The sequence below is a fragment of the Chelon labrosus genome, assembly GCF_963514085.1.
Source record: "Chelon labrosus genome assembly, chromosome: 15".
In the NCBI taxonomy this organism is placed as follows: Eukaryota; Metazoa; Chordata; class Actinopteri; order Mugiliformes; family Mugilidae; genus Chelon; species Chelon labrosus.
The window spans coordinates 26,470,707-26,531,654 of NC_140348.1; the positions used below are offsets into that span (position 1 = coordinate 26,470,707).

The 60,948-nt window shown below is 41.8% G+C and overlaps 3 protein-coding genes and 1 pseudogene across 4 annotated transcripts; 3 read left to right on the forward strand and 1 right to left on the reverse strand.

Annotated features, from left to right (window-relative positions):
- Positions 1 to 15,388: 15,388 nt before the first annotated feature.
- Positions 15,389 to 16,990, forward strand: LOC311500044 (G-protein coupled receptor 4-like; annotated as a pseudogene). Its single transcript has 3 exons — positions 15,389 to 15,601; positions 15,837 to 16,015; positions 16,132 to 16,990. The product of its transcript is annotated as a G-protein coupled receptor 4-like (transcript).
- A 6,572-nt stretch (positions 16,991 to 23,562) lies between these two features.
- On the forward strand, positions 23,563 to 24,470 carry LOC311500626 (uncharacterized protein). The gene has a single exon (XM_084562139.1). The coding sequence runs from the start codon at positions 23,851 to 23,853 to the stop codon at positions 24,400 to 24,402; it is 552 nt and encodes a 183-aa protein (XP_084418265.1). The 5' UTR covers positions 23,563 to 23,850; the 3' UTR covers positions 24,403 to 24,470.
- A 4,893-nt stretch (positions 24,471 to 29,363) lies between these two features.
- Positions 29,364 to 30,683, forward strand: LOC311500082 (G-protein coupled receptor 4-like; the record flags this gene model as incomplete). Its single annotated transcript, XM_084561258.1, has 3 exons — positions 29,364 to 29,579; positions 29,815 to 29,993; positions 30,110 to 30,683. The coding sequence occupies 3 exons, from the start codon at positions 29,364 to 29,366 to the stop codon at positions 30,648 to 30,650; spliced, it is 936 nt and encodes a 311-aa protein (XP_084417384.1). The 3' UTR covers positions 30,651 to 30,683.
- Positions 30,684 to 35,684: 5,001 nt separating this feature from the next.
- Positions 35,685 to 42,815, reverse strand: LOC311500723 (protein NLRC3-like). Its single transcript, XM_084562296.1, has 4 exons — positions 40,230 to 42,815; positions 38,287 to 40,060; positions 37,842 to 38,018; positions 35,685 to 36,916 (listed from the first exon to the last, which is right to left on the reverse strand). The coding sequence occupies exons 1-4, from the start codon at positions 40,564 to 40,566 to the stop codon at positions 36,685 to 36,687; spliced, it is 2,520 nt and encodes an 839-aa protein (XP_084418422.1). The 5' UTR covers positions 40,567 to 42,815; the 3' UTR covers positions 35,685 to 36,684.
- Between the last annotated feature and the right edge of the window lie 18,133 nt (positions 42,816 to 60,948).

Below are 60,948 nucleotides of genomic sequence, written 5' to 3' on the forward strand. Positions count from 1 at the left end.
ACATCAATAAAATTCTCTGTAAAAAGATGTGACGCACGAAAACTTATCACACTGCATCTCTCTAATCTATAAAGAAGGTGAAACAAACACTCAAACTGGACATTGACTCTCCATGATTTAAGGAACGGAGTTCATTATATGTCTGTTTTAAATGATTCTTGGATGATCTGCTGACCTCTTTCCTGATATTCATGTTATTTTATGATTATAACTGACCTCATATCTCACTTCCTCATATGAGCAGATTTAAATATGTGAAACCTGCTAAGTGTCACATTCTGCTGTAGATGTTTAGATGCAGAGGACAGAACCAACACTAGTGTGAGAGACTCATTCAGGTGAGATCTGACAACTTTTAAAGGTAAATACTGGAATGTATAGGTGTGAAGAATACTGCAGTTAAAATGGTTCTGTTTTATTTCATTTGCATTTTTTCTGTTCGTAAAAGAACTAAAAGAGGATTGTAAAAATAGAATTCCACATTGAATATATTAATATTTCAAAGTTTAGGTTATTTCATGATTACTCTTAAACTTTTAAAGGACTCATTGCAGGGCAATATATCCTGTAATTGTTGTACTGTTGCATACAATATTTTGTGTGTTCTTTATTGCAAACGAGAAACTGATGATCATCCATTAAATGGTAAATGTACTTTATATGCACACTGTACTCAGTCTGACTAATTCAGGGTTACTTTCTATAGGGTTAAGTGTAAAACTTATTTCTATTAACAGCTTATTTAAAAAAAAAAACAAAAAAAAAACAGGGCAGCACGGTGGTGCAGTAGTTAGCTCCCTTGTTAGGGTCATTTAGTAATTCTAAGGGGGCCATAGATCTGTTGTTAATGTCATGGTTTTGAGTTTTTAATGTTTTCTTTAATTTCTGTGATTCCACTCACCTGTCTTGCCTTGTGTCCTTTGTCTGCGTGCTCCTCCCTCATTGGTCTCACCTGTCTCGAGTGATGGCTTTGTTGAAGCTTCGACTCTTCAATAACACAGTGCTCGATTAGGACATCTAGTGGACAAACAATATATTGCAATTGAGATGTGTCATTTCTTGGTTCATGTTCGTATGGGATTTGATTTGCCATGCACATTCATGTTCGACTACACTTCATGGTTGTATGGTTTCAAGCTGACACAATTAAATGTTATTTTTAATTTCTAATTGAAATAAATGTATTTAATAGCCAATAGCTTAAAAGATGTTGAATGCTTAAAAGTGGGCATTCAATATGCTTTCAAATGAGTATGATGAGCAAAGCAGCCATTCCCAAACTGTCCATTTGGGAGAGTTTGTCTCTTTGTGTTAGCTCTGTGATAGACTTGCTCCTTGTTCAGGGTTCAGGACATATCCTGCCAGTATAGATAACGGATGGATGTCATGTCTACCAGGAGGCAGCGCAAAGACAACTGTGGTGGCATTTTCTGAAAAACAGTACATTCAAATGTCTTCTACAAAGTGCTCAATGTTTGAATTTAATTCCAAACTAACAGCTCAGTGCATCAACAGAAACACCATTTGAATGGAAATGTAATTCCATAAATCAACGACACAGTTTCTAAGGCAACACAACAAGCCTTCAATGGTTGACAAAAATGTATGTTTGTGAAGGCCCCCCCCCCCCCATTGCACTTCAACATTTATAGGTATACTGTATCAATGTGAATGTACACCAGTTATCTGTGCATACTTGTAGTTTTTCACATTTTTTTTTTGTACTTTTCAAATATACACTATATATTTACTCTAATCTCTCAAACACCAGGATTGACACAGAAGAATGGAAGATTTGTACTTAAACAGCAGAACTTGGGACAAACGTTATGATCACAATAACAACGGCCTCAAAAATGAGAATTCCAGCTGTGACCCTGATTGTGATGAGGATTACAAAACCACCTATAGCTGCTATGGAAGCCAGGATAAATTGATCAGATACATTTTTACACTGATCATCATTTTTATCTGCCTTCCTTTGATCCTAGTGGCCATCTACTTACTCTCTTCTCTGGTGAGTCCATTATAACAGATGTATGTATTTATAATGATGTGTTGTGTACAGTCTGTCAGTAAATGATTGTCTTTGACTGGTCTCAGGTGTAAAAGTCTTGGTACATCTGGTTCTTAGATGGATAAATGTCTCTGACTGCAGTTTCTGGGCAGAGCCAGATGTCATATTTGGAGGAGGTGAAGTTCAGAACATGTTAACAACTGCTTTAGTTACTTTTACCAATGTTTTCCTGCAGGTCCGAAATAATCATGGTGCTGCAGTCTACGTCATCAACCTCCTCATTTCTGACATCCTTAAGCTCCTTTGCATGATTGTTTCAGTGGCTGACACAAAGTGTTCGATCAGTGAATTCACATTTTATATTTATCATTACTTTGTGTTCTCCAGTGTTGGCTTCATGGTGTGCATCTCCCTAGAAAGGTAACTATCTGTCTGATCCAGTTTGTGTGTATCTACGTCTGTGTCTAACCATTTTATTAGTATATAATTCTGATGCTCCTCAAAGACTGTCTGTGTGTCTGTCTTTCATTTCAGGTATTTGCTCATCGCCTGGCCGATGTGGTACAGATTCAGACGAACCATCAAGACCTCTGTGGTGGTCTCTGTCCTAGTCTGGATCCTTCCTCTTGTTTTATTTTTACCATTCTATTTCTGGGTTGATTTTCAGATCATTGAAACCATCTTTATCGTCTTCATTCTCCTCCCCCTCCCCCTGTTCATCTTCTTCCTGGGTGGGACTGTTAAAGCCCTGTCTGCATCCCTTAGTGTCTCCTCTGATGAAAAGCGAAGAATTGTGTCAGTTTTGGTCGTGGTGCTGCTTATTTACACACTAATGTTCCTGCCCACTGTCATTTGGTTACTGGCAAAACAAATAAGAAGCTCTAGCTTCACCACCCTGTGTTTCATTCTTCCTAAGTTGAGCCCTATTGCAGACTTTTTTGTTTTTGTTTTTATTACAAAAGGTTCCACAGAAAAGCTCAAAGCCTCTCTGTATTATTGCAGAACGGTTTGTGTCTGAACTTCTTCAGTTGAGTCCTCTTGCAGACTTGATTTTGTACATTTTCATTAGGAAAGGAACCACATACAAGCTTCTGGCCTCACTGTGTTGTTGTAGAATACAGCTTTAGGAATCACCAGATAAACAGCAGTAATAACGACAGCATGTACACAGTCAGCTTCGTGCAGGCAGGAAGTAGAAGTTTTAGTTTAGTTGTTGTAGTAGGAGGCAGTGGCCAGCAGGTGGTGCTGCTGTCTCTTCTGAGTTCAGGTTCTTCCAAGTTCAGGTTCTTTTTAAATCTCCGACTCGATCTGTGACCTGATATTGTCTTAGTATCACTTAGTGCCATTGTAAAATTTATTTTTAATTTCCTATTAACATTTATCCCAGTAGAAGAGAAGACTGAGGAAGTATTTTTTTCTTTGCTTCAGTCTGCACGTTGATGCCTTTCGTATCCTCCTAAGAAATGATCTGGAATATCCCCTCCACTGCAATGCTTTAAAAACAACTACTTTTGCCTCTTCTCTATCCTCTTGTCATGTAATGTAATAGCTGAGACTGAATAATACCCCTGAATGTATGAGGTGGATGAAAACATGCTCTGTGTAAGAGGACACTGGAATCTGTAGATTTAACTCTCAGATCCAGCTGTCCAGCCTGTTGGTAATCTGGTCCTTGAAATGTGGATGTCTCCAAGTAATTCATCTCCTCCTTATGAAAAATTGTCTGTAACTTTTTATATAACAATAATGTGCATTGAGAACCTTTACAAATAATCAAAAAACATTTACCATTAAACTCAAAATCATTTACCTGCCTACCCTGTAGTGCCTTTTCTTCCTGATTTTCTACCTCTTGTTTTAAAGTTCTTTTGTTTCCTGCTCCTGCTTCCCTTTGTCTCCTACATTTGGGTCCTACCTCACCACTATAACATAAATAAGAATGCATGAAAATTACTAGTACAATGTGTTGTAGTATAAGATAAGAATAGTCTTTAGTGTCATTGCAGAACACAAGCTGTTTAAATGTCTTACAGTCGTCTGTGACATCACTTGATGGCACGTTACATTTCTTTTTAACCTTTGAATGTAGCTATAAAGTCCTTAACTTTATTGCTGAATTCAAGCAGTGTCAAGCAAATGATGCACCTGTCATCTTCTTCCGACCATCATCTGAACAATGCACTGCAGCAGGGTACATGTTATTTACTATGTGCATCAGTACTTTGTAGTAAATTAAATAACAGTCTCGCCAGCCAGTAGTACGTATATGTATGCAAATGCTTGTGTCATGAACTCCTCAGTAAGGAGGAGTCCTACACATGACGCTACGTCTAATTTCCATCACTGACCATGTGCATGTAATTGTAATGGATGCTGTAGGGGAGAGGATTTATTTATTTTTTTTTGTATATATAAACTTTGGTTTGGTCTTTAACCTTTTATGCTCTACATAGGAGCCAACAACAAGTGACAATAAAATACACTCCTGATCAAAATTTTAAGACCAGCTGAAAAATTGCAAGAATTTACATTTTGCACTATTAGATCTTAAGAAGGTTCTAAGTAGTGCTTCAAAATGCAAAAAGAAGAAATGGGAGTGGGACAAGAAAAATATTTGAGTAAGCAATTTACTGGGGGCAGCACGGTGGCATAGTGGGTAGCACTGGTCCCTCACAGCAAGAAGGTCCTTGGTTCGAATCCCCGGGGTGGAGAGGTTTCGATTCTCAGGGCCTTTCTGTGTGGAGTTTGCATGTTCTCCCCATGTTTGCATGGGTTTTCTCCGGGTGGTCCGGTTTTCTCCCATCATCTAAATATGCTAGGTGCTAGGCGCCGGGTCAGGTTGGCCCACAGTGGCGGCGCGCACGGTCGCAGCGGCTCAGGACTAACCCTCCATCCGACCATGAAATTTCGTTGTATAATGACAAATAAAGCACTTTACTTTACTTTATTGCAAACAACCATTAAACTGAAATAGGCTGTTCATCAGCTGATCAAAAGTTTAAGACCACAGCCTTTAAAAGCCCAAATCTTCGCAAAAATGTGGATTCAGTGTCATTTTCTGTCAGGTACCCACGCTGTCATGACCTCCTGATGGCAAAGGCAAAAAAGCTTTCTCTCTTTGAACGCGGTCGGATTGTTGAGCTGCATCAGCAAGGCCTCTCGCAGCGTGCCATTGCTTCTGAGATTGGACGCAGTAAGACAGTCATTTTAAACTTCTTAAAAGATCCTGAGGGTTATGGGGAAACAAAAGTCAAGTGGTAGACCCAAAAAAATTTCACCGGCCCTGAGCCGGAGGATCCAATTGGCTGTCCGTCAAGACACGGGACGATCCTCGGCCCAAATTAAGCTTGTCACTGGTGCCAACTGCAGTCCCATAACCATTAGACGGCATCTGCGAGAGAAGGGTTTTAAGAACAAAAAACGGCTTTTTCCTTCAATGGAACAATGGAGCTTCAGGTTGTGCAGAGGCGTCAAACAGCAGCTGGCTATGTGGAGATGTTGCAGGGGGCATCCCTCATGACTGAAGGCCATCGTCTGTGTGGTAATGACTGGGACAACGCTGCAGTTCACAATGCCCACCTGACAAAGGACTTCCAGAGAAATAACATCACTCTTTTGAACCATCCTGCGTGTTCCCCTGATCTAAATCCAATTGAGAACATTTGGGGTTGGATGGCAAGGGAAGTTTACAAAAATGGACACCAGTTCCAGACAGTGGATGCCCTCCGTGAAGCCATCTTCACCACTTGGAGCAACATTCCCACGAGCCTCCTGGAAACACAAGCATCAAGCATGCCGAAACGAATTTTTGAGGTGATTAACACGAATGGCGCAGCTACTCATTACTGAGTCCTTTTTTGAAAATTTTATTTCTGTTTTAGGGGGTTGGGGTTTTTTTTGAGATGTGGTCTTAAACTTTTGATCAGCTGATGAACAGCCTATTTCAGTTTAATGGTTGTTTGCAATAAATTGCTTTCTCAAATTTTTTTCTTGTCTCACTCCCATTTCTTCTTTTTGCATTTTGAAGCACTACTTAGAACCTTCTTAAGATCCAACAGTGCAAAATGTAAATTCTTGCAATTTTTCAACTGGTCTTAAAATTTTGATCAGGAGTGTATACAGTGTAAGTCAGGACTGCACAGTCTGGAGCCTCCAGAGCACTTACCTTGCTTATTGCTTTTGGGTACGCATGTATATGTATATGTATATGTATATGTATGCTGGGTTGGCCCAGATGTCTGTCTAGTTGTTGGTCCTGCATTTGTGGTATTCAAAGATGAAGCCTAGAAGGAGGCTCAGTTGTTTAATTTGTGCACTAGCCCTGTCGCTATGGAGACATGCAAAGCAAATTAAGTATCTTACAACATTGCCCTCTGTTCAGTACAGACTGAAGTATACAAACAGTGCAAACACCAAAACAGGATGGATCCTGTGATTTCACACAGAAAAAACATATATAGCTCAACCTTTCTACCATGTCATTATATTCATTTTTATTTCATTCATTCATTTTCTATACCCGGTTATTCCTGTTAAGGGTCGCGGGGGTCTGCTGGAGCCTATCCCAGCTGTCATCGGGCGAGAGGCAGGGTTACACCCTGGACAGGTCGCCAGTCCATCACAGGGCTAACACAGAGAGACACACTCACACGCACAGCTACGGCCAGTTTAGAATCACCAATTAACCTAATGAGCATGTCTTTGGATGGTGGGAGAACCCACGCAGACACAGGGAGAACATGCAAACTCCACACAGAAAGGCCCAGCCGGCCCATGGATTCGAACCGGTGACCTTCTTGCTGTGAGGCATCAGTGCTAACCACCTCGCCACTGTGCTCACTTTTATTCTATTAGGTCATATGCAATGACAATTATCGATTTCTTTTAAACCAGCTGATCACCAACTGTTGTACAGCTAACACTGAGACAGCAGTAGAAGAGTGTATCTGAATGTGTGATTATTATAGTTTTTGTTGCTTAGAAAGTGAATGAGAACAGAATCAGAATCAGTTTTAATGGCCAAGTATGTGCATATACAGGGAATTTGACTCCAGTAGCTTTACTCTCTTGTACATAAACGCACAAACTTAAATAAGTGAAAGAAAATTAAAAATGAAAATAAAATAAAATAAAATAAATCTCAATCTATACATATAAAATATAGAATAAGAGTGGACATATACATCAAACCAGGGTTTTGTATAGTGATGCTAAATAAAACTGCTGTTGATCATTGATTCAATTAAAGGTCTATTTGATGTGATTCTTTTTCTCCTTCATTGATCCCTCAGTGGGCGGCACAGTGGCGAGGTGGTTAGCACTGATGCCTCACAGCAAGAAGGTCACCGGTTCAAATCCATGGGCCGGCTGGCCTTTCTGTGTGGAGTTTGCATGTTCTCCCTGTGTCTGCGTGGGTTCTCTCCGGGTACTCCGGCTTCCTCCCACCATCCAAAGACATGCTCATTAGGTTAATTGGTGATTCTAAATTGGCCGTAGGTGTGCGTGTGAGTGTGAATGGTTGTCTGTCTCTGTGTGTTAGCCCTGCGATGGACTGGCGACCTGTCCAGGGTGTACCCCTGCCTCTCGCCCGATGACAGCTGGGATAGGCTCCAGCAGACCCCCGCGACCCTTAACAGGACTAAACGGGTATAGTCCTGTGGATGATCCCTCAGTGGGGAATTCTTTCTCTCCATTTAACCCATCCATTGGTTCACACAGCAGTGTGGACTCTGATCACTTTAGTGTGTCCATGCAGGAAGAAGCAGGAAAAGAGAAATGTGATGCTGTTTTTGAGGTTGTCATTCAGCAGCTTTCCTTGTCTGAAAATAGTTTCATTTGCTCATCATCCATGTTTAAACATTCAGTCTGTTTCTATCTCTGTGAATAAAGATGACAACAGAAAACAAACTCAGCACTTTCTACATTCTTTATTCATGAATGTTTGTTAGTTGGATGTTTTAGTAGAACATCTCACAGTCTGATTGATATTCATTCATTCATTCATCTTCTATACCCGTGTAGTCCTGTTAAGGGTCGCGGGGGTCTGCTGGAGCCTATCCCAGCTGTCATCGGGCGAGAGGCAGGGGTACACCCTGGACAGGTCGCCAGTCCATCGCAGGGCCACACACACAGAGACAGACAACCATTCACACTAACATGCACACCTACGGCCAATTTAGAATCACCAATGAACCTAATGAGCATGTCTTTGGATGGTGGGAGGAAGCCGGAGTACCCGGAGAGAACCCACGCAGACACAGGGAGAACATGCAAACTCCACACAGAAAGGCCAGCCGGCCCATGGATTCGAACCGGTGACCTTCTTGCTGTGAGGCATCAGTGCTGACCACCTCGCCACTGTGCCGCCCCCTGATTGATATTGATGATGATGATAATGTGATATTGATAGTGACATTGTTCAGCTTGATCACTGAAACACAGTCTTAATGTGATAATCACTGACAGCTGATCATGGACTGACATATTATATTTATTAACCACATATCTGATATGTTTCCAGACCTCAACACCTTCAGCAGGTTTCATGAATCATGACTGTAACTCTGACTGAAAACACAACATGTTGTTGTTTGATGCACCAGATAGGTAAATGAGCTGCTGTGTGTGTTTTAACAAAGTTCTCAGAAGTTCTCAGGATACACCTCTGTGACTGAGGTGCCCTGAGCAAGCATCTAACCCCCAAATTGCTCCCCGGCTTCAGTCCTTAGAGGCTGCAGCCCACTGCTCCAACTGTACACACTACTGTGTGAACAAATGGATGGGTCAAACAGCAGGAACTGAAATTTCCATCATCACGTCTGACCTCATATCTCATTTCCTCATACGAGCAGATTTAAATGATCAGAAACCTGCTATGTGTCACATTCTGCTGTAGACTGTTTAGATGCAGAGGACAGAACCAACACTAGTGGGAAGAACTTATTCAGGTGAGATCTGACTACTTTCTTACAACTGCCACTTTAACACTGTTCATCAAGCAGACGGGTCCCTCCATATGAGCTGGGTCCTGCTCAAAGTTTCTTCCTGTTATATTTGGGTTTTTCTAGACACTGTCGCCTTCGTGCTTGCTCTGGGGCTTTAAGGCTAGGTTTTATAAAGTGTCTTGAGACAATTTGTTTTCTTGTTGACGCTACATGAATAAAATATCATTGAATCATGCTGCTACTCTGATATTCTCCTACTTTAATGTTACAATTGTTATCATGAAGCTACTTTTTAATGTTACATGTTTTACACTATGCTGCTGCTACTATTTTAAATCTTCACTTATTTATTAGGGCTTATTTGTCCTAATCTGATGTTATTTTATCTAGCTGACTTGTCTGGGTCTTTGTGCTGATGTTTATAGAGTAGCAAAATACAATTTCATGAATAATGACAAAAAAGTCAATTTATTCATTCATTCATCACTGAATGTTCACATACGTACTGAACATCTTTATCCTGCAGTTGTTTCTTCCTTCCTCCTTGTTCACTCCAACATTTATACTGTACTAAAGGTATACTGTGTTCAGCGTTGGATATTGATAGAAAGTCTGTTTTAAATGTTTGTTGGAGGATGTTTTGTTTAAATAATATCTGTTGATATCTTTCGTGATGATTCCTGTGATCATTTTAATTATATCTGACCACGTATCTCACTTCCTCATACAGAGCAGATTTGAATATGTGAAGTTTCATACATGTCACATTCTGCTGTAGACTGTTTAGATGCAGAGGACAGAACCAACACTAACTTTTAAAGGTACATATATAAAAAAAAATCTCATATGTAAAGATTATTAAGAAAGAACAAGAAGTATTCAGATATTTCACTTATGTAGAGGTAAAAAATATGTGATGCATGAACAGTGGAAGGTTGTTAAGGGGAGCTGTGGAGTAGTGATTAGAGGGGTCCCAGGTTCGCCTTCCGCCGTGTCTATGACTGAGGTGCCCTGAGCAAGCATCTAACCCCCAAATTGCTCCCTGGCTGCAGTCCTTAGAGGCTGCAGCCCACTGCTCCAACTGTACACACTACTGTGTGAACAAATGGATGGGTCAAACAGCAGGAACTGAAATTTCTGACCTCATATCTCATTTCCTCATACAAGCAGATTTAAATGATCAGAAACCTGCTGCGTGTCACATTCTGCTGTAGACTGTTTAGATGCAGAGGACGGAAACAACACAAGTGGGAGGAACTCATTCAGGTGAGATCTGACAACTTTTAAAGGTATATATATATATCAGTAACGTGCAGTGAGGTCCATGGCTGGGTAGGCAGGATCAGCCAGAGCTTAAATCGCATACAAAAATATATATTATGTAGAACTCAATATTAAAACCACTGCAAAGTCAGTCAAATGCCGCTGTCAGAAATGTAGCTAATTACTGACATCAGCGGATTATAGCGCGCAAACAATTACTGCCAATTAATTTTCAGAGACGTACCGTCACCTGTATTTCTACAGGATTTACAGCTGAACAGCACCCAGTTAAAATTAATTTTTTTTCCCCTCAAAAGTCAAGGCTGAAAATTTTCTCAGCTCAGAAATCTCCTCTTCGCTAGCCGAAAACACTGCACAGCGGTGACAACAGCATCGCGAGACCTTGGGGGGGTTCGGGATTCCCGCCGAGATTCCGACTCGAACTGTGGAGGCAGAGAAGCGCTGTGCCTCAATGAAGCCCATTGAAGACAGCGTGAGAACAGACTACGCATGCGCGAACCCCCTAAACTGTTAACGTTCATTTCACACACGGCAGAGAGGCAGAGGTTGAGTCTGCCTCAGCCTCCTGTATTCACATACGCCAGCTTTGAATACAAGCTCTCCTGAGTAGTGGCATTCCTTATACCGTTAAAACAACACATTTCACGTTTTCATTTTTTAATTTTAAAACAATAAATCAACAATCAAAACAAAATTATAAAAATATTTTAAAAAAAATATTATTTTTATTTCTTTTTCTTTTTTCTCATTAGCCTAGGTGAGGCACTGCCTACCCTGCCTCACCTGACTGCACACCACTGATATATATATATATATATATATATATATATATATATAACATGTAGAGATTATTAAGAAAGAACAAAAAACAAATATATATATATATATATATATATATATGAAAATAAATCAATAAATTGAACCAATCAAAGCAGCTTTGAACTGTGGGTGTGAAGAATACTTTATTGAAACCAGTGGCTCAGGAAGTATTCAGATATTTCACTTATGCACATATACTATACTAGAAACAGATGATAATAATAATAATAATATTCCAGCATGGAAAATATAGTTGAATTAAAACTTTAAAAACTGTAACATGTTATTGTTAAGTTGGCTGTGATCTAGTGGTTAGAGAAGCAGCTTTGTTACTGTGAGGTTACTGGTTCAATCTCCTCTATGTCCATGACTGAGGTTCCTTAAGCAAGCACCTGAAAGCTCCCTGTTCACTTGGATGTGTATACATATGTATACACAGTATATGTGTTCACTGGAATGTCTGGAACTGTATAAGATCAACAGGAACCTAAGGGGCCTTCGTCCAGAACTCGATGGGAATGTGGAAGACAACTCTAGAGGCCGACTCAAAAAAACCAATTGCCCAAGTCAACATCAAATGCAGCATATACCAAGGAGATGCACTATCACCACTGCTGTTTTGCATAGGCCTCAACCCCCCCAGTCAGATCATCACAAAGAGTGGTTACGGGTACCAAGTCCGAAGTGGAGCAACAATTAGCCACCTGCTCTACATGGATGACATCAAGCTGTACGCCAGGAATGAGTGAGGAATCGACTCACTGATCCACACCACCAGGATCTACAGCAACAACATAGGGATGTCAGTCGGATTGGACAACTGTGGCCAGATGGTCTCAAAGAGAGGCAAGACGATCAGAACTGGAAGGGGTTGACCTACCAGAGGGCAACATAGGTGATATCCAAGACAGCTACTAGTACCTTGGTATCCCACAGGCTAACGGAAACCATTAGGAAGCCGCAAGGAAGTCAATCACAACCAAATACTTCCAGAGAGTGAGGCAGGTCCTGAAAAGTCAGCTGAATGGCAGGAACAACATCCAAGCCATCAACATGTACACAATACCAGTCATCAGATACCCCGCTGGGATCATAAGCTGGCCAAAGGAGGAGATAGAAGCCACAGACATCAAGACAAGAAAGCTCCTCACCATGCACGGAGGGTTTCACCCCAAATCCAGCACCCTGAGACTGTACAGCAGAAAGAGTGACGCCGAGGACTAGTAAGCATCAAGGCCAATATCCAGGATGAAACATCAAAAATCCAAGAGTACATCAGAAAAATGGCCACAAAGGATGAACTGCTAAGTGAATGTCTCAGGCAACAGAAACCCGATAAGAGTGCAGAGGAAGAGGAGCAGATAACCTGGAGGGACAAGCCCCTACATGGCATGTACCACCACCAAATTGAAGAAGTGGCTGATATTGAGAAGACCAATCAGTGGCTGGAAAAGGCTGGACTCAGAGACAGCACAGAGGCACTGATCATGGCAGCACAAGAACAGGCCCTAGGTACAAGAGCCATAGAGGCCAAGATCTACAAGAGTAGATCAGATCCAAGGTGCAGACTATGCAAAGATGCCCCTGAGACAGTCCAGCACATAGTAGCAGGGTGTAAGATGCTAGCCGGGTCAGCGTACATGGAGAGACACAACCAAGTGGCTGGAATAGTGTACAGGAACATCTGTACCCAGTATGGAGTAGAAGTACCCAAATCCCAATGGGCCGCACCACAGAAGGTGGCTGAGAACAACAGGGCCAAGCTGCTGTGGGACTTCAGCTTCCAGACTGACAAACAGGTCCTGGCTAACCAACCGGACATAGTGGTGGTAGACAAAGAGCAGAAGAAGACGGTGGTGATAGATGTAGCGATACCAGCAGACACCAACATCAGAAAGAAGGAACACGAAAAGGTTGAAAAGTACCAAGGGTTGAAAGAACAGCTGGAACAGATGTGGAAGGTCAAGGCGAGCGTGGTCCCCGTGGTAGTAGGAGCACTCGGGGCAGTGACCCCCAAACTGGGGGAGTGGCTCCAACAGATCCCAGGAACAACATCAGAAGCCTCAGTCCAGAAGAGCGCAGTCCTAGGAACAGCTAAGATACTGCGCAGAACCCTCAAACTCCCAGGCCTCTGGTAGAGGACCCGAGCTTGAGGATGAAACAGATACCACCCCAAGAGGGTGAGAGGGATGTTTTTTTTGTTTGTTTTTCTTATTCTTATATATATATATATATATATATATATATAAGAATAAGAAAAACCTTTATTAGTCCCACAATGGGGAAATTGCAGTTCACAAGAGTAAAAAAATAACAAGAGCAAAAATAGTAGCTATAAAAGATAAATAATGAAATAGAATCGGATAGAAATATTGCACGGGTTGAATTGTAAAATATTGCATAGACTGGTGTCAAGCTGTTGTTTGGAATTTTTACACTTATGGTGGAATACTATTGCACATATGGTGCAGTAATATTGCACATATTAAGAGTGTTTGTTGTGGAGCCTAACAGCAGCAGGAAGGAAAGACCTTCTGTATCTTTCCTTCACACATTGAGGGTGTTCAGTAAGATCACCGTGCAGGGGGTGGCACTCATTGTTCAGCATGGATGACAGTTTAGCCAGGACTCTCCTGTCACCCACCTCCCCCACTGAGTCCAGAGGGCAGCCCAGGCTGATGATCTTATCCAGCTTCTTCCTCTCCCTCTCTGTGATGCCACTGTTCCAGCAGACCACTCCGTACAGGATAGCTGATGCCACTACAGAGTCAAAGAAGGTCTTCAGGAGTGTCCCTTTCACTCCAAAAGACCTCAGTCTCCTCAGAAGGTAGAGCCTGCTCTGTCCCTTCCTGTAGAGTGCGTCAGTGTGGTCCAGTCCATATGGAAAAAGATTTAGATTCTTCTTGAGAAAGTTAGATCCGGACTCAGAGACAGATTGGTGATTGGTTTCATTGAACGTTATGTTTGAAAGTTGTCTTAAAATATTTTTTATGAAGGCCAATCAATGACAAACTTATGAGGAAGGCAAACTGCATAATTAGGTGCAACACTCACCACGGCCACTCCCTGTTTGAACTGCTGTGGTCCGTCAAATGGTTGAGGACAATAAAAGCCAGAGCTAAGAGGTTGAAAAAAAGCTTTTACCTCAGAGCTGTGGCCTCCATGGCTCTGCTGGTATCCAGACACGTTGACACTTTAACACTGTTCATCAAGCAGATGGGTCCCTCCATATGAGCTGGGTCCTGCTCAAGGTTTCTTCCTGTTATATTTGGGTTTTTCTAGACACCGTCTCCTTCCTGCTTGCTCTGGGGCTTTAAGGCTAGGTTTTATAAAGTGTCTTGAGACAATTTGTTTTCTTGTTGACGCTTCATGAATAAAATATTATTGAATCATGCTGCTACTCTGATATTCTCCTACTTTAATGTTACAATTGTTATCATGAAGCTACCTTTTAATGTTACATGTTTTACACTATGCTGCTGCTACTATTTTAAATGTTCACTTATTTATTAGGGCTTGTTTGTCCTAATCTGATGTTAATTTATCAAGCTGACTTGTTTGGGTCTTTTATTGTTGTGAGTAGCCAAACTCAATTTCACTAATAATGACAAAAAATGCTTCTGCATCCTTGCGCATTTTCTGGCTTTCTTCATATTCTGGTTTGTGTTTGTGTTTGAGGTGGTGGAACAAATTAGTGGTGTTACTGTCCTTTTTATGCACTATTTGTTTGCAAACCTTGCATGTTGTATTTTGCTGCTCCACATCAGACTTTTTTATCACTTCATGCCCAGTGTCACAAATTTGCGACTGCAGCCGAAATAACGCATTTAATACTCCAATGTCAGTTTGTGCACATTCAAAAAATTCCAAGGAACCTTTTGCAAGCACTAGTTTCTCGTATGACCGGCCAGAGTGGTAAGCAAAAACACAAAATATTTAATTTCTTTATATAATTGAAAAATCAATTCAGGCGTTAAGGGGTCAAAACCAAACCAGAAAATGGAGGTGGAGCCTCGTTTACGAACGAGCTCCTCGCTGCCCGGCGTATCTGCTCCGCCTTCCACCATTGTCAATTTGTCAGTATTCCACACGTGTTGAGCTGCGAGTGTGTCGCGCACATATATACATCATCAATGGGAATTTATCGTTTTTATCGTGGGATGAAATATTCTTACCGTGGGGAATGTTTTTAACGATATATCGTAAACGATGAAATATCGCACATCCCTATTCAACGTACACCTCAAAGCTTCATGGACATCACTGAATGACATCAGATAGATAATCTCTCTAATCTCTCAAACACCAGGATTCACACTGAACAATGGAACATGTCAACATCAGCAACTCATGGAACGAAAGTTACGATGAAAACAAAACCAGCTTCAACAACGATGATGGCAACTATTTACGATACTGCACTATTAATGGCTGCTATTATGGCAAAGAGGCCTTCATCTTATATGGTTTTAAATCAGTCATCATCTGCATCAGTCTTCCTTTGATCCTAGTGGCCATCTACTTACTCTCTTCTCTGGTGAGTCCATTATAACAGATGTATGTATTTATAATGATGTGTTGTGTACAGTCTGTCAGTAAATGATTGTCTTTGACTCGTCTCAGGTGTAAAAGTCTTGGTACATCTGGTTCTTAGATGGATAAATGTCTCTGACTGCAGTTTCTGGGCAGAGTCAGATGCCATATTTGGAGGAGGTGAAGTTCAGAACATGTTAACAACTGCTTTAGTTACTTTTACCAATGTTTTCCTGCAGGTCAGAAAGGATCACGGTGCTCCAGTCTTCGTCATCAACCTCCTCATTTCTGACATCATTCAGCTCTGCAGCATGATTGTTCAAGTCACTGACAAGAGGTTCTCGACTACTAGATTTGTTATTTATAATTATGGTGTGTTGTCCAGCGTTGGCTTCATGGTGTGTATCTCCCTAGAAAGGTAACTATCTGTATGATCCAGTTTGTGTGTATCTACGTCTGTGTCTAACCATTTTATTAGTATATAATTCTGATGCTCCTCAAAGACTGTCTATGTGTGTCTGTCTTTCATTACAGGTATTTGCTCATCGCCTGGCCGCTGTGGTACAGATTCAGACGAACCATCAAGACCTCTGTGGTGGTCTCTGTCCTAGTCTGGATCCTTCTTCTTGTTCTCATCTTTCCATTGTATTCTTTGGTTTCTTTGAAGGTCACATCCAACATGTATGCAGTCTACATCCTCCTCCCCCTCCCTCTGTTCATCTTCTTCCTGGGTGGGACTCTTAAAGCCCTGTCTACATCCCTCAGTGTCCCCTCTGATGAAAAACGAAGAATTGTGTCAGTTTTGGTCGTGGTGCTGCTTATTTACACACTGCTGTTCCTGCCCACTGTCATTTGGTTACTGGCAGGAGTAGACAGAATGAGCTCCAGCTTTGTCATTGTATCTAATAGTCTTCTTCATTTGAGTCCTCTTGCAGACTTGATTTTGTACATTTTCATTAGGAAAGGAACCACAGACAAGCTTCTGGCCTCACTGTGTTGTTGCAGAATGCAGCTTCAGGAATCACCAGATGAACAGCATGAATAACAACAGCATGTACACAGTCAGCTTCAGGAAGTAGAAGTTTTAGTTTAGTTGTTGTAGTAGGAGGCAGTGGCCAGCAGGTGGTGCTGCTGTCATTTCTGACTGCAGAACACAGAGATCCAGACAGAAGTCTGCTGCACGTTGCCTCCTTTTAAACCAGCTGATCACCAACTGTTGTACAGCTGACACTGAGACAGCAGAGATCCAACAAGGAAGAAGTTTCTTTCTAAAGCTGAGCGTTGTGCAGGGTGACAGTTTCTAAACTAGAAGAGTGGATCTGAATGTGTGATTATTATAGTTTTTGTTGCTTAGAAAGTGCTAAATAAAACTGCTGTTGATCATTGATTCAATTAAAGGTCTATATGATGTGATTCTTTTTCTCCTTCAATGATCCCTCAGTGGGGAATTCTTTCTCTCCATTTAACCCATCCATTGGTTCACACAGCAGTGTGGACTCTGATCACTTTAGTGTGTCCATGCAGTCATTTCCTTTATTTTTATTGTAACAGGACTTCATGATATACCTAATATACTATACTATACTATACTATTCTAATATACATAATATCCTAGAACACAGTGTTTAAGAAGAAACTTTATGCTAACGTCTGATGTGTCTGATCTCAAGTGTCTCTCTTGAAGGCCTGCAACTCCAAACTCCAACTCTTCAAACATCTATTTTTGTTCCTCATTCTATTCAATCATCATGGACATCAACATCCCCATTCCCACCACTAAGGATAAACGGACAATATCTTTCAGAAACCTCAAATCCATATCCCCTTCAGCCCTTTCTGCCTCTCTTGCTAGTAAAATATCTGCTCCCCCCCCTCCGTTAACTGACAATCCCTCTGACCTCACCAAATTCTACAACGTAACACTCTCCTCCTGTCTCAACCAGCTAGCCCCCATCAAAACTAAAACTGTCTCCTTCACCCACTCCGCCCCCTGGTACACTCCTGAACTACACAAAATGAAATCACAAAAACGACAGCTTGAAAGACTTCACAAGAAAACCGGTTTAACTGTCCATCTACAAGCCTATACAGATTACCTTCAGCAGTACAAGGATGCTCTCAGTACTGCCCGATCCACCTACTAATCTCACCTCATTCACTCTGGCTCCACCAACCCCAAGGCTCTGTTTTCTACAGTAAATAAACTCCTCAAGCCCAGCGACAATACCTCCAACTCATTCACCACTGACAAATGCAACTCCTTTCTCTCATTCTTCCAAACAAAAATCGACACCATTTACAACAACTTGTCCTCCTCTCCTGCCCCCACGGCCTGCACTCCCACTCCCTCACCTGCTCTTCCCCTCCTCACCTCTCAGCCTCTGTCTCAGTTCTCCCCCGTGTCACCAGGGGAGCTGCCCAAAATTATGATAGGCATGAAAACCTCTACATGTGTTCTGGATCCCATCCCATCTCACCTCATTAAGGACTCTTTACCAGCCATCTCCACACTCATCACAGAAATCATCAACTCCTCCCTCAGATCTGGCTCAGTCCCCCGTTCACTCAAACTGGCTGCTATCACCCCCATCCTCAAAAAACCTGGACTCAACCCTGACATCTTGTCGAACTTCCGGCCCATCTCCAATCTCCCCTTTCTGTCCAAAATACTGTAGCGTATTGTCGCCACACAACTCAAAGCCCACCTCTGCTCAAATGACCCGTTCGAACCATTTCAATCCGGTTTCCGTTCCCAACACAGCACCGAAACAGCCCTCCTGAAAGTCACCAATGACATCCTCCTCTCCGCAGACTCCGGCCACCTCACCATCCTCATCCTCCTGGACCTCACTGCAGCTTTCGACACCATAAATCACACCATTCTCCTCTCCCGCCTTGAGTCCTCCCTCGGCATCACTGGTACTGCACTCTCCTGGTTCAAATCATACCTCTCAGACCGACAACAATTCATCCACATCAACAACTGCACCTCCTCCACTGTTCCTCTGTCCCAAGGTGTCCCCCAGGGTTCGGTGCTTGGTCCTCTCCTCTTCATACTTTACCTGCTCCCTCTTGGCAACATCATTCACCACCACGGTCTCCATTTCCACTGTTATGCTGATGACGTCCAGCTTTATATCTCCACCAACTCCATCACTCCCGCCAGTCTTTCCACTCTCTCCAATTGCCTCGCTGACATCAAATCCTGGATGCAGATCAACTTCCTCAAACTAAATTGTGACAAATCAGACCTAATCATTATCGGCCCAAAATCCCTCAACAACACCACAGACAGTTTCCGCCTCACCATCAACAACTCCACCCTGTCTCCATCCCCCAACAGCCGCAACCTCGGAGTCATCTTTGACAGTAACCTCTCCTTTGATCATCACATCAATCAAATCACCAGAACTGCCTTCTTCCACCTCAAGAACATTGCCCGACTCCGTCCATCACTCTCCTTCTCTGCTGCTGAAACCCTCATTCACGCCTTCATCACTTCCAGAATTGACTACTGCAACAGCATCCTCTATGGCACACTATCCTAAACTTTAAATAAACTTCAGTACATCCAAAATTCTGCTGCACGTCTGCTCACCCACACCCGCTCCCGTGATCACATCACTCCTGTCCTCCAGAAACTCCACTGGCTCCCAGTTCACAGCGTATTCAGTTCAAAATCCTCCTCCTCACACACAAAGCCCTCCATAACCAGGCCCCTTCCTATCTCACTGACCTGCTCCATCGCCACAATTCATCCTGCAGCCTCCGTTCATGTGACGCAAACCTCCTTACTCCACCACTCAAGACCAAGCATCGAACCTGGGGCGACAGAGCCTTCTCTGCAGCTGCCCCCTCCCTCTGGAACTCTCTCCCCAAACACATCCGCGACTGTACCGACCTTCCTACCTTCAAATCTCTGACAAAAACACACCTTTTTAAAATGCTTTTAATGTTTAGCTCAGTTTATTGTGTTTTTGATGTTATATTTCACATTGTTTTGCTAATTTGATGTCCTTTTTATGTAAAGTGTCTTTGAGTATCTTGAAAAGCGCTTTTAAATAAAATGTATTATTATTATTATTATTATGTAGAAAAACAAAAGAGTTATGATCTGTAATACTAATAATAATAAATTTTATTCATAGGCACCTTTCACGACACTCAAAATCACTGTAGATGACAATAGGAACATTAGACGACCCAACATACACATGGAAATGTTCTCCAGCCATTAGAAGCTGCTAGGCCTCCTTTTCAATGGTGAAGTAACATTTTTGATGGCAGTCAAGTTTTTTTGGAAAAATAAGAGATTGGATGCTCTATCCCATCAGACCCCTCCTGTAAGAGGACAGCACAGACCCCCGCTATCGCTAGGTTTTCTCTACCTGCTGCATAAGACAGTGACGTTATCAGGATTAACGTGGCTGGGAGTCACCCACGTTGATATCATGTATTAGGAAATTAGTCTGGGAAGGAATATCAACAAACAAGGATTTATTAAACTCAATTAACTCTACCAGATCAGATCAACTTTCTTTGGGTGAAGGCCACTGAAAAACCACAGTCACTCACTTCAGCACCAGTGAGCCCTTCTCTACTTATAGAGTTACACATTGTATACATCATGTTTTACTTTTGTCTATGATGCTGCTATTTTAAATTAAATCCACTGTTGACCTGCAAGGTAGCTGTTCATATTTCTTTATGTTCTCATCTGATAACCCCAGTAACAAAGTTAATATTGACTAATATTAACACCTCTACTTTGAAGTTGCTTCTTCCTTCCTCCTTCTTTCACTCCTACATTTATTCTCTACTATAGTTATACTGTATACTATAGCACTGATTACAATTATGACAGCTACAGCACCACATATGGCTGCTATAGAGGCTAAGATAGTTGGATTATAATTTGTATCTTCCTTCCTTTGACCCTAGTGTCCACCTACACAGTTTATTCAGGATGGATTTTGACAGGTTCACTTTACTGGGAGGTGACAACGCATTATAACATATTCATTCTTTGTCATTCTATTTCTACCCATTAATGTGTGTCTTAACCCTCTCTATCTCTCTTGTTTCATCTCAGTTTTCATCACCCATGCTTCTCTTCCTTCTCTTTCCTTTGCTTCCTCTTTCATCTCTTATTACACCACAGACCACAGGCAGCTTAAAATGAGACAGACAGACGAGCACAGGTTTTTATCAGTGTGGGTTAAACTGGTGGAGGTTTGATTTTAGTTGAGTAACCCTGCATCAGTGTATAGTCTCTGGACTGTCAGTTCAGGGGGTTGAGGTTTTTCTAAAGACACAGCAGCAACTGCTCACGCTAATATAAATCAAGATAAAAATCTGAGCCGCTGTTTATCTGTCACTGATCTCTGAACATGTGGAAATCATGACTCCATAAGTCAGTAAATAAGTGAGTAAATGTCAAGTCCCGTCCTTGATGGAGGTCATGTTTTCTTGTGTTTTGTCTTCCTGTTCCGTCTCGTCCATGGTCTGATATTTCGCTGGATTTTATCACTGGTTCCCTGAATCTGAAGGCAACAATACCATCCTCATGGTGGTGAACAGATTTTCCAAGATGGCTCACTTTATCCCTTTGCCTAAGTTACCCGCAGCCAAAGAAACGGCCGATGTCCCATGTGTTTCGCATCTACGGCTTTCCCAAGGACATTGTATCAGATCCTGGACTTCATTTTATTTCACAGTTTTAGAAAGCTTTCTGTGTTCTGCTAGGGGCGACAGTGAGCCAGTGAGCCCCAGAACCCAGAATCTAATGGCCAGGTGGAGCGTATCAACCAGGAACTGTAGACCACATTGCGGTGTCTGGCATCTCACAAGCCGGCCACCGGGAGTAAACACCTAATCTGGACTGAATGTGCTCATAACAATTTAATTTCCTCATCCACTGGAATGTCACCCTTTCAGGTTTGTGTTCCAGCTCCCTAGGCTATGGTGAGACGGTGCCGCCGGATTTGGACCTGGGCCTGTCAGGTGATGCTTCACAACTCTGTCCTACGAAAGTCCCAGGCAGATCGTTGGACGATGCTGGGCCAGAGTGTGTGGCTGTCAGCATGGGATCTGTCTCTTACAGTTGAGTCCCGTAAACTTGCCCCTCACTTCATCGGCCCCTTTCCTGTCACCAAGGTCATCAATCCAGCGGCTGTTCATCTCTGCCTGCCCAAGCCTTTCTGCATTAACCCCACATTCCATGTCTCTTGTATCAAGCCACAGAGTAACAGGATTGATACAAGCCTGTCATTCTGTGGCCGGCCCATTGATGGTGATGATGATTGGTGTTTCCATTGATGGATTGGGAGGGTTACGGCCCAGAAGAAGGTTCTTGGGTGTCTGCCAGTAACATCTTTGACCCTGACTTTCATCGACTCCACCCTGAGGTCCCTGCTTTGTCAGGAGCCGATCCTGGATGGGTGGGGTATTGTCATGTCTCATCCATGATGGAGGTCATGTTTTCTTGTATTCTGTCTTCCTGTTTTATTTTGTTGTTACCCTTCTTTCGTTTCAGATGTCTTGACTTCCCTCCCTCGTGTTCTCTCTTGCGCCGATTGCAGCATATGTGTATTTCCCTTGTGTATCTAAGTCTTGTGCTTGGTGTTTGTCATTGCCATTCCATTTTGTCAGTTTGTCAAGCGTCCCAGCTGCCAAGTCTTGTGTTGTAAGTCTTGCTTCATTTCCTGTCTGTTCAGTTCCAAATGAAGGTGGTTTTGTTGCTCACCACTGAGTCGTGATAGTAAATAACAGAATGATAGTTTTATTCTTTATAAAAGGTTGAAAGGAAATTCTCCAACATCTTATTTTAAATGTTTCAAAGAAAGGAATAATAATCTAATGTATAAACATTTAGTGTTTCCCTCGCCTCAATATTTAACTTGATTTTCATAATTACTGGAATAAAATAATATAATCTCACAGCTTTTAGTTTTGTTCCAGTTCCAGTTTGTCATGTAGTTGCTTTCCTGACAATGTGTTGTGACGGCCGCTCATAGATCACACTGCATCTCTGTAATGTATGAAATATTTGGTGTAACATTAAAATAAAGAAGGTGAAACAAACCCTCAAACTGGATTGATAGAAAGTCTGTTGTATAAGTTTGAAGTTCTAAATGATTCTTGGAGGATGTTTTGTTGAAAGAATATCTGCTGACGTCTTTCATGATGATTCTGTACATCTGTACATTTCATGACCACATCTGACCTCATATCTCACTTCCTCATACGAGCAGATTTAAATGATCAGAAACCTGCTACGTGTCACATTCTGCTGTAGACTGTTAAGATGCAGAGGACAGAACCAACACTAGTGGGAGGAACTCATTCAGGTGAGATCTGACAACTTTTAAAAAGGTAAATATTGAAACTTCTCTTTTATTAAATCTAGATGTTATTCATTCAACAACTAAGAACGTAATTTATGTCCATCATTAATACTGTTCTGTAGCGATACTACTTTACTGTTGACCTACACCTCAGAGCTTAATGGATATTATTACATCTCTCTACTCTCTCAAACACCAGGATTCACACTGAAGAATGGAAGAGTTGCACATTAACACCTCGTGGAATGAAAGTTTTAATTACACCAACGTCAGTGTCAACATTCATCACGACTTACAGGATGCCATCTCCTACGGCTGCTATAAAGGCAAAGAGGGATTCTTCTTATATGTTTTTACATTAGTCATCATCTGCATCAGCCTTCCTTTGATCCTGTTGGCCATCTACTCACTCTCTTCTCTGGTGAGTCCATTATAACAGATGTATGTATTTATAATGATGTGCTGTGTACAGTCTGTCAGTAAATGATTGTCTTTGACTCGTCTCAGGTGTAAAAGTCTTGGTACATCTGGTTCTTAGATGGATAAATGTCTCTGACTGCAGTTTCTGGGCAGAGCCAGATGTCATATTTGGAGGAGGTGAAGTTCAGAACATGTTAACAACTGCTTTAGTTACTTTTACCAATGTTTTCCTGCAGGTCCGAAAGGATCACGGTGCTCCAGTCTACGTCATCAACCTCCTCATTTCTGACATCGTTCAGCTCCTTTGCTTGATTGGTTGGGTGGCAAAGGAAAACTGCAGCATTATCTTCTTTTATCTTCACACTCATGGTCTGGTGTCCAGTGTTGGCTTCATGGTGTGTATCTCCCTAGAAAGGTAACTATCTGTCTGATCCAGTTTGTGTGTATCTACGTCTGTGTCTAACCATTTTATTAGTATATAATTCTGATGCTCCTCAAAGACTGTCTATGTGTGTCTGTCTTTCATTACAGGTATTTGGTCATCGCCTGGCCGCTGTGGTACAGATTCAGACGAACCAGTAAGACCTCTGTGGTGGTCTCTGTCCTAGTCTGGATCCTTCCTCTTGTTTATGTCATTCTAGGATTTGTCCGGAGTCCTTCTGTCATATCAACCATCTCTGCTGTCTTCTTCCTCCTCCCCCTCCCTCTGTTCATCTTCTTCCTGGGTGGGACTCTTAAAGCCCTGTCTACATCCCTCAGTGTCCCCTCTGATGAAAAACGACGAATTGTGGCAGTTTTGGTCGTGGTGCTGCTTATTTACACACTGCTGTTCCTGCCCAGAGTCATTTCTTTACTGGCAGGAGAAGACAGAATGGGCTCTAGCTTCACCACTATGTCTGTCATTCTTCTTCTGATGAGTCCTCTTGCAGACTTGATTTTGTATATTTTCATTAGGAAAGGAACTACAGACAAGCTTCTGGCCTCACTGTGTTGTTGCAGAATGCAGCTTCAGGAGTCAGCATCTGAACAGCATGAATAACGACAGCATGTACACAGTCAGCTTCATGTAGGCAGGAAGTAGAAGTTTTAGTTTAGTTGTTGTAGTAGGAGGCAGTGGCCAGCAGGTGGTGCTGCTGTCATTTCTGACTGCAGAACACAGAGATCCAGACAGAAGTCTGCTGCATGTTGCCTCCTTTTAAACCAGCTGATCACAGAGATCCAACAAGGAAGAAGTTTCTTTCTAAAGCTGAGCGTTGTGCAGGGTGACAGTTTCTAAACTAGAAGAGTGGATCTGAATGTGTGATTATTATAGTTTTTGTTGCTTAGAAAGTGCTAAATAAAACTGCTGTTGATCATTGATTCAATTAAAGGTCTATATGATGTGATTCTTTTTCTCCTTCACTGATCCCTCAGTGGGGAATTCTTTCTCTCCATTTAACCCATCCATTGGTTCACACAGCAGTGTGGACTCTGATCACTTTAGTGTGTCCATGCAGGAAGAAGCAGGAAAAGAGAAATGTGATGCTGTTTTTGAGGTTGTCATTCAGCAGCTTTCCTTGTCTGAAAATAGTTTCATTTGCTCATCATCCATGTTTAAACATTCAGTCTGTTTCTATCTCTGTGAATAAAGATGACAACAGAAAACAAACTCAGCACTTTCTACATTCTTTATTCATGCATGTTTGTTAGTTGGATGTTTTAGTGGAAAATCTCCCAGACTGATTGATATTGATGATGATAATGTGATATTGATAGTGACATTGTTCAGCTTGATCACTGAAACACAGTCTTAATGTGATAATCGCTGACAGCTGATCATGGACTGACATATTATATTTATTAAGCACATATCTGATATGTTTCCAGACCTCAACACCTTCAGCAGGTTTCATGAATCATGACTGTAACTCTGACTGAAAACACAACATGTTGTTGTTTGACGCACCAGATAGGTAAATGAGCTGCTGTGTGTGTTTTATAATGATATAATAATAATAAATTTCATTTAGAAAAGCGCCTTTCAAGGTACCCAAGGACACTGTACAAATTAGGTATAAGCAAGGAAGGACATACCATAAGGTGAACATGGATACAAGGATACACGGTACATAGAATGGCAAGACGCAGAGGAACATAAAACATAAAACACCCTCAGAGACACACAATAGTACACTGAGCACAAAGTGAAGACCAATTGTAGAGTAAAAAAGACAGATAAAAAAACAGGGAAAATAAAATAAGATAAAAGAGGCAGTACAAGTAGAGATCAGGGGGCTGACAGGTAAGCTAAGCTAAACTAAGCTAAACTAAGCATTTAACAAAGTTCTCAGGATAAAGATGTGATGCATGAACACTGCTCACACTGCATCTGTGTAACTTATTCAAAAACACACAATAAGTAGGTGAAACAAACCTTCAAACTGGATATTGATAGAAAGAATGTATTATGTTTCTTGGAGGATGTTTTGTTTAAATAATATCTGTTGTTATCCTTCGTGATGATTCCTGTGATCATTTTAATTATATCTGACCACGTATCTCACTTCCTCATACAGAGCAGATTTGAATATGTGAAGGATGCTCATCACATTCTGATGTAGACTGTTTAGATGCAGAGGACGGAACCAACACTAACTTTTAAAGGTAAATATATAAAACAAAATCTCACATGTAAAGATTATTAAGAAAGGAAAAAAAAATATAGGAAAATAAATGTATAAACTGAGCCACTCAAAGCAGCTTTCAAATGACACTTGCACAAATGTATTGAACTGTAGGTGTGAAGAATACTTCATTGAAACCAGTGGTTCAGGAAGTATTCAGATATTTCATTTATGTACATATACTACACTAGAATCAGATGATAATAATAATATTCCAGCATGAAAAACGAAGCTGATTTGATTTAGATTCTTCTTGAGAAATGTAAAGCCAGACTCAGAGACAGATTGGTGATTGGTTTCATTGAACATTATGTTTGAAAGTTGTCTCAGAATATTGTGCTTTTAGTTTTTTAGGCCAATCAATGACAAACATACTTATGAGGGAGGCAAACTGCATAATTAGGTGCAACACTCACCGCGGTCACTCCCTGTTTGAACTGCTGTGGTCCGTCAAATGGTTGAGGACAATAAAATCCAGAACTAAGAGGTTGAAAACTGCTTTTACCTCAGAGCTGTGGCCTCCATGGCTCTGCTGGTATCCAGTCACGTTGACACTTTAACACTGTTCATCAAGCAGATGGGTCCCTCCATATGAGCTGGGTCCTGCTCAAAGTTTCTTCCTGTTATATTTGGGTTTTTCGAGACACCGTCTCCTTCCTGCTTGCTCTGGGGCTTTAAGGCTAGGTTTTATAGAGTGTCTTGAGACAATTTGTTTTCTTGTTGATGCTGCATGAATAAAATATCATTGAATCATGCTGCTACTCTGATATTCTCCTCCTTTAATGTTACAATTGTTATCATGAAGCTACTTTTTAATGTTACATGTTTTACACTATGCTGCTGCTACTATTTTAAATCTTCACTTATTTATTAAGGCTTATTTGTCCTAATCTGATGTTATTTTATCGAGCTGACTTGTCTGGATCTTATATGGTTGTTTATAGAGCAGCCAAACACAATTTAATGAATAATGACAAAAAAGTTCATTTATTAATTCATTCATCACTGAATGTTCACATACGTACTGAACACCTTTATCCTGCAGTTGTTTCTTCCTTCCTCCTTGTTCACTCCAACATTTATACTGTACTAAAGGTATACTGTGTTCAACGTTGGATATTGATAGAAAGTCTGTTTTAAATTTGTAAGTTTGTTGGAGAATGTTTTGTTTAAATAATATCTGTTGATATCCTTCGTGATGATTCGTGTCATCATTTTAATTAGATCTGAACACGTATCGCACTTCCTCATACAGAGCAGATTTGAATATGTGAAGGATGCTCATCACATTCTGCCTTCTTTTGATCCGAGTGGCCATCTACTTACTCTCTTCTCAAGAGTCACATAAATATCCATCACAGACTGATGGACATTGATGATGATAATGTGATATTGATAGTGACATTGTTCAGCTTGATCACTGAAACACAGTCTTAATGTGATAATCACTGACAGCTGATCATGGACTGACATATTATATTTATTAACCACATATCTGATATGTTTCCAGACCTCAACACCTTCAGCAGGTTTCATGAATCATGACTGTAACTCTGACTGAAAACACAACATGTTGTTGTTTGATGCACCAGATAGGTAAATGAGCTGCTGTGTGTGTTTTAACAAAGTTCTCAGGAAAAAAGATGTGATGCATGAACAGTGGAAGGTTGTTGTTGTTAAGGGGAGCTGTGGAGTAGTGGTTAGAGGGGTCCCAGGTTCACCTCCTGCTGTGTCCATGTCTGAGGTACCCTGAGCAAGCATCTGACCCCCAAATTGCTCCCCGGAGGCAGTCTTTAGAGGCTGCAGCCCACTGCTCCAACTGTACACACTACTGTGTGAACAAATGGATGGGTCAAACAGCAGGAACTGAAATTTCCCCACTGGGAATTTTTCATTATATCTGACCTCATATCTCACTTCCTCATATGAGCAGATTTAAATGATCAGAAACCTGTTACGTGTCACATTCTGCTGTAGACTGTTTAGATGCAGAGGACAGAACCAACACTAGTGGGAGGAACTCATTCAGGTGAGATCTGACAACTTTTAGTAAATATATATAACATGTAGAGATTATTAAGACAGAACAAAAAAAAATGAATACATGAAAATAAATTAATAAATTGAGCCAATCAAAGCAGCTTTGAACTGTAGGTGTGAAGAATACCTCAGTGAATTCAGTGGCTCAGGAAGTATTCAGCTATTTCACTTATGTACATATACTATACTAGAAACAGATGATAATAATAATATTCCAGCATGGAAAATATAGTTGAATTAAAACTTTAAAAACTGTAACATGTTGTTGTTAAGTTGGCTGTGATCTAGTGGTTAGAGAAGCATCTTTGTTACTGTGAGGTTACTGGTTCAATCTCCTCTATGTCCATGACTGAGGTTCCTTGAGCAAACACCTGAAAGCTAACTGTTCACTTGGATGTGTTCAATGCAGAGAACAAACTCCTTGGATATGTGTTCACATATACTGTGTGTGTGTGTATATATATATATATATATAGAGAGAGAGAGAGAGAGAGAGAGAGAGTCAGTGTGTATCAAAACTGAAGGGGTTGACCTACCAGAAGGCAACATAGGTGATATCCAAGACAGCTACAAGTACCTTGGTATCCCACAGGCTAATGGAAACCACGTGGAAGTCATAAGCTGGCCAAAGGAGGAGATAGTAGCCGCAGACATCAAGACAAGAAAGCTCCTCCATGGCTCTGCTGGTATCCAGTCACGTTGACACTTTTACTCTGTTCATCAAGCAGATGGGTCCCTCCATATGAGCTGGGTCCTGCTCAAGGTTTCTTCCTGTTATATTTGGGTTTTTCTAGACACCGTCTCCTTCGTGCTTGCTCTGGGGCTTTAAGGCTAGGTTTTATAAAGTGGCTTGAGACAATTTGTTTTCTTGTTGATGCTACATGAATAAAATATCATTGAATCATGCTGCTACTCTGATATTCTCCTACTTTAATGTTACAATTGACTGCTGCTACTACTGTATTTTAAATGTTCACTTATTTATTAGGGCTTCTTTGTCCTAATTGGATGTTATTTTATCTAGTTGACTTGTCTGGGTCTTCAGACAAACACAATTTCATGAATAATGACAAAAAAAACTCATTTATTCATTCATTCATCATTGATTGTTCACATACGTACTGAACATCTTTATCCTGCAGTTGTTTCTTCCTTCCTCCTTGTTTCACTCCAACATTTATACTGTACTAAAGGTATACTGTGTTCAACGTACACCTCAAAGCTTCATGGAAATCACTGAATGACATCAGATAGATAATCTCTCTAATCTCTCAAACACCAGGATTCATACTGAACAATGGAACATTTCAACATCAGCAACTCATGGAACGGAAGTTATGATGAAAACTACTACATCTACACGTACTATCGTTCTTACTCCTATGTCCAATACTGCACTATTCTTGGCAACTCTTACGGGAAAGAGGCCTTCATCTTACATGTTTTTACATTGGTCATCATCTGCATCAGCCTTCCTTTGATCCTGTTGGCCATCTACTCACTCTCTTCTCTGGTGAGTCCATTATAACAGATGTATGTATTTATAATGATGTGTTGTGTACAGTCTGTCAGTAAATGATTGTCTTTGACTCGTCTCAGGTGTAAAAGTCTTGGTACATCTGGTTCTTAGATGGATAAATGTCTCTGACTGCAGTTTCTGGCCAGAGCCAGATGTCATATTTGGAGGAGGTGAAGTTCAGAACATGTTAACAACTGCTTTAGTTACTTTTACCAATGTTTTCCTGCAGGTCAGAAAGGATCACGGTGCTCCAGTCTACATCATCAACCTCCTCATTTCTGACATCATTCAGCTCCTCTGCATGATTGTTTGGGTGGCAAAGGAAAACTGCAGCAACATCTTCTATCATCTTTATAATTATGGTCTGGCGTCCAGTGTTGGCTTCATGGTGTGTATCTCCCTAGAAAGGTAACTATCTGTCTGATCCAGTTTGTGTGTATCTACGTCTGTGTCTAACCATTTTATTAGTGTATAATTCTGATGCTCCTCAAAGACTGTCTATGTGTGTCTGTCTTTCATTACAGGTATTTGGTCATTGCCTGGCCGCTGTGGTACAGATTCAGACGAACCATCAAGACCTCTCTGGTGGTCTCTGTCCTAGTCTGGATCCTTCCTCTTGTTTATGTCCTACTAACGTATTTCTGGGTTGATTCTGAGATCACAGAAACCATCGCTGCCGTCTTCCTCCTCCTCCCCCTCCCTCTGTTCATCTTCTTCCTGGGTGGGACTCTTAAAGCCCTGTCTACATCCCTCAGTGTCTCCTCTGATGAAAAACGAAGAATTGTGTCAGTTTTGGTCGTGGTGCTGCTTATTTACACACTGATGTTCCTGCCCAGAGTCATTTTTTTTCTGGCAAGAAGAGACAGAATGAGCTCTAGCTTCACCATTGTGTGTTTCAGCTTTCTTGAGTTGAGTCCTCTTGCAGACTTGATTTTGTACATTTTCATTAGGAAAGGAACCACAGACAAGCTTCTGGCCTCACTGTGTTGTTGCAGAATGCAGTTCAGGAATCATCAGATGAACAGCATGAATAACGACAGCATATACACAGTCAGCTTCATGTAGGCAGGAAGTAGAAGTTTTAGTTTAGTTGTTGTAGTAGGAGGCAGTGGCCAGCAGGTGGTGCTGCTGTCATTTATGACTGCAGAACACAGAGATCCAGGCAGAAGTCTGCTGCATGTTGCCTCCTTTTAAACCAGCTGATCACCAACTGTTGTACAGCTGACACTGAGACAGTAGAGATCCAACAAGGAAGAAGTTTCTCTCTAAAGTTGAGCGCTGTGCAGGGTGACAGTTTCTAAACTAGAAGAGTGGATCTGAATGTGTGATTATTATAGTTTTTGTTGCTTAGAAAGTGCTAAATAAAACTGCTGTTGATCATTGATTCAATTAAAGGTCTATATGATGTGATTCTTTTTCTCCTTCATTGATTCCTCAGTGGGGAATTCTTTCTCTCCATTTAACCCATCCATTGGTTCACACAGCAGTGTGGACTCTGATCACTTTAGTGTGTCCATGCAGGAAGAAGCAGGAAAAGAGAAATGTGATGCTGTTTTTGAGGTTGTCATTCAGCAGCTTTCCTTGTCTGAAAATAGTTTCATTTGCTCATCATCCATGTTTAAACATTCAGTCTGTTTCTATCTCTGTGAATAAAGATGACAACAGAAAACAAACTCAGCACTTTCTACATTTTTTATTCATGCATGTTTGTTAGTTGGATGTTTTAGTAGAAAATCTCCCAGACTGATTGATATTGATGATGATAATGTGATATTGATAGTGACATTGTTCAGCTTGATCACTGAAACACAGTCTTAATGTGATAATCGCTGACAGCTGATCATGGACTGACATATTATATTTATTAAGCACATATCTGATATGTTTCCAGACCTCAACACCTTCAGCAGGTTTCATGAATCATGACTGTAACTCTGACTGAAAACACAACATGTTGTTGTTTGATGCACCAGATAGGTAAATGAGCTGCTGTGTGTGTTTTAATAAGTTCACAGGAAAAAAGATGTGATGCATGAACAGTGGAAGGTTGTTGTTGGTAAGGGGAGCTGTGGAGTAGTGGTTAGAGGGGTCCCAGGTTCGCCTCCTGCTGTGTCCATGTCTGAGGTGCCCTGAGCAAGCATCTGACCCCCAAATTGCTTCCCAGCTGAAGTCCTTAGAGGCTGCAGCCCACTACTCCACTTGTACACACTACTGACTGAAAACACAATATGTTGTTGTTTGATGCACCAGATAGATGCATCTCTGATATTTATAAATTCACACAAACAAAAGTATCTTATGAAACATAAAAATAAAGATGAAGCCAAATCCTTAAACTGGATATCGATATAGAAAGTCTGTTTGTCTTGGAGGATGTTTTGTTGAAAGAATATCCACTGATGTCTTACCTGATTATTGTGATATTCATTCAATTATATCTGACCTCATATTCCACTTCCTCATCTGAGGAAATTTAAACTTGTGAAGCCTTCTACATTTCACATCTTTTGTCAAATGTCGAAATCATTAAGGGGGGAAAAAGAACTGCAAAGAGTCCTTCAAATAAATCGATAAACCCAAATATTAATTCTCTAATCTGTTCCATTCACTGAAAATTATTTTACAGCTTACATGTGATATATAGTTGCTGTTCTCATACACATTTTGTATAGACATTCCTATTCCATTTTTTATTATTTATGTTAATTCTTTCTGATTCCTGTTAATTTAACATTTGTGTGCTGAATTTAATCACGTGAGCTCAAAGTGGGGATTGTAATGGACATTTTTCTCACAATCAATCCATGGTTTAGAAGGTGCTTTAACCTCTAAGTATGTTGAGGTACATGTCATATGTTCTATTGTATTCTGGAGTTCTTTCAGTTCAGTTCAGTTCAGTTCAATTCAGTTCAGTTCAATTCAATTCAGTTCAATTCAATTTTATTTATATAGCATCAATAACAATACAAATTGTCTCAAGAGGCTTTACAAAACCTGGCCTGAAACCCTCAGAGCAAGCCTGAAGGCAACGGTGGCAAGGAAAAACTCCCTTTTAACAGGAAGAAACCTTGAGCAGAACCCAGCTCATATGGAGGGACCTATCTGCCTAAGGCCAGCCGGGTACAGACAGAAAAGAGAGAGAATAGTAGGAGAAACGAGATAAACAGACATCTGTCATAGATACATACATCTAACTAAAGTGTACATGTGGAATCTTATGATACAAAATGATGTTTCATGACATGATGTTTCAGAGAACTGGGAGCCAGAGAGCTGAAAGAAGTGAACAATGCAACCTCCAATATAAGTATAATAAGTAGAAAACACATCTAGACTGCTCATTGTTCACTCTCAATGCTTGATGCTTTGTCCGTGCTGTGATTTAAACAGGAAGCAGCTAAAGGCCTCTCTCTCATTGGCTAATGTTAATGTTGATGAATCCACTGAACAACCATGGTGTGATGGACAAAGACACTGCTCTCCAAGAAGAACATTTCTAAACATCATGTGGACAAGACAGAAGACTATTAGGACATTGTTTAGTGGACAGATGAGACCAAAGTAGAATAGTTTGGTTTAAATGAGATGAAACAACATTGCATTCCAGCATCAGAACCTCATCTAATGTCTAATGTCCTGGTTTGGGCCTGTTCTGCGGCATCTGGGCCATAGTATACTGTGTCATAACAAAATGTATTAGTATATGTTATAATACATCATCGTATTATATAACACCTTAGTATATTATGATATAAAACTGTCTTTTTATAGTATAAATATCTTGTATAGCATGTTTTAAAATAGCATAGCATAGTATGTCATAAAAATTGAATAAATTGTGTTACACAACACCATAGGATGTTACAAAAAGTCATAGTACAGCATGCCCTGTACAATATTATAGCATAAGACATCATAATAATGCATGTTATAAAATGTAATAGAATGCCTTAAACTTGTCATAGTATGTGATAATACATCATGGCATAGTATGTAGTAAACTATATTGTGTTATAGAATGTCATAGAACACATAGTGGGGTGGCTGTGGCTTGGTAGGTCAAACCACAGGGTTAGAAGTTTGGGATGGCTGCTGCCATCAAGGAGTGTCATTGCTATGGGGTGGGGGTGCCTGGTCTGGTCTAGGTGGGTGCTACATGTCTGAGGGCGTATTCACACCAGGAAGGTCCGTTAGTTCACTGGTTTGGTCCGGACCAATTTTTTTTATCTTTTTTTTTTTTTAGTGCGGTTCGCTTTCACACTGTGATTAATTGCAACCGGACCAGAATTTATAAACAAAAACACATGTGCTAAGGTCGTTCAGCCATTGGCTGGTAAACGTATAGGCGGGGTAAAGAAGGAAGCCAAATGTCCCACGTAAATAGGCTACAATGGAGACTTTGCGTTTTTTTTTCACTTTAACACGGCATTGTTCAGCTGAGCGCTGGAATCCCCTCTCTCTCATTTGTTTACTAAAAATCTTATATACTTCTGCATTTTTATGTGTTTTCTCCAGCATTTGAGATATCTGGACATCTGCCCAGATATCTAGGAGGCAGCGTGTCTCCTCAGAGCTCGGTTAAGCCACGGCTCATCTCTACCTAACCTACCTGCGTTTGTTTGCTTCACGTGTCTCTCTCTGTTGTGTGTGTCACTGGGCTATCCTACATTTCCCATAATGCGCGAAAACTACGGGAAACTACGGGAGCTCGTCAAATCCAAAAAGGTAGATTTTTGCAACTTGGGTCGGATCGAGGTCGGGCTGCTTTCACACCATAAAGGAACCGCACCAGGGTTCGGTAGGAACCGCTCCGAGACCACCTCCTCAGCTGGGTCTCGGTCCGCTTGTTTGGTCCGCACCAGAGTTCGAGTGATTGTATTCACACCAGTCAAAAAGGTCCGAACCAAGCAAGGAAACGAACTTGAGTTCGTTTTAATCGAACTAAACAAGGCAGGTGTGAATACACCCTAAGTAACATCCACACCAATGAATGCCAGGTCCAAAGGTTTCCCAGCAGAACACTGAATTGTCACAAGATGGTCAATGTGCTAATATAGCATGTCTTAAAAATGTCATAGTATAGTAGGCTATGTTACAGTAGTAGGCTATCACAATGTAGTCATAAAACATCATAATCATCTTTATTACTACAGCACTTTTTAAAATGTATGTCATACAAATGTCATTGTATAGCATGTCATGAATAACATCAAGAACTCTAAATCACGTCCAGAACATGACTCTTGTTGTTCTTCTTCTTCTGTGGTGGCCACATCTACAGTCTGACTATCATTTTACAAAAGGTTCATGAGTCTAATTTAAGTTACACAACACACATAGACTTCTTACTCTTCAAGACCAGACTATTAAAGTGTAGGATCAACTATTTTCACACTATTTAAATTAAAATGTGGCCTTTTACTGTGGTTCTCTGAAGGGTAAGGAGCTCTTACAAAACCAACCAGTGAAGAATAAATCAGACCAAAGCAAATCATCCATCAACACTGTCACTCACAATCTGACCAATCCAATCAATAATCAATGACAAATAAAGCCGACTCCAGCTACTGCTCCAGTGAAATAAATATGTGGATGAAACAGGAGTAAAAACATCTGGAGTCTACTGTTTCTACAAAGACAAGAGGACATTAGAATCTAGTTGGAATGAACATCTACACAACAACAGGAAGGACTGTTGATGCTGGCAGGTTGACATGTGTCTGAATCATTCATGAGGGACTGGACTTGATTTGTTGGAGCTCTGTGAAGAGTTGAAGTGCAGCTCTGGTGATGGTCTTAAATGGAGACCATGTGGATGAAGCTCTCCTCTCCACCTCCCAGTAACATGGTCCAGTCAGAGTCTGCTTCAGCCTCTGTTTAATCAGGACACGGCTCATCCTTTCACAACACACACTGTCCTGCTTACTGTTGCCTCCATCTGTAGAGAGGAGGAGAAAGAAGAGAGGAGGTGAACAAGTGTTTCCAGAGTCTCCCTTCATCATCACATCCAGTAGAAAGAACAGCAGGGATTTCAGTCCTGTTCAGAGCAGCAGTGGAGCAGCTGTGGAGCTCAGCCAGCTTCCTTTCAGCTTCATGTTAACGTGTTGGAGTGAACACACACAGACCTGCAGAGACTTTTAGCATCAAGTCTGTTTCCTCTGCAGATTTGACTAATAAACTGCTGAGAGTCCTGAACGCTTCATTACTGCACCAACACTTTAGTGATGTATTTACTGCTGCTCCATTTAAACAAAGATCAGCTGACTAATAAACATGGAGGCTGTCATTGAAGAGATCTGATCAAACTAATGACACATGTGATGACTCTGCTCATGGTTATTAAATGTAATGCTGGTTCTGTGATGTGCAGGCTACAGTTGGACTGATCTCAGAGCTGTGATCAGTTGTTGATCAGATTTGATGAATGACCACCACTGTCTCTACACATCTTGGAAGGCTGTCAGCTGGAATCCAGCTGTATTTCCTGGACACATCAACACAACAACACTCATCTTCACATCAACTCAAATACGTGATCACAACAAACTCCTGACTCATCTGATTGGCTGACTGCTATCTCTCTCACTGAGAAGCTGCAGGTTTACAGGAAACACTGGATCTTTGATACTAACTGTGTTTTAGGACAATACTGATGAAAGCAGCATGGACTGACTGGAACCCTCTACTCACTCCAGAGTTTCCAGTTTACAGTCTGGATTCTTCACAAGATCAAGAAGCTGCTTCACATCTGAATCCTTCAGGTTGTTTCTACTCAGGTCCAGATGTTTCAGATGGGAGGGGTTGGACTTCAGAGCTGAGACCAGAGAAGCACAGCTGATCTCTGACAAACTGCAGCTCCTCAATCTGAATAAAGAATGTGAGTTCAGAAAACAAAGTTAATTTTCACTGTTGTTGACAGAGTTTCAGAATCAGTCATCCAGTGGAGGATTTTTCTTCTTTTATGAAGTTTTGAAATCTAGAGCTCAACATGGCTCTGCCACAGTCAATGGACTAAACCACAGAAGAAGAAAACAGACTTTACCATGAAGAACCTCAGTGTGGATCTGTAGAATATCAGCCTGCTGTCTGCACTTTAGAGTCACCGCAACTTTACCATCAAATTAATTTCAGCACACAAATAAAACATGGAGTCTGACCCCACACTCTCCAGTCTACAGTCTGGATGCTCCAGAAAGCCACACAGCTGCTTCACTCCTGAATCCTTAAGGCTGTTGTAACTCAGGTCCAGATGTTTCAGATAGGATGGGTTGGACTTCAGAGCTGAGACCAGAGAATCACAGCTGACGTCTGACAATGTGCACCACCTCAGTCTGAATAAAGAATAAAAGATGAAATGATTGATGATCAATCAGATGTGTTGAGGTCTGAAATGTGTCCTGATCAATGAGCTGTTCTCTAAAATGAGTAGAGTGACTTTGTCCTTGTGTTATTTTGAATCTTCATCATGTCAGCCTTCTACAGACATCATCCAAACATCAGCACAATATTGAGACCATGTTTCATGTCAACACAGATCAATAAGATGCTGCTGACCTCATTACAGGATCAATATCTCCTCACATATGTTGGAATACAAACTGTCGATTAGTTCTTTGATTCCAGGACTTCCTTCTTCCTGGATTTCAGAACTCCCCTCCCCAGAGGAGTGAGACGCTATGGAGAAGAACTGTCAATTGGCCTCATAGAGGTTCTGGTCAACTGCAAAGCGATTCAGGAAAGGAAAGCTGGATTTAGCTCATGCTGTGTTCAGTCTATGAGGAGAACTGCTGACCCGGACTGGGGATTTTGGATTTCCTGAACCCTGAGCCATCATGTCCACGAAGAATGGGGCAGAGGATAAGGACTCTTCCTGGCGCCTCCCTTGGGAGGTTTTAGTTGGCTAGGGCAGGTGGGAGAAGACCCCGGGATATCAACTGGTCTAGGGATGACTAAGGATCCCCCAGGAAGAGGTGGAATGTGTTGTTTGGGAGATGGGCGCCTGGAATTCAATGTTTTAGCACTATGATCCAATCTCAAATAAGCAGATGATAATGAATGGATGGACAGATCTTGATCTGGTTTGTGATCAGACCCACCAGCGATGACTGAGTAGATACTTGCTGATGTTCAGTAACATGATGCTCCTTCATTTAAACTCTTTGAGCTCATTTTCTATCTGACAGTCCTGACAAGAGAACTCATCTAAACTAGATCGTCAGTCTTCAGAAACCTGATAATAAAAAAAATTTAACTGACCCCAGAGTCTCCAGTTTACAGTTTGGACTTTCAAGTCCAGCAGACAGCAGCTTCACTCCTGAATCCTGCAGGTTGGAGTTTAAACTCAGTTCCAGTTCTTTCAGATGGGAGGGGTTGGACTTCAGAGCTGAGGCCACAACTTCACAGTGACTCTCTGAGAGTTCACAGCTACAAAGTCTGTTATAAGACAAATATATAAAATATGTTATAAGACATTTCTATGAAAAAAATAGTCAGATGTAAAAATATGAGAAATAAATAGAAGAACTGTGTTCATTCATTGAACAGCTTTAAACACCTGGAGAACATCTGGGAATAAATACAACTGACTGTAATGTTTGCAGTGAATAAGTGGAGCACTGATTGAAGAAGAATGAGAACATCTGAAGAACTAAATTACTCATCTCCACTGACTGATTCTGTTAATGATCACATCAGGACTCACCGAGCCTTTCTGCAGTTACTCAAAGTTGGGATTAGTCTCCGTCGTCCCTCCATTGATGTTCTGTACTGACCCAGGTCCAACTCATCCAGAACCTCCTCTGACATCTGCAGCATATAGGCCAGAGCTGAGCAGTGGATCTCAGAAAGTTTCTTCTTGGTTTTGTTCCCTGACTTCAGGAAATCTTGGATCTCCTGATGAACGGAGAGGTCATTCATCTCCACCAGACAGTGGAATATGTTGATGCTTCTGTCAGGAGAGATTTTACCAGTGTTCATCTTCTTTAGCTTGTTGATGGCTCTCTGGATGTTTTCTGGACTGTTCTCTGTCTGACCCAGCAGACCTCCTAAGAGTCTCTGGTTGGACTCCAGAGAGAGGCCATGAAGGAAGCGAACTAACAAGTCCAGATGACCATTTTTACTCTCCAGGGATTTCTCCATCACTATGTTCAGAAATTCATCCGGAGGCGAGTTATTGTAATTTCTTCCCAGGAAGTCCTCCAGCACCTGTGTCTTCCTGTTGGTGTAACAGTGGATCATGTAGACTGCAGCCAGAAACTCCTGAACGCTCAGATGGATAAAGCAGAACACCTTGTCCTGGTACAGTCCTCTCTCTTCTTTAAAGATCTGTGTGAACACTCCTGAGTACACTGAGGCTGATCTGATATTGATGCCACACTCTGTCAGGTCTGATTCATAGAAGACCAGGTTTCCTTCCAGCAGCTGATCAAAAGCCAGTTTTCCCAGAAACTCAATCATCTCCCTGGTCTCTGGACTCCAATGTGGATCTGTCTCAGCTCCTCCATCATACTTGACTTTCTTCACTTTGGCCTGAACCACCAGGAAGTGGATGTACATCTCAGTCAGGGTCTTGGGCGGCTCTTCTCTCTCTCTGGTTTCCAACACATCCTCTAGAACTGTAGCAGTGATCCAGCAGAAGACTGGGATGTGACACATGATGTGGAGGCTTCGTGATGTCTTGATGTGGGAGATGATCTTGCTGGCCTGCTCCTCATCTCTGAATCTCTTCCTGAAGTACTCATCCTTCTGGGGGTCAGTGAACCCTCTGACCTCTGTCACCATGTCAACACAATCAGGAGGGATCTGACTGGCTGCTGCAGGTCGTGTGGTTATCCAGAGGCGAGCAGAGGGAAGCAGTTTCCCCCTGATGAGGTTTGTCAGCAGCACATCCACTGAGGTGGACTCTGTAACATCAGTCAGGATCTCAGTGTTGTGGAAGTCCAGAGGAAGTCGACACTCATCCAGACCGTCAAAGATGAACACAACCTGGAACTCTTCAAAGCTGCAGATTCCTGCTTCTTTGGTGTCAGTAAAGAAGTGATGAACAAGTTCCACCAAGCTGAACTTTCTCTCTTTCAACACATTCAGCTCTCTGAAAGTGAATGGAAATATGAAGAGGATGTCCTGGTTGGCTTTGTCTTCAGCCCACTCCAGAGTGAACTTCTGTGTTAAGACTGTTTTCCCAATGCCAGCCACTCCCTTTGTCATCACTCTTCTGATTGGTCCATGTCTTCCAGGTGAGGCTTTAAAGAGGTCTTCTTGTCTGATGATTGTTTCTGGTCTGTGTGGTTTCCTGGATGCTGTTTCAATCTGTCTGACCTCATGTTCATCATTGACCTCTGCAGTCCCTCCCTCTGTGATGTAGAGCTCTGTGTAGATCTCATTCAGAAGGGTTGAGTTTCCCGCTTTAGCAATCCCCTCAAACACACACTGGAACTTCTCCTTCAGAGTAGATTTAAGTTTATGTCCACAGAGTCCTGAATGAACAAACAATAAATAAGATGAATGAATAAACTCTCCAGTAAATATTCCAACATGTCATTGCTCTAAAGAATGAGTGTGTGAATATATCTTGGTTCATCTCTGGAGACATTAGTAAATGTCCCATTTCTCCAGCAGCTTCAATGTTTACAGAAATCCTCTTACTGCTCTGCAGACAGTCAGCCAGCTCCTCCTGCTTCATTCTCCTCAGGAAGTTCACTGTGATCTTCAGTAATGCCTCTCTGCTGCTCCTCCTCTGTTCTTCATCCTCACCCTCCAACACCTCCTCATCCTCCCTCTGATTCTCTGAGCATTCTGGGTAATCTGGACTCAGAACCTTCTGGATCTTCTTCAGCTCGTTCTTCACAAAAGTGATGATGTTGTCCTCCAGCAGCTGGAACAGAATATGATATGAATGACACAGGCAGACTGAAATCATGGAGACAAACATGAGATCCATGTTGGACACACTGACAATCCACTGGTCTACAAAGTGCAGCATGGAGATGATGAAAAGTAGTTGTTGTACATGTACAGACCAGAAAGATGGAGTCCAGGTGTGTTTGATGCTGCTGGGCAGACTGACCACTGAGAACCTCTGAGCTCTGCTGGTGGACTCTGTGGACCAATCATCAACAATTAGCTCTCATCCATTAGAAGATTGAAGACACTATTCTGCTTCAAATAGCCACTTTCATGCCAAGATTAACCTCTTCCAAGTTTATTTAGTTTATAGGTTAAAAAAGAATTAAAACAGCCGCTTCCTCTGTTTGCTCCTGTTTTTTTCAGGCCAATCAGTTTTAATATTTGCTTCAGCCCTTGCAGCATGTAAATACAATGAATTAGGTTCTTTATCCTACTTGCAGAGGATAAATTAGTCTGTTTGTGTCCCCACACCTTCACCATTGTTTTAAACAATCTTAGTCACTTGATGCCCCAGGACAACATAGTACCTCACACTACCAAGCAATCTGCATTGAGTCAGCATGATCCTTGGCTCTTTTTTATGACGTATGTAATGTTACTGTAACAACCCATGTAAAGTGCCATACACTCAGCTCTGTGTTACCGTAAAGCCCTATTCACAAGACCTTACAGTTTCTCATTCTTATTCAGCATGTCTGTGTCTTTATGCTTTATGTCTTTCTATTATCTTCTGAAAACTGGTGTTGCTGATACAGAGATGTCAGAAGTAAAAGTATGACACAAACGTGTTGTATAACCTCAATGACAGCAAGAGTGACAAACCATATTTAACTCAAAGAGGAAGAGAGATGAAAGTAGGACCATCAGCTCCTCATGTAAGGGAGCTTTCCTGGTATTTTACCTGTCTGTAGCAGAGCCACATCCTTCTTTGAAATCAGTCCAAATGTCCTTAGACCAGTTGCTTTTAAAGGACACACAGCTGGATGCATGTGCAACAGACTCTGCTGTATAATGAGTCCTTACAGAAAAACAACACAAATTAAATGTCTTAAATTATTCAGTACAATTAAATCTTTTAATGATGATTATTATTTACCTCTTAAGCCCTGGGGTGCAGGGAGGTGAAGCTCGCCTAAAAAGATGAAAAAATCAGGAATAGCTCCAAAACTATCAGGTTCATATGAATGACCCATGTCTTTATGGACAGGTAAGACTTCAGAGAATGACCAAATAACCAAGGCACCCAAATTGGGCCAAACTGGATTTTTACCTAGTGAAAGGGAATCTGGCAACAAATATTCACAATCCCACCATTGGCAATTTAATTTAGCCTGAACATCATCAAATTCCACCTAGAATACATACATTTTTAGTTCATCTACATGGCTGTTATGCCGGAATTTAACTTCCCAGGGAAACCAGTCACCAGGACCTGTAACATGTCAACTTTCAGTACAAGATGGTTGTATAGTGTTTTATTATCTTTAGTTCCACCAAATGTTCCTAGATGGAAAAAAGGACCATGTATGACATTGCAGCAAATGACTCAGATTCTCAGGCAAGTCATAATGTGGTGCACAGTTGATGGAGGATAATATAGACAGGCTCAAAAAGACCACAAAATGTAATAAAACAAAATCAATTGCGTTTGTAATGAGCTGTTTTGGGATCTGATGAAATTCTGAGGAATGAGAAACTCTGACCTGCTGACTGTCAAATTCAAGTTTGGCTGTCTGTTTTCTTTAATAGCTGAGACTAGCTGGTTTACACCATCTATGTCATGATTTGTATCAATGGAAAGAGTAGTTTCAAATGTTATAGGTAAGTAAATATTGTTAATAGCAATAATTAATTCCTATCAATATTCATTCATTCATTCATCTTCTGTAACTGTTTATTGTTGTGAAGGGTCACAGGGTCTACTGGAGCCCAGCTGTCATACACCCTAGGGTACACCCTGGACAGGTTGCTAGTCTATCACAGGGCTAACACAGAGAGACAGACAAGCATTCACACTCACACGCACACCTACAGAATCACCAGTTAACCTAACCAGCATGTCTTTGGATGGTGGGAGGAAGCCGGAGCACCCGGAGAGAACCCACGCAGACACAGAGAGAACATGCAAACTCCACACAGAAAGGCCCAGTCGGCCCATGGATTCGAACCCTGATTCTTCTCACTGTGAGGCATCAGTGCAAACCACCTCGCCACTGTTCCACCCCGCCTATCAATATTATTATTAATTATTAGAATAACCATATTTGCTACTACACACCCCAAAAAACGCTTCAGCCATGTGAGGCACAGTACTTGGCAATTGTTCATACCTTTGCAATATTAATTTTAACATTTTGACTCATACTAAAAAATATGAAAATTTGCTTAGACTGGCATAAGATTTATATTTTCAGAACCATTAGTCTATTACAGTAGTAGACATCCAACTGTACTTACAAATAAGTGCATTCAGAGAAAATTAATTATTCAAAAAATTGAACTATTTGAGAGAGTCTGAGATATCAATAACCATCACTTAAAGTCTCCATAGTGTTACACTAAGAATTGATTAGTACTATTGCTGCTAACCAGTCATGTTGAACCTACTTTAGGATTTCAGTCCAGCACTTGAATACCAAGTATTCAAAGCACTCTCGTCACTTATGTGGCGGTTAATTCAAGTGTTCCTCTTTTTAACTGAAAAAGTTACAAACCTAACTGTTTTTGTCACATGTTCTGGAATGAGTCAACTTCTGGAGATATTCCTCTTTCTTTTACTGCTGAGCATTTCAGTTAGTGTATGGCTTAGGCTTTAAGCTACACTATAAGGCTGCCAACACAACACCGTAACCACTCACACTAGGGCTGCTCGATTTTGGAAAAAATGAGAATCACGATTTTTTTGGTCAAGATTGAAATCACGATTCTTCAAACGATTCTTTTTGAGTTTGAAAATAAAATGCATTTATTAGGCATTTCGGCAAAAAAAAACTCACTGTAACCCCCCCCCCCTCCCCCCCGCGTTCAATTTGGCAGAGACCCAGAGGTGCGCGCCCCCCTCCCCTTTCCCTTTCTCACGCACACCTTCTATGCACGGCACCTTCTCAGAAAGCAGGGGCACCTGCAGCTCCAGGGGGCGACAATTTGCCAGTTCCCCACACAGATATGACAGATAATAGAAAACCATGTAGCGGCGCAGATGTATTTGTTTATTTATTTTTTTTCCAAGTGCTCGTGCCGCCCCCCTTGTGTCATGAAAAAATGCCGCCCCGGGCGACTGCCCGGTTCGCCCGTGCCTAAAACCGCTACTGGGCGCAGATATCACACTGTAGCACATTTTGCACATTTTGCACATTATGTGGGCCTGTGCTTCGTCGGGTGTTGCCATACAAGAGAACTTGTTTTACCCTTTTTATCGACCAAACGGGACCGTCCTACCTCTGCCATCTCGCTCGCGCTGTTTTCTGAATAAGTGTTGAGTGTTGCAGGTCACCACGCACACACACACAGAGCTCGTGGGGCCACGTTGAATGCTCTGGGGGAGCGACTGAATTGCGCATGCGCGTCTCTTTCATTAAAACCTCACAGACAACGGAAAATGGCAAAAGAATCGTTCCAACTCGATTTTATTAATTTGGAGATCGTTTGAACCAAGAATCGAAATTGTGATCAAAATTCGATTAATTGCACAGCCCTAACTCACACCACTGTTGTATTGTATAACTGAATCTCATCTTCACTTTCAGACACGAAAAGTAAGAAACCTGTGTCGAGAAATGTATTTCTTCAGCAGCACAGAGCCTAAAGCCTGGCTACTTTATATGCAGGCTGAATTTTAGCAAATTCAACAAAGGGGTGGATACGCTACTGAATGACAGGTATGATGCATTGACCACAACCAAAGGCCTCCTATTAAAATGCTTCCTTCTATTCTTCCAAAGGCCATTAGAGCACAAAAGGCTAGCATTCTCTAGGACATTCAGATGGCTTATAAGAAAGCCATGTGCTACATAGCAGGTCTGCGTGCAGCAGAGTCAGGGTTTTGCTCACACAACTGACACCAACTGTGGCGGGACAAGACATTGTTCAGCCAACGTGATTCTGGTTACTCAGATTCGGCCATGGAGTATTTTGATCCAGACCACTGTGATTCCCACACTGATGATAGAAAAATGATCTTCTCCTACTGATGAGGAAATATCAATGGTTGCAGCTAGCCAGGTTAAACATTCCCGTCATGAGCATCCCAGCGACTACCTTAAAGGGGACATTTGATGCCAAGTATTTTGATATGTTTCTTTCATGACTGGTGGAATCTCTGTTCATCCATCAGTTCATCTATTTGTACCGAAGTCAAACCCAGAACAACAAATGAGTCAAATTTGAAACAGCTCACTGAATGACACATTTTCACTCTCAGGCCACTCATAACAAACTGAATGCATGGATGATTTTCTGAGCTAGCAGACACGCCACACACCCTACTAAATGTACAAAAAGCTCCAAAAGTTTGAACTTCATGCTATGCTCCCTTTAAATGTTTGTTTTTGTAGAACCTTCACCCATGCATACGCACTCATGTTGTTTTCAGGATGAGTACAGGTAGCCTATCAATGCAGGAGATGAGGAACACGACACAAGTTGCTTTGGAAACTGTTGTTGATTCCTTCAGCCATGGAAGTTGAGTGTGTCTGCGCAGCCATTCACCATTGACATCAAACACTGTTTTTAAAAGCTCTGATGGCTCACTTGTTGCTGCCAACACTAAACAAGGAAAAGGGAAGCTAGGTGACAGTGAGTTGGAGGTCCTGATTAATGAGTCATGTTTTCAAGAGGAAACTAAGAAAGAAAGTGACTAAAGAAATTGACGCTGCGTTTCCTTAAACCAGAAGCAGCTGCAGCATCACTAAGGAACTACTGGCTTTGACCGTCTGCTGATGGTGATTCATCTCTGAGTCACATAGACCTGAAACACCAATGAACCAACAACAATAGTGTGCTTGGCTCTGGAGAGAACATAAATCCACTGATCAGCCACTCATCAGTCTGCAAGACGACAAGAAGAACCAAGAGACAGGACATTTACTAATACTTTACCTCTTTGGAGCAGAACCACATCTTGCTTTAAAATCAATCTCAAAGTCCTTCGAGTTGCTCTTCAAGGACGCACAGCTAGGTTCAGGTCCAGGTTCACATCCACGTTTAGGTCCAGGAGAGTCTGGTCGCTGCTGCTGGATCCTGAAACTAAACCACCACAGATAAATGTGCATGTTGGATAAAAACTGATGAGAATAAATTCAAAGCAGAGACGTCAAAAGGGTCAAACAAACATGTTGTATAAACTCAGTGACGCAAGAGTGATGAACCAGCTTTAACCCAAAGAGGAAGAGAGATGAAAGTAGGACCATCAGCTCCTCAAGTAAGACATCTTCACTGACACTTCTCTCCTTCTCACCTCTTTGGAGAAGAACCTTCTTTAAATTCAGCCCGGTCGCTTTTCAAGCACACACCGCTGGATTCAGATGATTGAGGAATGAAGCGATTGGTAAACCCGTCTAGTTGATGTCCAAGTTCAGGGACACCCTCCTGTCTGTCTTCACTCTGGTCCATGCTGCTGAATTCACATCAGCTCACACACACGCTCTACTTCCACCTGCAGAGGAAACACTAATCATTCATGTGAACATCAACTGAAATCATTCACACTCCATACTTCACACAGTGGTAGTGGAATTGGGCAGCTTATGTTGGAGCTGAAGATAATAAATGTGGATCAACGGTAATTTTCACTGAAATCACTGCAGCACATAACACAGTTGAACAAAGGAGAACTTTCTGTGCTTGACTGGCCGCATAAACAAGCCAAATGTCTGGCCTGTGTATTGTCATTATATGCATAACTAATAACGAGCAAAATGTACCTCATAATGAAACGCACACTGCTGCACAAAAAGAAAAGAAAATTATACTGTTTCTTACATAAATGTCTTAATGTGTCCTTGTGTTATTTATTTAACCTCGTATTTCAAGAGTGACAAACTGAAAAGCTGTCTCTGTTTGTCTTCCTGTCTCTGTCTTGCAGTCACTCGGCTCTTCCAGAAGTGAATGTGGTTGTAGAGATGCTGCCGGTAGCCCTTCTCTTATGACATTTTGCTGATGAGTACACTGTTTAACAATCAGCATTTGCTGTTACTGATGTTATTGGTGGTTCACAGAGGTATGTCAGGCCTTTGCAGAAGGCATAGTAATCTTTTCCTCAGGGTCCTCCTTTCCTGCTGTGTGCCACTTGATGTAGGGCTGTTGTTCCCACTGGTCCACACATTGGCCTTCATGAAAACAGTGATTTTGAACTTGCTTTGTTTCAAGAGTGCATTTTTTTTTCATGGCTTGATGCTCAAAACAGGCTTTGTAAACTCCAGACCTAAATAATAATATTGTAATCCTGGTTTCTTGCAGTTCCCTTCTCCAGACTCTCTGTGTTGTGGGTGTAATGCGAGTTACAGCTTGAATCTTCTTTAATTTGACACCAACGTAGCAGCACAGTACACATCGACTTTATTTCCTCTTATAACCCGCGCACCTGGAGAGCGTCACACCCCTAATTGTCCCACCATAAACAAAGAAAGGTAGGAACTAAAATTACTCAGATAACAACAGAAATTATTCAAATAAATTGCAAGAGCGGACAAAGAAATAATTATGAAATAAACTTAATCCTGCGAAGTCCTAAAATACACAACTGAACACATGACATACATTATTATTATAAAAAATATATATCCATAAAATAATCCAAAATGTGCGCAATAACTAAGGTTACAATAATAATTTCTTTTAATAACACAACATTTCTACTAGGCTACTACAAATACTAATTACTGTATACTAGCAACAAGCCTCTGCACATAAAAAAAAAAAAAAGTGTTACTGGCACAATGGGGGATAAAACCCGGGACGTTTACGCCTTCGACTCATTGACTCATGCTTAGTCGGTAAAATGACTTGGGGAACCTGCTCTAACCTTTCAGCTGTGACTGTGTTTAACGTGAACTATGGAGCGGCAGATTTCTGCTGGAACCGAGAAGCTGACAGCTGATGAAGAAAACACGACATTACCTTCAGGTGGAGGCTGACACGGAGACAATGATCTGCGACACGACCCGGGTTAAAGTGAAAGAAAATTCAAACAAAGAAGTTGTCCGTGTTGCCAGATACAGCTGCTGGTTTCCAGCACAGCAGCTGTTCAGCAACCACCAGAATATTGGTTTGGTTTCAAATCAGCCTTTAAATGTAATTATAATAACCGACAAAATCATCCTAAACCATCACAACAGTATTTTTTACTTTATTTACAAAATAACCCAATATGGCGTGAAATTAACTGATCTGGCAACACCGGAAACACCCCGAGAGAATCAGGATCAGAAGATTTATTTTCACGTATGTTTGTACAGACAAAGTTATTTGCCTTGGTGATTGTTGTGCACAGTAGGACCTATGCATAAATAAAATAAAATACAAATAAAATAATAAAAAAAAATAGCAACAGTAAATATACATTCAAATATACAAAAAATATATACACTGAGGCTGCAGCATACCAGGTGGTGATGGAGACATTTGGAGGAAGAGTGAACAGAAACTGTGAGTTTCGTGAATCACAATGAAAGTTTGAACATTTCCTGAAACTAAATAACTGATCAGCGGAACGACAGGGACATCAGTGAGTTCTCAGAGCACACTTAAAATCACAATAAACACACTGAACTGTAGCCAGGCAAACACAATGGATTAGATTTTTATTCACAATACATACTTTGAAAAACATAGATGGCGCTGCGCTAGTACTTGTTGCTGCTTTGAACAGTTTGCAGTCACAGTGGTAGAGGCTGGTTCCTGAGAAACAGATATGATTGACATCAAAATCTGCGTATGTTGTTAATGTGAACTACCTTTGAACAGTCTTAGGCCCCGTCCACACGTAGCCTACCAAAACGATCTTTTCCCCCTCCGTTTTCCCTGGCATCGTTTCAAGAATATTTGCATACATACCCATCTCAACACGACTCAAAACGCTACTTCATATTCCAGGCCTATGAGGGGGGCGGGACAGGTGTACGGGACAGGGGGCCCGGGGCTCTTGTAAAGATTAGAATTTTTTATCTAAATATGTCAATTGTAAAGAACTACGTATCTGATATTAACAGTTCGATAATAAGGCTGCTTTCATCAAATTAAGACTGTTTGAGACTACCTGCACCACCCTTGCAAAAATGCAATATGGTTCATTCCACCTGGTCGGACTAGCGAAATGAAACTAAGAAACGCACTGAGGTCTGAGCTGCAGCAGCATGTCGCTGTTAAAGAGCAAGTCAGGCTACCAGAAGAGAAAGAAAAAAGGTAAAAAGTAGGAAACCAGATGCTTACGGAGTTATTTTCAAGAAAATGTTTGTTCGGCCCTTAATGTTATAGCACATGATGAAAAATTTAATACCATGGTTTACACACACTGCTGTGAATTAGACAATCCATTAAACGAACACATCCACCCAAAGGAATACAGTACCGTTCGCGTCCGGCTCGCTTATCCAGGCGGGCGCCATCTTGGGGAAACTGAACTGTCTGTTGCCGGAAGAAAGCACTGAGAGCATAGAGAAGCACTGAACGAAGAGAGTACGCGGACGGTACTGTGTTCCTTTTTTAATAAACTGCCTGTATACTTGCAAAGTTCTCAATGCTTCGGTTTACATGTAGAGACCCTAGTTATGCTACCGTGTAAGTGTGGTGGTATTGTGAGCCTTGTTAGTGGTATAGAAATAGCGATTCTTTTTATGTGTCGGTGTGCCCCGAAGGCTAGCGTTATACGCTAAATAGCGGTTTGCAAGAAAACTGGTCACATTTGACTAACAAAACAAATGCATGAAAACAAATACCAGAGAACGGTCGAACTCGGTACACATGTGTTATTAACCCCAGGTTCATTTTGCGCCGGAGTTCCCCTTTAATGGCTGCAGTGGGGGCATACAGAGTCACCGCCCTGCCCCCACTGGGCAAGTCAGATCACAACCTGGTGTACATACAGCCCCAATACACACCCCTGGTCCAAAGGCAGGCTGTCTCCACTCGTTCCATCAGGAGATGGACTCCTGAAGCAGAGGAGGCCCTGAGAGACTGCTACAACACCACGGACTGGGATGTACTGCTGGGTGTACATGACGAGGACATAGAGGGGATGACTCACTGCATCACAGACTATCTCAACTTCTGTGCAGACGTGGTCGCCCCTACCAAGACTGTTCGGTGTTACCCAAACAACAAACCATGGGTAACACAGGAAGTCAAGGCTGTCCTCAACCAGAAGAAGAAGGCCTTCAGGACTAAAGACAAGGAGGAGATGAAAGCAGCACAGAGGGAGGTGAAACGCTGCCTGAGGGAAGCAAAGGACTGCTACAGGAGGAAAGTGGAGCAAAAGCTGAGGGACAACAACATGAGGGACGTCTGGGAAGGTGTCAGAACCATCACTGGACACAAAGCAAGGACCAGCACAGAGGGGGGAAGTGTAGAGAGAGCCAACGACCTGAACATGTTTTTCAATAGGTTCAGTGAATACACTCCACTCCCCACCGTCACTGTAGCCTGCCCTCCCCCCAACGCATCTTCACCCACTTACAACCCCCCCTCCTCCTCTCCTCTCCCCCAGCTGCCGCAGCCATCCCCCCTCCCCGGCCTCCCACTCTCACCTCTCTCGCACAGCACCCCCCAACCCTCACCTCCTCTTCCACGGGAGCTGGACAGCCCCCCAACCCACCTCCCCTCCTCACAGCCCCTCCCCTGCTTCACAGCTGACCAAGTGAGGGGTGAACTGAGGAAGCTCCGGCCCCGGAAGGCAGCAGGACCCGACATGGTGTGTCCACGTCTTCTGAAGACCTGCGCTGCTGAACTCGGGGAGCCGCTACAACGTATCTTCAACCTGAGCCTGCAACTCGGGAGAGTGCCCACCCTCTGGAAGACTTCATGCATCGTTCCTGTCCCCAAGAAGAACCGGCCCAGCGAGCTGAATGACTTCCGACCGGTGGCACTCACATCACATCTGATGAAGACGCTGGAGCGGCTCTTCCTCCACCTCCTCAGACCTCAGGTGCAGCACGCTGAGGACCCTCTACAGTTTGCCTACCGGGCAGAGGTTGGTGTAGAGCACAGGTGTCAAACTGATCCGTGAAAGGGCCGCTGTGGCTGCAGGTTTTCATTCCAACCATGCAGCAGCACACCTGACTTGGCTCAATCAATCAACTGAACTGCCTTCACGCAGTCATTTCAGGTGTCCTCTTGCTTGATTGGAACAAAAACGTGCCAGCCACACCCACTGCATGGGTGCTGCATGGTTGGAATGAAAACCTGCAGCCACAGCGGCCCTTTCACGGATCAGTTTGACACCCCTGGTGTAGAGGATGCCATCCTATACCTTCTACACAGAGCCAACTCGCATCTGGACAAGGGAAAAGGCACTGTCAGGATTACCTTCCTGGACTTTTCGAGTGCCTTCAACACAATCCAGCCCCTTGTACTCCAGGATAAACTCTCCAGAATGCGAGTGGACCCCTGCCTGGTTGCTTGGATTTCCAGCTACCTCACCGATAGACAGGGTTGGGTCAGATTACTTTGAAATGTAATCGATTACTGATTACAGATTACATGGCAAATTTTGTAATCAGTAACGTAATCTATTGGATTACCCAAAACATGTAACGTAATCTGATTACTTTAGGATTACTTTTTACACAACTTGTACAAGACATACACAATCTTATTTTCCTCTGTCTTTAATTCAAAGTTGTGGCGATGTTGCCAAGTACTGAACGTATTTTTGCCGACTGGAACAGGTCTATTCCCAGATAGCAAGAGGCTGGCGGACCACCGTCAGCCCACTGGGGATAGACCTGGCAGTCCGCTCATCGGTTCACTGGCGGTCCGCGAGCGAGTTGTCGTCAAATGCCCCAATATTTTGTCACTATTGGTCTAAAACCTTTTTCATTTATTCAGTTATACTTCATCCATCACTTTAATAACATTTCATGTATTTTCTTAATATTCATGATAATTTAAATTTCAAGAGATGGTGGTCCAACGGTGGACCACAAGTGGCATGCCACCAGCGGTCTGCTATCTGCCAATCTGATTTTGCTATCTGGGTTGGTTGACGTTGACGGTTCCTCCATCTTGGGTTTTGATTTGAACCTTTTTCTTGTCAAGAAACTACACAGGCAAATGGATGATAATGACATCTAGTGAACAAACAAATGGGCTGCTTGTCAAATGAAAACACTGGCTAGGCTATCATAAAAAAGTTGCATTGTTTGCATGATAAAATGTAATCAGGTAATCCCCAACAATGTAACTGTAATCTAATTTCGCATTTTTGTATTGTAGTCTGGGCTGATTACAGTTACTTGATTTTTGTAATCTGATTACGTAATCTATATTACATGTAATCAGTTACTACCCAACCCTGCCGATAGACCACAGTACGTCAGGCTGAAGGACATCACGTCTGACACTGTGGTCAGCAGCACTGGAGCTCCACAGGGGACTGTACTTTCCCCTATCCTCTTCTATCTCTACACCGCGGACTTCTGCTACAACTCTGACACGTGTCACATTCAGAAGTTCGCAGATGACACGGCCATCATGGGGTGCATCAGCAGCGATGAAGAGGAGGAGTACAGGAGCCTGGTGAGGGATTTTGTTGTCTGGAGCCACATGAACAACCTACAGCTCAACACCTCAAAAACTAAGGAACTGGTCATTGACTTTGGGAGGGACAGACCCAAACCCAGACCAGTTCTGATAGGAGCGGAGGAGGTGGAGGTCGTGGAGACCTATAAATATCTTGGTTCTGTGGCTGGACAACAAGCTGGACTGGACGAGCAACACGGGGCAGCTGTACAAGAAGGCCCAGAGCAGGATGTACTTCCTGAGGAGGTTAAGATCCTTTAACATCTGTAGGAAGCTCCTGGGGATCTTCTACCAGTCTGTGGTCGCCAGCTTCCTGACCTACGCTGTGGTGTGCTGGGGTGGGAGCACCTCAAAGGCAGACCTCTCCATGTTGGAGAAGCTGATCAGGCGGGCTGGCTCTGTGGTTGGCACGAGGCTGGACCCTCTGGCTACTGTAGCAGAGAGAAGGACACTGAAAAAACTAACGTGTATCCTGGACAATGCCAGCCACCCTCTGCACACGACCATCAGTAGCCAGAGAAGCACCTTCAGCGAGAGGCTGCTCCTCCCGAGGTGCAGGACAAATAGACTGAGGAACTCCTTTGTCCCCCGTGCTATCAATCTGTATAACCACCACTCACTTGGGGGGAGGAGGACAAAAAAGAAAGGGACTGAATAACATTTTTAACTAACCTGCAACAACATGAGTGCAATAGTTAAGTGCAATAACAATATGCATCTGGTATCCTTCTATTTATGCAATAACCATATATGTACAGTACAGTCACAATATTTATTATTATTATTGTTCTTTTCTGGGTGTTTTGGTATTTGGGTCTATAGTTCGTGTACATGTATGTCTGACAGTGCTGTATGCGATGGAGATGTCAATTTCCCCGCGGGGACCTCCCAAAGGGATCAATAAAGTTGTCTATCTATCTATAAAGGCAGAGAGGCCTTCATCCTGTATGTTTCTGCATTGATCATCATCTGTATCGGCCTTCCTTTGATCCTAGGGGCCATCTACTCACTCGCTTCTCTGGTGAGTCCAGCCTAGACCCTTGTGATTCTCTCAACATAGGTTCAATGCTTTTTAGCCACAACATGGAGCATGTTAACAACTGCTTTAGTTACTTTTACTAGTGTTTTCCTGCAGGTCAGAAAGGATCACGGTGCTCCAGTCTACATCACCAATCTCCTAATTTCTGACATCATTCAGCTCTGCAGCATGATTGTTGAAGTCAAGCGTCCAGCGTTGGCTTCATGGTGTGCATCTCCCTAGAAAGGTAACTATCTGTCTGATCCAGTTTGTGTGTATCTACGTCTGTGTCTAACCATTTTATTAGTATATAATTCTGATGCTCCTCAAAGACTGTCTATGTGTGTCTGTCTTTCATTACAGGTATTTGCTCATCGCCTGGCCGCTGTGGTACAGATTCAGACGAACCATCAAGACCTCTGTGGTGGTCTCTGTCATAGTCTGGATCCTTCCTCTTGTTTTTGTCCTCCCATACTGTTTGATTTTCAGATCACAAGAACCATTGTTGCTGTCTTCATCCTCCTCCCCCTTCCTCTGTTCATCTTCTTCCTGGGTGGGACTCTTCAAGCCCTGTCTACATCCCTCAGTGTCTCCTCTGATGAAAAACGAAGAATTGTGTCAGTTTTGGTCGTGGTGCTGCTTATTTACACACTGATGTTCCTGCCCAGAGTCATTCTGTTACTGGCAGGAGAAGCCAGAATGAGCTTTAGCTTCATCATTGTGTCTGGTATTCTCCTTCAGTTGAGTCCTCTTGCAGACTTGATTTTGTATATTTTCATTAGGAAAGGAACCACAGACAAGCTTCTGGCCTCACTGTGTTGTTGCAAAATGCAGCTTCAGGAGTCAGCATCTGAACAGCATGAATAACGACAGCATGTACACTAGTCAGCTTCATGTAGGCAGGAAGTAGAAGTTTTAGTTTAGTTGTTGTAGTAGGAGGCAGTGGCCAGCAGGTGGTGCTGCTGTCATTTCTGACTGCAGAACACAGAGATCCAGGCAGAAGTCTGCTGCATGTTGCCTCCTTTTAAACCAGCTGATCACCAACTGTTGTACAGCTGACACTGAGACAGCAGAGATCCAACAAGGAAGAAGTTTCTTTCTAAAGCTGAGCGTTGTGCAGGGTGACAGTTTCTAAACTAGAAGAGTGTAACTGAATGTGTGATTATTATAGTTTTTGTTGCTTAGAAAGTGCTAAATAAAACTGCTGTTGATCATTGATTCAATTAAAGGTCTATATGATGTGATTCTTTTTCTCCTTCATTGATCCCTCAGTGGGGAATTCTTTCTCTCCATTTAACCCATCCATTGGTTCACACAGCAGTGTGGACTCTGATCACTTTAGTGTGTCCATGCAGGAAGAAGCAGCAAAAGAGAAATGTGATGCTGTTTTTGAGGTTGTCATTCAGCAGCTTTCCTTGTCTGAAAATAGTTTCATTTGCTCATCATCCATGTTTAAACATTCAGTCTGTTTCTATCTCTGTGAATAAAGATGACAACAGAAAACAAACTCAGCACTTTCTACATTCTTTATTCATTCATGTTTGTTAGTTGGATGTTTTAGTAGAAAATCTCACAGACTGATTGATATTGATGATGATGATAATGTGATATTGATAGTGACATTGTTCAGCTTGATCACTGAAACACAGTCTTAATGTGAAAATCACTGACAGCTGATCATGGACTGACATATTATATTTATTAACCACATATCTGATATGTTTCCAGACCTCAACACCTTCAGCAGGTTTCATGAATCATGACTGTAACTCTGACTGAAAACACAACATGTTGTTGTTTGATGCACCAGATAGGTAAATGAGCTGCTGTGTGTGTTTTAACAAAGTTCTCAGGATAAAGATGTGATGCATGAACACTGATCACACTGCATCTCTGTCATTTATAAAAATAACACAAACAAAAATATCTGGTGAAACACAAAAATAAAGAAGGTGAAACAAACCCTAAAACAGGATATTGATGTAATGTCCTCCAACATCAGTTTATAGTCTTTGGTTCATCACTTCGGTTCGTTGTGGTTTTGCTGAAGGTCAGCATGTCCTCAAGCTGACATTTAGATTTCCTTCTGATAGAAAACAGGAAACTAAGCTGCTGCGTATCGGAAAATATGACTCATAAATATGTTAATAGCGTGATACTTTTCTTACATGAAGTAGAACATTTAGTATTTTCTTTGCCTCAGTATTATAATTGATGTTTATAATGACTTGAATAAAATATGTGAACTGACGACCACTCATAGATCACAATGCCTGTCTGTAATGTATAAGTTAGACAATAAAATAATCGGTACAGCCTAAAATAAAGAAGGTGAAGCCAAACCTGACTGGTGTTGTGACGTTTCATGATCACATCTGACCTCATATCTCATTTCCTCATACAAGCAGATTTAAATGATCAGAAACCTGCTACGTGTCACATTCTGCTGTAGACTGTTTAGAACTCAGAACTGGGAGGAACTCATTGAGGGGAGGATCATCCCACAGATACTTGATCAGTTTGGGATCTAGTGAATTTGGAGGCCAGGTCAACACCTTGTGCTGTTCTTCATGTTTTTTTTTTTTTTTTAGTTGTTCCTAAAGTGTTTTTGTGTGTGTGTCTGTGTCAGGCTGCATCCTGCTGGGGATGGCTGCTGCCATCAAGGAGTGTCATTACTATGGGATGGGGGTGCCTGGTCTGGTCTAGGTGGGTGCTACATGTCTAAGTAACATCCAGACCAATGAATGCCAGGTGATAAAGTTTCCCAGCAGAACACTGAATTGTCACAAGATGGTCAATGTTATTCACTTCTCCTGTCAGTGGTCATAATGTTGTGGCTGCTTGATGTATGCTATTTTTCAGTAAATCTCCACCAGGAAGATTTTCGATGAGCAGACAGTTTGGGTACCTTGAGGTATTTTTCTCAGTGCAATGATTTCATTTTGATGTGGCAGCCTGACTTCCTCCTCATTCCTGCTTCTTAAGATGGTGATGTTTTTCAGGATTAACTTGGTATGGGTGCTGTTTTCATGGCTGGGAGTCACCAACGTTGATATCGTGCATTAGCAAATTAGTCTGGGAAGGAATATCAGTAAACCAGGATTTACTAAACTCAGTGAACTCTACCAGATCAGATCAGCCACAATCACTCACCGCCAGCTCTCGAGTCCCTCTCTACTAAGAAACAGCCGAGTGTTACAAAATCTTCACTGGGGCTTTATGATCGTTAACAGACACGGAGACAACACCATCCATAAAAAATGGAGCAAAATCCATCAAATCAGCTCTATGTTGTTTCTTCTTGTTGAACCCGGCCAGGCCCCATGTAGAAAAGCCTGGCCTCCAGACGGCCTCACTGGCAAGTTCCTCTCCCAGGTCAGGCTCAAGACGGGGAGGCGGGGGCTCCACTTTCAGGGTCCGGGTGAGCAGGGGTCGCGTTAACCGAATATTTTCCGTCATTGACTGTTTTTTTTTTTAAATATGACGGAAAAATCTGAAGGCCGTCCGTCATTTTGACAGATTGCAATTCACACCCCTGACCTCTTGGTGGCGAGTGACCTTATTAATTGGCTCTTGTCTCTCATCGAAGTTTGCGTTCCAAACATCTCGGAACTTTTGTCGATGCACGATTTCCTGGTACACCGATTACACTGATGCACATGTCAGAGCTCGGCCAACTATAGACCATTGACTGTATATACGAGACCAGGGATTCTCAAAGTGCAGTGCGTGCACCCCTGGAGGTGCGTGAACTGCCTCTAGGGGGTGGGCGAGATACAAATTGCAATGGCGGAGAAGACGTTATCTTCTTCTACGCACCATATATGCACGACTAACTGAGCCAGCTGCGCTGCACTTGAAAATCGTCAGATGGATCATTTTTTTTATCTGTTCCTGAGCCTATCCTCTTTGTTGTTTATGTTGTGGGTCGTGTGTAACTTTATTACAATTTAATTCAAATGACTGGTGTTCTAATTTTATTTGTGTTATGGTGACGCATTTTTTTTTTGGTTACCATTTAAAGTAAATACTGTTCTGAAAAAAGTACTTAAAGTTAATTAAACTTTAATGAAAAGGAAATGCTATTGAATATGTCTTTATTATCATTTAAAAAATTAAAGTTCATTCATTCATTCATCTTCTATACCCGCTTATTCCTGTTAAGGGTCGCGGGATCTGCTGGAGCCTATCCCAGCCGTCATCGGGCGAGAGGCGGGGGTACACCCTGGACAGGTCGCCAGTCCATCACAGGGCACAAACAAACAGTCAAAACTAGAAAATTCCCGCGGAAATTTTTGAAGTGCCGAGTGGGCTGTTGCCGGGGTTCTGTATTGAAAAAGCACACCTCAAATAATAATTTTTAACATGTATATTTACACACATGAGCCACTAATTCTAGCATTAGCCACAAATGTTAGCAATTAGCATGTCTTTACTACCACGAGCGGCTAGCACGCTAGCTACTCATGGCAGTAAAGCATTAACCACAAATGTCAGCAATTAGCATGATGCGCTAGCCACTAATTTTAGCATTGGCTTAGTGTGGTATAGCTTCACAATACCCTCAAATAGTAATTTTTAACATGTATATTTACACACATGAGCCACTAATTCTAGCATTAGCCGCTAATGTTAGCAATTAGCATGTCTTTACTACCACGAGCGGCTAGCACGCTAGCTACTCATGGCAGTAAAGCATTAACCACAAATGTCAGCAATTAGCATGATGCGCTAGCCACTAATTTTAGCATTGGCTTAGTGTGGTATAGCTTCACAATACCCTCAAATAGTAATTTTTAACATGTATATTTACACACATGAGCCACTAATTCTAGCATTAGCCACAAATGTTAGCAATTAGCATGTCTTTACATGCAGTCAAGCATTAGCCGCTAATGTTAGCAATTAGCATGTCTTTACTACCACGAGCGGCTAGCACGCTAGCTACTCATGGCAGTAAAGCATTAACCACAAATGTTAGCAATTAGCATGATGCGCTAGCCACTAATTTTAACATGTTAACATGTTTAACATTTTTTTTAACATGTATATTTACACACATGAGCCACTAATTCTAGCATGAGCTGCTAATGTTAGCAATTAGCATGATGGGGGGGTCATAATGTCAGGTTCTGGCCCCCTACAGTACTGCAGTGGGGGGTTTTAATGTTTTGGCAGATCCTGTTATCCACTGAGAACTCTTTTCCCGCCACTCGTCCTCTTCTGCGGCGTGTGTGAACGTGTGTAAGCTCGCTAGGGTCTGGTTGTCATGGCTACCAGGGTCAACTGCCGCTTTCTCCCTCTCACCTTTCATCATGGAAGGAAGTGACTTCATACGCATGTCTCTGTAGGGCTAATTAGATCGGGGAGGTTCACATTTCTCTGAGGCAGACGTGCCCTGGCACATGGGGCTTTTTGGGTCACCTCTGGTCTAAAGTTTTTTCTGTTATAGAAGATTATAATTGTATCTTCCTTCCTTTGACTCTAGTGTCCATCGACACAGTTTATTCAGGATGGACTTTGACAGGTTCACTTAACTGGGAGGTAACAATGCATTAACCGTAATGTAGTTTTTATAACATAGTCATTCTTTGTCATTCTATTTTTACCCATTAATGTGTGTCTTAACCCTCTCTATCTCTTGTTTCATCTCAGTTCTCATCACCCTTGCTTCTCTTCCTTCTCTTTTCTTTGCTTCCTCTTCAGTCTTTCAATACATCACAGACAACAGGCAGCTTAAAATAAGACAGACAGACGAACACAGGTTTTTATCAGTGTGGGTTAAACTGGTTGAGGTTTGAGTTTACCTGAGTAACCCTGCATCAGTGAATAGTCTCTGGACTGTCAGTTCATGGGGTTGAGGTTTTTCTAAAGACACAGCAGCAACTGCTCACGCTGATATAAAGTTTTCCTACTGATGAAAATCAAGACAACTGAGCCACTGTTTATCTGTAACTGAGCTTTGAACATGTGGAAATCATGACTCCATCAGTGAGTAAATAACAGAATGATAGTTTTATTCTTTATATAAGGTAGAAAGGAAATTCTCCAACATCTTATTTTAAATGTTTCAAATAAAAGAATAATAATCTAATGTATAAACATTCAGTGTTTCTTATGCCACAATATTTAACTTGATTTTCATAATTACTGGAATAAAATAATATAAACTCACAGCTTTTAGTTTTGTTCCAGTTCCAGTTTGTCATCTAGTTGCTTTCCTGACAATGTGTTGTGACGGCCGCTCATAGATCACACTGCATCTCTGTAATGTATGAAATATTTGGTGCAACATAAAAATAAAGAAGGTGAAACAAACCCTCAAACTGGATTGATAGAAAGTCTGTTGTATAAGTTTGAAGTTTTAAATGATTCTTTGAGGATGTTTTGTTGAAAGAATATCTGCTGACGTCTTTAATGATGATTCTGTACATCCGTACGTTTCATGATCACATCTGACCTCATATCTCACTTCCTCATATGAGCAGATTTAAATGATCAGAAACCTGCTACGTGTCACATTCTGCTGTAGACTGTTTAGATGCAGAGGACAGAACCAACACTAGTGGGAGGAACCCATTCAGGTGAGATCTGACAACTTTCTTACAACTGCCACTTTTACACTGTTCATCAAGCAGATGGGTCCCTCCATATGAGCTGGGTCCTGCTCAAGGCTTCTTCCTGTTATATTTGGGTTTTTCTAGACACCGTCGCCTTCGTGCTTGCTCTGGGGCTTTAAGGCTAGGTTTTATAAAGTGTCTTGAGATAATTTGTTTTCTTGTTGACGCTACATGAATAAAATATCATTGAATCATGCTGCTACTCTGATATTCTCCTACTTTAACATTACAATTGTTATCATGAAGCTACTTTTTAATGTTACATGTTTTACACTGTGCTGCTTCTACTACTTTAAATGATCACTTATTTATTAGGGCTTATTTGTCCTAATCTGATGTTATTTTATCTAGCTGACTTGTCTGGGTCTTTTTATTGATGTTAATAGAGTAGCCAAACACAATTGAATGAATAATGACAAAATAAGTTTCATTCAAAAATGTGGTCATTCATCATTGATTGTTCTCATACGTACTGAACACCTTTATCCTGTAGTTGTTTCTTCCTTCCTCCTTGTTTCACTCCAACATTTATACTGTACTAAAGGTATACTGTGTTCAACATACACCTCAAAGCTTCATGGACATCAGTGAATGACATCAGATAGATAATCTCTCTAATCTCTCAAACACCAGGATTCACACTGAACAATGGGACATGTCAACATCAGCAACTCATGGAACGAAAGTTATGATGAAAACAACGTCAGCAACTATTTCCAATACTGCTCTGCTAATGGCTACTATTATGACAAAGAGGCCTTCATCGTATATGTGTTTACATTAGTCATCATCTGCATCAGCCTTCCTTTGATCCTAGTGGTCATCTACTTGCTCTCTTCTCTGGTGAGTCCATTATAACAGATGTATGTATTTATAATGATGTGTTGTGTACAGTCTGTCAGTAAATGATTGTCTTTGACTCGTCTCAGGTGTAAAAGTCTTGGTACATCTGGTTCTTAGATGGATAAATGTCTCTGACTGCAGTTTCTGGGCAGAGCCAGATGTCATATTTGGAGGAGGTGAAGTTCAGAACATGTTAACAACTGCTTTAGTTACTTTTACCAATGTTTTCCTGCAGGTCAGAAAG

What these genes read in the sequence shown, in the direction of transcription:
- LOC311500723 (XM_084562296.1), bottom strand. Translation starts at nt 40,566, where the DNA reads ATGCTGCACTTTGTAGACCAGTGGATTGTCAGTGTGTCCAACATGGAT. An exon ending in AGTAACTGCAGAAAGGCTCG is followed by an intron (nt 38,019 to 38,286) that starts GTGAGTCCTGAT and finishes GTCTTATAACAG; the next exon opens with ACTTTGTAGCTGTGAACTCT. An exon ending in TGTAAACTGGAGACTCTGGG is followed by an intron (nt 36,917 to 37,841) that starts GTCAGTTAAATT and finishes TTCTTTATTCAG; the next exon opens with ACTGAGGTGGTGCACATTGT.
- LOC311500626 (XM_084562139.1), top strand. Translation starts at nt 23,851, where the DNA reads ATGCTCCTCAAAGACTGTCTATGTGTGTCTGTCTTTCATTACAGGTAT.